Source organism: Mixophyes fleayi, chromosome 5, assembly GCF_038048845.1.
Source record: "Mixophyes fleayi isolate aMixFle1 chromosome 5, aMixFle1.hap1, whole genome shotgun sequence".
In the NCBI taxonomy this organism is placed as follows: domain Eukaryota; kingdom Metazoa; phylum Chordata; class Amphibia; order Anura; family Limnodynastidae; genus Mixophyes; species Mixophyes fleayi.
In genome coordinates this window covers 171,455,147-171,527,235 of record NC_134406.1, presented here as the reverse complement: position 1 = coordinate 171,527,235, position 72,089 = coordinate 171,455,147, and the positions used below count along the sequence as shown (strand labels likewise).

The 72,089-nt window shown below is 39.9% G+C and overlaps 1 protein-coding gene across 2 annotated transcripts; it reads right to left on the bottom strand.

The window, feature by feature from the left end:
* Positions 1-23,560: 23,560 nt before the first annotated feature.
* LY86 (lymphocyte antigen 86) lies at positions 23,561-54,807 on the bottom strand. Of its 2 annotated transcripts, XM_075213022.1 has the most exons (6): positions 54,703-54,801; positions 54,510-54,581; positions 43,301-43,387; positions 40,522-40,650; positions 28,937-28,989; positions 23,561-24,999 (listed from the first exon to the last, which is right to left on the bottom strand). In XM_075213022.1, the coding sequence occupies exons 2-6, from the start codon at positions 54,574-54,576 to the stop codon at positions 24,898-24,900; spliced, it is 438 nt and encodes a 145-aa protein (XP_075069123.1). In that variant the 5' UTR covers positions 54,577-54,581; positions 54,703-54,801; the 3' UTR covers positions 23,561-24,897. The 2 variants fall into 2 exon arrangements, with proteins under 2 accessions (XP_075069123.1, XP_075069122.1); XM_075213021.1 differs by having other exon boundaries at positions 54,510-54,807.
* Between the last annotated feature and the right edge of the window lie 17,282 nt (positions 54,808-72,089).

The window sequence follows — 72,089 nt, the reverse complement described above, 5'->3', positions numbered from 1 at the left end:
ACACACACACACACACACACACACACACACACACACACACACACTAGCTATGAGTGCTAGTTCTGCAACTGTCACTGTAAGGTCAGTCATGACCAAGCAAGACCTTGTCATTCTGACTCAAAAAGTAGTGCCCAAATACTTTACGTGTAAGGCATTAAAACAAAATGTATGTTCAGATTCAGAAATGACACTAACCCCTGAGGAGATTCTATCCACAAGTCCTGTGTGTAAACCTGACCTTTCTGATACTGTACCAATAAAGAAGGCCCCTTTCAGCATTTCTGCAGATGTGTGGATGAGCAGCGCAAGTGTAGCTGGTGATACACAAATTGAGTATGCCACTTTGGAATTGCCATAGGATGAGGGGGATAATTGTGTGGCTGATGACGGCTCTAATGAGGATGTTGATGAGGATGATGTTGCTTGTGTAAGTCCTGCACCAGTGGAAACAGTTCTTGCACGTGATAAGAAGAAGGCCATTGTATTGCCTGGGCATAAGACCAAAAAATCCATCTCTTATGTGTGGAATTATTTTTACCCAAATCCTGACAACAGTTGTCTAGCCATTTGTAGCGTTTGTAAAGCCACAGTCAATAGAGGTAGGGACCTTAACCATCTAGGAACCTCATCCATGTTACGCCATTTGAAGCGAGTTCATGGCAAGCTGTTGGGAAAATCTGAAACTTATGCTAAAAAAATAACATCAAGCAGTCCAGCATCAGCTAGGTCCCTTCTCTCAGCTAGATCCCAGCACCTGCAATTTACACCCAAACACCTTCTTTATCAATATCCTCAGTAGTGATGGGAGTTAGTCCTGCATCCTCCACTATCCTGGATTCCTCTTAAGAATTCTTGAGTGTTAGTCCCACTGCTGCTGATGCTACTGGGGGTAGATCTTCATTTCAAAAGCAGACTAAGAAGAAGACTACTAGTAGTTTACAACAATTGACTGTTTAACAAACCTTTGCAAGAGGAAGCAAGTATGAAAGCTATCACCGAGTCGCAAAGCAGATCACAGACACCTTGGCGACTATGCTAGTATTAGATCTGCGTCCAATATCCTCTATTAAGGCAGCTAGTTTTAGACAGTTAATTGAGGTATTTTGTCCCTGCTACCAAATTCCATCACAACACCATTTTACTGGAAAAGCTATTTCTCACCTCTACCAGAAAGTTAGTAAAAATGGAATTATTGAACTACAAAATGCCATTCTACCCACTGTACACTTAACCACAGATATGTGGACAAGCATAACTGGCCAAACTAAAGATTACATGACTGTGACAGCCTTCTGGGTTGGTGATTCGTCTACACCAGCAGGAACAGCAGCAGCATGTACCCAAGTACGTCACATTTTTCAGAGGCAGGCTACTCTGTGTATCACCGGCCTCACTAAGAGGCACACAGTCTTTGCAACATGGCATATCCCGCTTGGACACTCCTCAGGGTATGTCATTTCTGGTAACGCCACCAATATTGTGAGAGCATTACAGCTGGGCGAATTCCATCACATTCCCTGTTTTGCTCACACAATAAACTTGGTGGTGCAGAGGTTTTTAAAAAATGACAAGGAAGTGCAAGAGATGCTGTCTGTGGCCCGTAAAATATCTGGACATTTCCTGTATTTGGCAACAGCGTGTAGGAGATTGCAGCAGCTACTAGAGCAATTGCCCTGCCACCAACTGAAGCAAGAGGTGTTAACAAGGTGGAATTCAACCCTGTATATGCCTCTGAGGATGGAGGAACAGTGAAAAGCCATCCACGCTTACTCCACAAGCCGTGGCATTGGGACAGTAGGGGGGATGTATTTTACTCAAGCGCAGTGGAGAATACTTTCCGTGTTGTGCAAGGTGCTGAAACCATTTGAAGTAGTCACCTGTGAAGTGAGTTCAGACACTGCTAGCTTGAGCTGAGTAATTCCCTTAGTTAGACTTTTGGAAAAGCAGCTTGAATAACTAAAGGAGGAGATGAAACAAATCAATTATGCTAAGTATGTCGGGCTTGTAAATCAAGTACTTTATTCGCTTCGCTAATATCCAAGAGTTTATTTTGACATCTGGGTGAAAAGGTATCAAACTGAGAGTTTTCCGGCGGGTTTGAAAAGTGGAGATGTTCCCTATAGCAACCAATCAGATTCTAGCTATCATTTTGTAGAATGTACTAAATAAATTATAGCTAGAATCTAATTGGTTTTTTAAAAATGCCGGAAAACTCTCAGCTTGATACATTTACCCCCTGGTCTGGTCTAAAAGAATTGACCAAAAAACTAGACACCTCTGTCGTAACTCCACCTGATCCTACTATCAACATCCAAAGGATGGTGGAGGATTGTTTTCAAGACAGCATAGAAATAGACACATCAGACATTCCCTTTACATACAGGAAAAAAAGGGAATTTGGAGACCCATGTACAAACTCACTTTGCACTAGCTAAGCTGCCCACCCTCCAGTGTGTACTCGGAAAGAGTTTTCAGCACAGAGTTGTCAGTGATCGGCATAGTAGGCTACTTCCTCAGAATGTAGAAAAGCTGATGTTCATCAAAATGAACTACCATTTCCACGATGAATGCCTTTCCAGTCATCTACATTAAAGTACAGAGACTTCTGTAATGGTGGATTAAAGTGGGGATGAATTAATAATATGTGAGGATGATGTACACACTGATGAGGATGCGGATGAGGCTGAGGAGGGTGAAAACAACATCTTGTCACAGTAGAGTTCATTAATAGCCCTGTTAGCTTAGGTGCCTTAAGCCCATTGTTAGCTTGCTTTGTGGGGGCCCAAACAAACCAAACACTTCAGCCACAAAAGTGGCACTCCTTGTCGCTGAAGTGCTTGAATTGTTAAAGTGTGCATGTCTGTTTTTAGATCCAACATAAGGGTGGGTGGGAGGGCCCAAGGACAATTTCCGTATGTCACCACTTTTCCTTTCATTTACCGCTGTGTGCCAATTTTACCTACATGTCTTATATACTGTTGAGTGCTTTGCAAAACTCAAAGACACCCATTGATCATGCAAATGATTCAGCACAACATTTTGACATCTGGTCTGGTCTACTGTAAAAGAATTTACCAAAGTTAGGGACAGCTCTGCTGTTACTCCACCTGATCCTACTATCAATTATCAATATCCAAAAATGGTGGAGGATTATTATACATTTTTTTGAACGGTATAAAGTTAACAGTTTTATTAACAAAGAACAATGTTGCTTGTAGAAGTAATGTAAGCATGGATGTCTAATTAGGCGGGTATATGTTTTACTCAAACCTTCCACTTTACTGCTGCTTCATCAGTATTGCACAAAGTGTTTGTAATCTGCACTTTGTCAAAGGTACCTAGCTATATTTTATTTTTTGGGGAATTGGGGCTGATTCAAAGCTCAGTGATGACCTTGATTTTTGCTGTGGATTTCAAATGCTCTTGTTAGTGCATTGTCTGTAACAAGATCCGATATACTCATGTCAGAGTGATCACAGCCACTTTTTGGACACCTGGCGGATTTACCCTTCTGAAGTTTGCTTTCAATCAGCCTTTCAATTGCTTCTCTCTCTCATACATCTGACCACATACTTTGTTTTTCACTGGGTTCACCATCTCCAACTGTGATATAGGAGTGCTCTGGTTGATGGTGATCTCCTCGCCTTCATCTTCCAAAGCTTAGTCTGCAGGGGCCGGTGAAACACCCATTTGTTTTCTCAGGTCTCTTTCTCTTAGCTGCCCTTTAAACTGGACATATTTATCGTCCTGCCTCAGGGCCTCCTCTGCATTATTCTTCTGAAGCGCAGTGTGTATCTCATATACAAGCTCTCTTAAATCCAGGATCTCATCCGGTAGGTCACATTTTAACTTAAGTATGGTCTCCTCAACTGTGTCTATATATTGGTTTAAATCTCTGTTCAATGTAGCGTATCCCAACATGACAGATTCCATGCTGCCCACATGTTCCGTTTCACAGTCTGTCTGAAGCAGATCTAATGCCACTCCAGTTGTAATATCCATTCCTGCATCTACATAAGTTTGGCAGTTCTTCAGGGATGAGAGGAAGGTATCTACAGAGGAGAAGGAGATTAAAGATGCAGCACAAGCAGACATGGTTTAATAATGTAGAGTTTATTGACAGCACTGTTAGGCTAAAGGTAGCTTGTTTCCTGGGGACACAAGCAAACCAAGCACTTCAGCCACAAATGTGGCACTGCTTGTGACTGGAGTGCTTGGTTTGTTAAACTGTAATGTAGGAACAAAAAAAGTCCAAATTATGTGATTTTAGCATATTTTAACTATTTTTCTAAAAAATACAGATCCAAAACCAAAACCAAAACTCACAAGGGTGGTTTTACCAAAACCAAAACCAAAACCAAAACACAAACTTTAGCCAGATCCACAACCAAAATCAAAACACGGAGGTCAGTGAACATCTCTACTTAAAGTGATTTGTGTTGGAGATGAGAATGATAAGATATTGTAAAAAAGATGATATTTTTTAATTATTTATCCAATAACAAAATGACCTGGTACACATTCTTTTCATCAGTGGTAACTGTGCATCATTTGTATGTGCATCAGTATGACATCTGTTCTCCTATTATTAAACTAATTTACTAACTTTAAACACCTGGTTCCTGAGGTGGGAGAAACTTAGATTGACCCAAGAGCACTACAAGGTAGATGTCAAGCCTAAGACACTCCTATAATGCACATGAGCAAGCAGGGATTATGTAAAATGAGCATACAATTTGAAGTGGTTCAGACAAAGAAGTGAACAGAAAATTGCCCTTAACACCAGAGATGGAGATTATGAATTAGTTAAACCATGTAACCTTTTGTCACACGCCAGTGTCCCGCGGCTTCTTTTAGTCAAACTCCTGCCTTTGGAATTGACTCCCTGTGCTCCAGTGAAATTCTGTCATTCTGGAATTCTCGGCCCACTCTCCCACCCAAATTCCAGCTGTCAGTGCTCTACAGAGGGACTTTTTATCAATTGGTCTTAAGTCTGGAGGTCACTTAAGAAATTTTCTACTCGCTACAAGTTGTTTGCGGATAAGAAGTGCAGGGCGATTCCCTTCTAGAAAGTTTTTGACAAGGTGTGGTTATCTACAAAGAACATTCAACTCAAGGTGCCGTGTATGAAATTTGCTCCCCGTTATATTGGCCCTTATAAGATTTCTCAAGTGATTAGCCCTGTCTGTTTCAAGCTACAGTTACCTTCTGCCATTCGCATTGCCAACGCCTTTCACATTTCTTCATTGATACCACTTATTATCAATCGGTTCTCTTCCTCTACAGCTTCATCCTCCCATCCTGTTTTCCAACAGACTGATGAATTCAAGATCAGCCGGATATTGGATTCCAAGAATTCTAGTGGAGGAATCAGGTACCTTGTGGATTGGAAGGAATTAGGTCCCGAAAATCGCTCCTGGGTGCGTGCTTCAGATATTAATGCTCCGCTTCTCTTAAAGAAATTCCACTTCAAATTTGGTCCTGGTCTTAGGTGTTTGGTGACCACCTTTAAAGGGGGAGGTACTGTCACATGCCAGTCTCCCGTGGCTTCCGTTCGGGAGCCTGCACACTTATGTGTCTTCCGATCCCTGCTCCGTTCTGCCGCCAGCTGTCCCTCCTCCAACGCTTCCCTTTCTCCTACCTCTCCTATTCACTTTCCATTCATTGACAGTGCTATATTAATCTCCTTCTCAAATAATGATAGCCTGATTCATAATCAATAGTGGTCTACATTTTAAGAGCATTCTGGTTTTTATTGGAAATTGAATTGTATTTTTCTTCATTTACATTCTGAAAGCAATGGCCAGACCAAAAGCAGTAGTCAATCATTGGAACAATTTTTAAAATGTGACATAACTGATCAGCAATTTGATTAGGTCAAATATTTAGCATGTTTGGCCCAATATGCAAATTGTGTGGCCCAATCATAATAATTCACCCTATTCCTCTACTGGATATGTTCCATGGTTGTCTGCGCATGATAAACATTCCAATTCTTGTTCTTTTACATCTCTTAAGTTTGAAGTACCAGAAGCCAGTGCTATATGTGGGCACCTCTCACAATTTGGAAAAATGCTGAAGCAATTTAAACCACACACCCTATAGATAAAATGATTTTCTGAATAGTCATCAGAAACATGAACCTAAGTTTAAATAGGTAAAAATTTTAGATGCATACAAAAGCCCATACAAAATTCTTGAAGTAATAAATCCTGCTCTATATGGCTTTGAATTACCCTCCAGACTCAGAATCCCTAACACTTTTAATATCTCTCTTTTAAGGTCTGTAAAGACACAAATTCCTTCTTTTCATCTTCCCCGCCCCTTATTCCATCTTGGAAATAGATATGGTCCTCAAGAAAGAGCGCGATTGTCCACTAAACATATACATAAAACTTAAAAATAAATTTAGATTTTGGGATGGGCTACTGTGAGATACTGATCTATCTGGCATCTTCTTGGTAGCTCCTGTGGCTGATCCCAAGCATGTTATGGTCCAGGCTGAGTCTTTGGATCGCAGGAGATCCAAAATAGGTTGAACTTGATGGACTGGTGTCTTTTTTCAACCTCATCAACTATGTTAAGCTGACAGCGCCTATATAAAGTGGATTACTGTCCTCGCTGACCTTCACTTTGGCCCTTGCTGTCGTCTTTGCCGACTGCCTTGACCATAGTTCATGTTTTAGCCATTTCTCACCTGTTGATTTTGTACATCTGTCCATTTGAGTATGTAGCTGAACTCTCTAGCCTTTTTGTTGGTTGCTTGTTGTAACCTTATTGGTCAGTGATTATAGCTATGTATACACGGAGAGTCTTTAACATGTTTATTGATATTACTCATCCAAAAGGGTGTTTCTAGATTAATTGTATAACAGTAAAATGGAAATTTGAATGATGAAATACAAAGTGTGATAAAATATTTCCAAATATAACTTAAGCACTCTAAATATAGGTGCAATGTAAAAACATGATTTTACAGTAATGAATGTTTGAAGTATCATTATTATAGTTCCATTCAGTACTTAAACTGAAAGTTTATTTTAGTAAGATAATAACACTTTCACAGTTGAAAGTTTCTATCTAATTTCAAGTTAAATGCTTTTAGAGCAAAAAGGATCTATTAGTTTGTATTAGTAGCAGAGCAAGACAGTAAAAAGAGAAAGTTTAGAGATGATAAATAGGCCTTTTTTCCTGCCCAGCGGCAGCGAGGCTTAATATGTTTAGGTTTCATGTGTACACATAGAAAATATTTCACCAAATCTGGTGTTTAAATTTCATGCATGGCATGACCATGCCCCCAATGGGATAATATCTAGAGATGTTCTCTGATCCCCGTGTTCTGGTTTTGGTTTTGGATCTGGATTAACTATATGTTCTGGTTTTGGTTTTGGTTTTGGTTTTGACAAAACCATCCTCGTGTGTTTTGGTTTTGGTTTTGGATCTGTATTTTTCAGAAAAATTGCTAAAATATGCTAAAATCACATAATTTTGTGCTTTTTTGTTCCTACATTATTGACTGTGAGGGACAAAGGAGAGAGACGTAGTCAAGAATGAAACCCAGAAAGTGGAGTTGGTGAACAGAGCAGATAGTGATGTTTTCAACAGTGATAGAGAGGTCGGGAGGGGAGGAGACTTTTGATGGAGCGAACACTATGAGTTCAGTTTTGGTTATGTTAAGTTTGAGAAAGCCAGGAGGACATTCAGTAGAAGATGGCGGAGAGGCAACTGGTCACCTGAGAGAGGAGGGAAGGGGAGAGTTTCCGAGATGAGAGGAAGAGTTGAGTGTCTGGTATAATGGTGGTACTGGAAGCCAAAGGAACTGATGCATCCACCCAGGGAGGAGGTGTACAGAGAAAAGGGCAGAGAGTGCAGGACTAAACCCTATGGGACTCTTACAGGGAGGATGGATGGGGAGGAGGAACTAGAGGTAGAAACAGAGAAGAAGCAGTTGGCGAGGTAGGAGGTGAACCACAAAAGGACAGTGCCAGAAAGGCCAATGGTGTGAAAGGTGTGGAGTAGGAGAGGGAGACCCATGATGTCAAAGGCCACAGAGAGGTCCAGAAGGTTAAGCAGGGAGAAGTGGCCCAGAGAAGATCGTTGGTGACTTTGGTCAAGGCAGTTTCTGTGGAGTGGAGGGGGCAGAAGCCAGATTGGAGAGGATCAAGGAGGAAGATGTCAGAGAGGTAGCTGATAATAAGTTTGAAGACAAGCCGTTCAAGTATTTTGGAGGCGGTGGTGAGAAGAGGAATAGAGCGGTAGTTAGAGATTGAGGTGGGGGTCGATTGGGTTTTTTTCAGAATGCGTGAATGAAGAGCATGTTTAAAGGATGAGGGGAAGATGCCAGCCAGAGAGGGACAGAATGAAGAGGTGAGGAAGATGAGAGCAGGCAGTGGGGGAGAGGGAGTGAAGGAGATGAGAGGGGATGGGATCCAGGGAGCAGGTTGAAGGTGGAGAGACTTCATCAGTCAAAGTGGTGTGGAAGGAACACAAGAAGTGGTGGCTGGAGGGAGATCGGGTGGAGTGGTAGGAGTAACAGAAAAGTGATGGGAGGAGGAGATTTTGTCTCTGCTGGACTCAATTTTGGAAGTAAAAAAAGGAGGCAAAGCTGGTGGCAATAAGGAAGGATGGTAGGGGAGGATGAAGCGACAAAGGAGTGTATTAAAAATGGCAAAATGGTGGCAGTGATTTTTGGACTGTGAAGAAATGACTTGAAAAAGGATTGTTTAGCAAGGAAGAGGGCTGAACTTCAGGATGAGAGGATGAACTTGAAATGAAGGAAGTCTGCCATGCAATGAGATTTCCTCCAGTGGTGTTTGGCGGTACACATGCATTTTGAAGGAACTGGGTAAATTTGAAGTGCCAAGGCTGGGGTTTAGAGCGGAGAAGGTGGACTGAAGGGGGCAGCAGAGTCAACAGTGGTGAGGATGTGGTTGCAGAGGGAGGCTTCCTGGTTGGGGCAGGCAAGAGTGGATAGAGGGGAGAGGAGAGTTACAAGCGAAGAAGCCAAATTGGCAGGGTCAAGAGTAACAAAATTACATCTAGTAAGGGTAGATTTGAGCATGGGAAGGGGTGCAGGAAATCAGGAATGAATGAAGGAGAGGAGATGGTGCTAAGAGAGTGGAAAGGGAGGGTTGAAGAAATGAGAAAGAGCACATTGATGGGAGAAGACAAGGTCAAGGGAGTGACCGAGACAGTGGGTATGATAAGATTCAGGGTCCATTGATTAATAACTTAAATTACAAAAAGCATATACTGTAAATATTACAGGTCAGTTGTCTATACCACGAGTACTGTGTGATATATCTAAACATAAAATAAGAATAAGTATTAAAACAGAATGAAGTCACAAACACATATTGGATTTATAACACATAGCACCAAATAAGTAAAATATATGGCGATTAAGCACATACAACACAAACTGACACAGATCACTTGTAAATGATTTAAAAAAAACAAAAAACAGACCACAATACATATGCCCAGTTTGACCTCACATACTAATGATACACAAATAGAGCAAATAGAGCAAATGTAGATAGAAAATTAATTGGAACTTAAAAAATAAGTTCTCACCTACTTTTAAATTTATCTATCTTTTGAGCAGCATACAGTCATTACAAAAGGGGGTGGGGTGAACAGTCATACATCCACTCAGGTGAGGAGGGCTAGCATCCAGTCAGGGATATATCACAATGTCAGTATTCAGGAAACAATAAAGTGTGACATGGAATACAAATTCAGCCACACACACAAGTGTCAGTGACATGCTTGGATCCTACAGCAATATCACTGCCCACCTACCAGGCTTGTGCCCAGAATGAATCTTCTTCCATCCCACCTCCACCATGCTCCGCAATTCCCCCTTACACCCGCTTACCTTTAAGCCTCCTCTTCCTCTACCACTAGCTCTGACAAGGGGTGGCATGATGACTGAAACATTCCTCTGTCAGCCTTCTTAGGACTGACAACACTGTCTAGCAGGAGGGGGACAAGCGTTGCTTCTGCTACCGCAGCACAGTGATCAGGCAGTTACTTCCTCTCCCTCTGTAACGTCACAACCTCACAATCCTGCCAGCTATGCAATAATGACACTGGTTCTGGTGGGCCACCCTGGGAAAGGGGGACCCGAGGCTATTGCCCTCTGTGCTCCCCCCCCCCCCCATTCATTAATCTGGCTATAGTCTTAATTCTAATTTGGGCAAAACTTTATCTCCTTCTGCAAAAAACCTTTAATAGCATGCTTACGATATTGCCCAAAAAATTTTGCCAGACATTTTTTCTCCTTTGTGAATACAGATCAAAAATATATTTAAAAGATCAGCTTTTTCTTTATTATTGCAACAGTATGTATTTAAAATATTTCTGTGAATTTCCCATTTGGCTTCTGTACTTTAAGTGTGCAGTTTCATAGTCTATAAACTTATATGCTTATTGGAGCCAATTTTACTTGGCCCTTATAAAATTCAGAGATTTTTTTAGCTTCTTTACAAAGGTCCTGAGTCATTAGGGACTTAGGTAACTTTTCACCTGGGCAAAATCATGTTGTATTGGAGGGGGGAGGTAAATTTAAATTGTGGGGACAGATTTATAGTTGGTGTAGAGCATGTCCTAGATCAACTTTAAATTCCAGTGTAAAAAAAAATATCATGTATTTGTGTGCTACATGAAAAAACAGCCAGCATTTAACTAATGTGCACAATAATAAACTAATTTACACCCTTTGCATTGTAACATAATTTGTCCGGGAGAAATTTTTTTCCTTTTTTGCCTTACTTTCCTTAATGACTCAGGCCCAAAATATTTTATTGATACTCGAGTCATATTACTATTTTGTGATCACTATTCCCTAAATGCCCCCACACCTTTACTTGACATACAATATCTGTTTTATATGATAGTACAATGTCCAGCTCTTCTACTTCTAGATGACTCTTCTACCAATTTCAAAAAGGTAGTTGTCTCTGAAATTAGAATTTCCACTATTTCCATTGTTCCAATTAACAAATAACAAAATTAGAGTGGCTGCCATAATTTTGGTGTTTGTTGTTAATCAGGTATTGTTAGTCTGAAAAATAGAAAAGGTGCAGACAATTAATAGGGTATAGTTTTTGTAAAGTGCATTTGTAAAAGAAATTACAAAGTACAATATATTAAGGAAACCTCTAATGACAAAATATTGTAGTGCAAATAAAATATTTAAATAAAATCTAGAAACAGCTTATCTGGGGATCAATGTACAGTCCAAAGTGCTGTGTAACCGCAAAGAGTCTATCAAACTATTTTGGTGTACTAGAAGATTACAATGAAAATATACCCAATTTGAAGACATAAATGTCTATGTAACAGCCCCATGGACATATGGCTCTGCATAATATTTATAATGTGTAAATGCTTTTTAATAACTTAATTGTGCATGCACCCATGTTGGACACAATTTACATCAAAAAGCCATTCAGTACCCAGTGGGACCTATAGTGAAGCATGAAAAGCTGCTGGAAAAAAAATACACACACACAAAAAGATTTATAAGAAATAAAGACCCCCCCATAAAACTTTAATTCACCCATTTATTGCTCACTTAATCTCTGGGGTGCAGGAAGGAGGTATCCTCTTCTCCTGGTCCACTTGGCAATTTCTGGTATAAAAATAAAAACCCTGTAGAGAACGGAAAGTATTTACTCCAATAGGAGCGGCGGTAATGAGGCAGAAACAGGCTAGCAGTTCTATTTATACAGTGAGAATTTCCCACGGCCTGATCTCAAACATGGGTATAAATAATTAATATTAACTAATATTTGTATTTGGCTGCTACATAGCAATGTGGACTCTAAATGGATCCCAAGGTAAGCTGTTACTATATTTTGTTTTAAGAATGTGTACTACATGAATTTGTTATTGAAGATTTCCTAAATATAATGCACTATGCAGATCCTTTTATTCATGTCTTCACATGAAATCTAAAGGTTGAGAAACCATTCATTAAGGAAATATACTGATGAACTTGGGATTCAATTGATAAATTAATCCTGAGAATTTTTAAGTTTACGTTGCTTCTTATATCAAGCATTTAATACACTTAGCAAAAATACTATTAGCCACTTGCACCTTTCTGTTGTATTTCAGATTAATACAGTAGTGTTAGAGTACCAATAGACTGCAAAGCAATATTTTACGATGCAGAGGAGGTCACATGATGCAGAAGCCGGCTGCTCCTGTTCTAAGAAAGCAGAGAAAAAGCTCAGAGCTGGAGGCCATAGGCAAAGACTTACGGGGTCTCTGGCACCATGTGTGCTGCCAGGTTCCCACCACTGGCCTAGAGTGTATATATGTACACAACCACATTTTGCAAAATTCTTTTTTTCAGACTCCACTTTTGCTTGATGGAAAAGCATTACTTCAACGTCCATCCTACTGCCACTGTACGACCTACTCTTAATTTCAACTTAAAAGTTTGTTTTATAAAGTACTGCTTTTTCCAGCTTGATTTATGACTTAAGTTTATCAGATGGTATGAGGGGACATTAGAATATCGTGATATTAAATGTGCCACTATTAAATGTTTCTATTACAGTGGTAGTATAGCTCCTATAATATACTTTCCCATATATATCGCACTGGGAAAGTGTAAATATAGTCTAATTGAAAGTGTAGGCTGAGGCCAGAGCTCTGCCACTTCCAAGTGTGTGTTAATATCAAGTCTTTTTTTAGGGAAATAGCCCATTTTGGCTGCAAGTCGTAAATAGTGAACAGGGAAGGGAAAGACAATGTTAAAACTTTGACAAATAGTTTTTCAAATTAACTTAATGCACATCGACTACATTCACCAGCAGAAAAGTCAATCGGGTATATTTACTAAACTGCGGATTTGAAAAAAAATGGAGATGTTGCCTATAGCAACCAATTAGATTCTAGTTATCATTTATTTATTACTTTCTACAAAATGACAGCTAGAATCTGATTGGTTGCTATAGGCAATATCTCCACTTTTTCAAACCTGCAGTTTAGTAAATATACCCCAATATGTTAAAATACCATAAAAATGGTCTTTATTTGCATCAGAAGGCAACAGAGAAATGGTAACAATTAAGGCATTAAACAGGCTTTGATTTTACAGATTTTCTGTTGCCTAAGTATTTTGTACACTGTTTTGTAAGACGTGTTGATTAGTGCCTCTGGAAATTACATTTTCTTGGCACACATGTTTTAAACACATTTACGTGAGATATGAAGTTGTTGGCAGTTGCTTTAAGCAAATGCCTATTCTGCAGTGCTGGTGTATCTGGAGGTTTGGAGTGGTAATGGTAAGCAATGTCAGTCAATGTACTGAGAAATTATTATGGGCTGCTGGCAAAATGTCACCACTGGCTGTGTCTGTACTGGATAATACAAATGTAAAAAGCAGGTCTGGCAGGTGAACAAATCCACAGAGAGTTAGGTGTGCTCACACAGAGTATACATTATTTAGCACCCAGAATATACACATCAAGAATTCTCAAAGCTTGTTGGTTTTTATTACTTGAAGGTTTATGTTTTATATAATTTACAAATAACATAAAAAAGCTAATAACAGAATAAGGAACCTTTTGCTATAATGATAGTGGCATCATTTAATACAGTTAAAAGACCACTAAATTCCCATACTAAAACTTTAAAATAAGAAACAAAAAGGTAATATACATTTTTTGGTGTTACTCAATCTGCCATTATAGCTCTTTTAAAGAAGCCACATCCGAGATCTTTATGATCTTCTCTGTTTATGCAAATACATCTGTTTGACTGCCTAGCGTATACATCGGTACACACCTACCAGGGCCGGATTTACCACTAGGCAACCTAGGCACTTGCCTAGGGCCCAGCGGTCACCAGGGGGCCCGGCGGGTGGTGGAGTTGCCAGCAAAGAAAAAAAAATATTGTGTCCAAGGGAGGAAAAAAATAAATAAAAATACATCACAATAGCAGCGGCCCCCGGCAGCCTCCTCTGCTCCTTCCTGCTCAGCTGTGTTCCACTAAATGTCGGGAGTGACATCATCACGCCCGACAGCATATTCACTGAAGACTCAGAGAAGCAGTGTGCGCGATGGGGCAAGAAAGAAAACAGAAGATGAGAAAACAGAAAGAAGAGAAGAAAGCAATATAAAAGGTAAGCAAACTAACAGAGGCACAATGTCACACTATGAAAAAGGGGAAACAAATTGTTAAAAAAAAATAATGAAGGGGGACAGAGGTGATGTGAAGGGGCAAAAGTGATGATGGAGGGACAAAAGTGACAGCTGCTAGGTTGTTGCTGCTAAGTACGCCTCCAATGATGCAAGTCACGCGCCCAAAGATATGGCCGCACCTCCTTTGACGGCGCTCCGCTGCTGCATGGCAGAACATAGCTTTCCTTCTACACAGCTATAGGGGTATATGGCATGCTAAAAAAAAACAGTGCTATGGATTGTTTCAGGGAGGGGGGGGGGGGGGGCAACCAGTCTCTTGCCTAGGGTCCCATGAGGTCTAAATCCAGCTCTGACACCTACATCCTTGTTTTGGAATCTGCCTCCAGAATAATCAATCTGTGCCTTTTTTGTGGGACTGCAGGTCCAACTGGAAATGGCATGGCGGAAAAAAAAATATGTAGCTATAAAGTCCATCCTACCTCCAGTTTATGTATTACTCCTTCATCAATATCAACCTTTCTTTTTTTCCTCCTAAAATACTGCCTGATTTAGCCTTATTTAAAGAAACATCAAGATTTTCTTCTTATTCACAAAAGTCGCTTTGTATGTAGTATGTGGAATGTGCCATTAAAAAGTCTGCTTCTTGTTAACTGAGCTACAGCGAACAACTGGAGATTATTTTAAGCAAAGAAATGACTAAATACAGATTCCATGTTGCATTACATATATTTCAAACATTGACTGGGGTTGGTGCGCTCTGGGAACCACTTCCACCTTGCAATTCCATGTGATCCATTCTAAAAACAGATGCATTTGCCCAAATATTGGTGTAAATAGTGTAAGCAATGTGAGAAATGCAAGTTTCCATTTTTGTAAATTACCTTGGGAGTCCGATCGGATCTGATACAATGTAAACAACTGAAATTTCAGTCATCTATACTGTTTTATCATCACTGGCACTACCATTCTATATGACTACACAAAGTGAACTAAGGTATGTAAAAAAAATAAACACTTTGGGGACAAAATAAATTATATAACATACTGTGTTCTAATTAAAATATAACTTTTATTTCAGCTCAAAAAAGCTAACTGTGTTGGTAGCTTAAAGTGTACAAATTACCCAATTCACAACAGTTAATCCAAGGCATGAAAACAATTCTAATGATAAAGTTGAAGAGAGGCAGAGCAATATGGAGCAGATAAAGTTTATTTACATTTGTATAACACAAATGTTAAAATGTGCAAAGGTTGACAAAGAGCAATTTAGTTAAAAATATGAATCTTATAAATAAAGCCCAAGAATCTATTTTCTCACATAGTTTTAATGGTACAGTGTCTGTCAAAGTCAGGGACTATCTCAATCATTCTATGTAAAGGTTCATCACACACCTATTCACTATATACTATATACTCATTATCATAATTTATTTATATAGTGCTAACATATTCTGTAGCGATTTAACCAACTATTATTGGAGGTGTCTGTACTTTAGATCAGCTCTGTGCCTTACATGCCACATAATTATCTTCCTACCAATATAAAACATCTGTAAAGTTGTAAAGACAGTGTGTCATCACATGGGAACATGGTGATTTGCAAGGACTACTGAGTGCCATCTCAGTTCAGCTGCTAGACACAGCAAGTCATGTCTTCAATGAGCTCTGCAAAGCCTCAGCATTAATCCACTTAAATTGGGGACTTCTTCAAACTAAATAACATACTAGTATACTCACTCCTGTTACCTTTGTGGGAAACATGGGCTTTTTTTGGCCCAATTTACAATCGGAATCTAAGGCTATGACTTGGAACCGCATCATCTGGAGGCCTCAATGGACACCAAGTGTGGGCAAATTTATCTGTAAATGCATCTTCGCCTTTACATACCTGCTGATCCCACCAGTAACCTTCTAAGAACTCCATCTTGACTGCTGAACTTCTGTACCTGATAGGGCCTGAAGTTATATTTATCATTGAAATGCTCTCACCATTGTCTGACGCTGCGACTTGAGCTGCACCATCCTGCATACACCATCTACATCTCTTGTTAGTGTGAATAACATCTGTGATCTGCAACTGTGGCTTGGGACTGCACGATCCAAAGGTCTCAATGGACACTGGGCATGATCTCATCTGTTGGTGCAATTGTGCCCTATCATGCCTGCAGTACGCCTTTTGTTGGTCCGAATTACAGCTTGGATCTAAGGCTGTGACTTTTCCTACATCATTTGGAAGCTCCAGCGGACAGCAGACATTGACATGATTTTATCTGTTGATAGATTTGTGCCTGATCCCATGTTCAATATGCCCTGGTGACCTCTTAACAACTCCGGAACTTAGGTCCCTTATGAGGTCCTCAGTGAAGAGCATGTACTTATTTAAAGTGAAAAGTGGCCTGGTACTGTGTCAACCCAATGTTAGTTTCCCTATAGCTCCTGGAAGTTCATGAAGAGCCCTGAACCCCATATTGGGGCCTAATTTTCCTGTCACCAATGGTGTTACTGCTCCTCCACCACAATAAGACCCTCCCTCTATCTTGACCCCTCACCACAACAGCTATACCATCCTACACCAAATCCTCCTGCATCTTTAACTAATCCAGATTTGACCCGCCAGTTATCTGACATGTTTATGCTCCGGGACTCCACCATCCCCCCACTCCTGCATCTTTGTACATTGCTACAAGGGCTGATTACCCACTCCATCAACTGTTAAGCTTTACCTAAGCAACCCTCCATTGACATTCCTAACTTTTCCCCTCAACAGACAAGATACCTACCCACCAATTATCTTCACAAGATCCTGCACTCCTATGCTGCTACCATCATGTTTACCTACTTATGAAGCTCTTTCCCCCATCTCTCCCACACCATTCCACCACATCCCTTGTCCCATGTCTTCTATGTTCCCCCACATTACCTGCAGCCTTTGCCATTCCCCCTTTCACCTTTCTGCCTCTTCCCCTTCTCCCATACTACTTAACCCCTCCACTATTGATTCCTCCAATGTGCCCTTCCAATCAATGTCCAAAGCCACTTTTTTACATTCCATCCTAGTTATAGGTACTGCCTCCATTAATCCCTGGCCCCTGCCCTATTTCCACCATCTGCCTGTGGTCAACCTTCAGCCATTATCCTCCCCTTGCTCCATGCTAATCGAACCTTACTCCATTTAATCTCTTAAGCAACTCCACTTTACCTGCACGCTTTGGAATGCCAGATCCATCTGTAACAAGCTCACTCCCATACATGACCTTTTCCTCTCTCACTCCTTCAGCTTTCTTGCCTTCACTGAAACCTGGATCCTACCTTATGACAATGTCTCCCCTGCTGTCTTCTTCCTTGCCTGTCTGTCTGTCGCAAACATGCTCCCAGCTGCTGTGACTTTGGAGGTGGTCACACGATTCCAGCCCGCCAAGATACACAATTCTGAAACTTGGTAAATAAAATAATCCTTTTACTGCCTTGATGAAGTCCCTTGTGAGTCAAAGCACGTTGAAGTTTTGACCCAAGTGAACCGATCCACAATGTAGCGGAGAATCCATACACAGACCCCACGGTATACATAATATGTGGTGTGTTTAAAAACTGATACATCGATCACTCTCTGGAAGGCACTTACGAAACCTGAATAGGGGATTTTATATGTTTGATTTTGATTTTACTGTACCCAGCAATGGACAGATCAAGGGCAGTGTAAAAGAGGGCTGTATCAGGTCTCTCCTGTCTGTCAGCACTGTTGCATCAATATAAAATGGGAGTAATAGAAGCAGCTCTATTAGATCCAGTGTACACCAAATCATTTATTGCTGACAAAAAAAGAAGACCAATGAAATAAACCTGGATCTCCCCTAATTAAGAAACAAAAAAATAAATAGAAAAAGACTAATTAAGAAACTAAAAAAATAAATAGAAAAAGACTAATATATATCTTGTATATACAGTCCTATCAGACCTTAAATTTTAAATAATAACATATAGTTTTTCTTTCAATATGCTACCAAAAGAAAGCTATTCCTGTAACTCACTCACTAAGTAGTTAACATCACATGTTTCCTAATGCTAGGTCATCAACTTAGAAATTAGTGATAATCAGATACTACAATTTAATATTTTTTGAGGATGACAAATTAAGCATCATAACAATACAGCAATACAAACAAACAAAAGAATAGACTCTATAATGTATGTCAGTGCCAGTCCGTTGTGTTTGAGGCACTCTTTCCTGATGGGTGTCCATATTTTACTAAGAAATACCACAGCTCCTGACAGCATTAGTAATTTGCGGACATGAGAAAACTAATGGATTTTTTCATGTTTTATGTTTTAGCTACTTAAACATAAAATAAATAGCAGTTACCTCTATCAAGCATAGCATATATAAACAGTGTGACTAAATAAATATACTAACATATTTGATTACCAGGTATAACAATTCTCCATATTTGAAATGAAAGCACATGGACATTTTGTACTTGAGTTTGTTTAGATGAATATGCTTATTACACAAGCTCAGACAGTCAATTAAAATTACCAGTGGATACAGTGAATACATCAATGATTTCATGCCACTGTGGACTCCATTAGCATGCATAATACAGGAAAAAAATGGGAAAATGTCTCATTCTACCTTGTGTCTCAATACTATATAAAATGTATATATTTGTTTACCGTACTATTTATTGTCTAATATTATTAACATTTCTTTAAACGGTGCCATCAAATTCTGCAACAATAGTGGGGAAACACAGCAAAGTGAAAAGAAGTACAAAATAAGCTAAAACAATACAAAACAAGCAAGGGCAAAACTACGGACACTCAAGGAGCATAAATGCAAGATTATCAAAAATTAAGCGTAATAATTTACATATTACATAATAGGTAAGGTATATAATAATCAAGTATCCTACAGAACAAGTAAAATACATGAAATAAGGATGCACAAGTGGATGTAGTGGGAGCAGAAAAGAATACAGGAGGAGAGAGAACCCTGCTGCAAGAGCTTACAATTGAATCAGAATGGGTGAATAAGACAAGGCGAGGAACGACAACAAAGACAATGTGAGCAGTGGGAGGCTAGACCAACAAATATGGAGCTAGGTGGGAAATTGTCAGGCTTTCATAAACAGGAGGGTTATTAAGGAACATTTACATTTTTGGCGACTTGTGGAGAATTTCACTGGGTGTGGAAGTTAACTCCATATGTGGGGAGGGGTAGGGGATTGTAGCATGAGTGTAGCATGTAGTTTGAGTGTAGCATCAGTGGAGAGTTGCATTGCAGTGATGGTGGGAGGTAGTGTGGCGTAAGATGAGGTTAATAGGAAGACTGATCTGGCAGTGACTGTGGACTTTGTAGGTGAGGGTAAGGAATTTAAATTTAAATTTATATTCTGTATGAAACAGGGAGCCAGTGTAGAGATTAATAGACCTGGGAGACAGAAGTGCAGCGGTGGAAGAGGGCAATCAGTCTTGAGGATGGATTGACGTGTGGAGAGATGGGTTGGAGGAAGGCCAAAGAGAAATTGAGATAGAGAGATAGAGAGCGAATAAATGTTTTGGTAACATTGAGAGTGACAAAGGGTCTTACACTAGCTATGTTTCAAAGGTGGGAGCTACAGGATTGGGAGAAAGACAAGATGTGGGGAGCGAAGGAGAGGGTGGCAGGTAGACACCCAGGCAGCCAGGGGCGGGCTGGCCCAGGGGGCAGGGGAGCATGTGTTCCCCGGGCCGGTCAGAAAAAGTGTGTTTCGGGCCGGCTTCCCTCCCGCTTACTGATAGGCCAAGCATTCTGCCTATCACTGAGAATTCTTCTGTCACATAGGACGCGCACCATCTGATTGGTGCCGTCCCATGTCGGAAGAATGAGAAGTGCAGAGCGCGCGGCGCGGATGGAGAAAGGTAAGTGCGGTGGGGGGTTATATTAATAGTGTGTGTGTGTGTGTACTGTCTGTGTGTGTGTGTGTGTGGCATATATACTGTCTGTGTGTGTGTGTGTATGTGTGTATGTGTGTGTGTGACATATATACTGTGTGTGTGTGTGTGTGTGTGTGTGTGTGTGGCATATATACTGTCTGTGTGTGTGGCATATATATTGTGTGTGTGTGGCATATATACTGTCTGTGTGTGTGTGGCATATATAGTGTCTGTGTGTATGTGTGTGGCATATATACTTTCTGCATGCGTGGGGCATATATACTGTCTGTGTGTGTGTGTGGGGCATATATACTGTCTGTGTGTGTGTGCTATATATACTGTCTGTGTGTGTGTGTGTGTGTGGCATATATACTGTCTGTGTGTGTGGGGCATATATACTGTCTGTGTGTGTGAGGGGCATATATACTGTGTGTGTGTGAGGGGCATAAATACCGTGTGTGTGTGAGGGGCATATATACTGTGTGTGTGTGTGTGTGTGTGTGTGTGTGAGGGGCATATATACTGTATGTGTGTGTGAGGGGCATATATACTGTATGTGTGTGTGAGGGGCATATATACTGTGTGTGTGTGTGAGGTTCATATATACTGTGTGTATGAGTTAGGGGCCAGTGTAGTGTGTGTGTGTGTGTATTGCTATTTTATTTGTGTTGATGGCGGGGCAATTTAATTTCATAGTGGGGCTTATGAAGTTAAGATGGTGTGATTGGACCTTTAATTTATTGCTGGGGTGGTTTGTGATCAATTAATTGAATGTAGCGCTGTTTGGGGAAAATGAGGCATATTTAAGTGATTATGAATTATTTAATGCCTGGGATGGTTGTGGGAAATGGTTATATTTATTAAACGTAAATGCTATTTAATTTATTGCTGGGGCTGTTTGGCGGGAGGGAAATAGGTTTATTTATTAAATGGGAATACTATTAAATTTAATGTCAGGGTTAGTTGGAGGGAAATAGGTCTATTTATCAAATGTAGATACTATTATTGGTTGGAGTTTTCTAAATTTCATGTACCCATTTTTCTCTCCAAATAGGGTCTCCAATATTCCAGGATCCAGACAAGCAGAAAATGAGCTAAAGAAAATTGCAGCCACAAGTGGTGACAGTGACAAGAACAGGTAGGAGAGAGCAGGACAGTCTGCCAACTGTCCTGAATCTAGTGGGGTAGTCCTGAATTTGGGTGACTGTTTCGCTTAGGACAGTTGGGAGGTATGTCCCGCTTCACCGTGTACTGCTCGTGAAGGCAGAACTGTGTACACCTAACAGTAGTGCACACAGTATTGCCTGTGTATTTGTCTAAAATGATAACCATGTTACATCATAGGGCGTTACCCTGTCTAAAGTGCCCAGGCCCCCCAGAGGCTTAATCCAGCTCTGGGCCTGGGCATAAAAAAATATATATGGATTAAGCAACACTAAAATATCCTCTTTTTATATAGATAAATATATATTGTACCAAAAACCACCCTTTAAGGATGGGCCGCTACTTATGGGCCAGTGCGTTGTGCTTGCCCCCCATGCCAAAGTCTGCCAGCCCTCCCCTGCAGGCAGCAGACATCAGGAATGTAGAAAAGTGTAGTGTTGACCTTTAGGTAGTGATTGGATATCCATGATGAGATAGCAGAAAGACAGCTGGATATATGACAAAGGAGAGAAGGGGAATGGTCGGTGAAGGATAGGTACATTTGAATGTCATCACAATAGAGGTGATACTGGACATTGAAGGAGCTCATCAATTCACCAATGTATTATATGTACAGTGAGAAAAGCCAAGGGTCAAGAAACAATCCTTATGGGACCCCAACAGGTAAATGGAAAGGAGGGGATGAAAGCAGAGATTGTTGGACAGAGATACAGGGTCAACATAAGGTTTACGTTAGGTGTGAAAGAGTGTGTATAAAGAATGAGGGGAATATGCCAAAAGAGATGGAAAAGAGGGAAAGATGCAGGCAGGCATTGGGAGTGAGGTACCAGAAAAGTTAAGAGGGTATGGGGTCAGGTAGAAGGGTAGAAGACAGTAAGGCAGGAACCCTACCTCCAGAGATGGGGGGTGAATTACAGATGGTAGGTTAGATAGAAGGGGCAGGTGTCAGAAAAGCATATGAAGCCTGGTAGAAGGAGGGAACCAGGCAGCAAAGTAATCAAGGAACTGAGAGATGGGAATTTGGGAATGGCAGATGACTGCAACACTAAGATGGAGTTGAAGCATGGGGATAAAATGGGACTCAGGGTTCTGAAAGAAGTCTGTGAAAGCCAGGGGTTAGAGTTGACAATGACAACGTGGGAGGAAGATATATGGAAGAGGAAAGTATTGCAAAAAGAGTAGGTGTGTGAGGGTCTTGGGTAAGTGGGAAAGAATGTATCATATGAAGTGATATTGTAAGAAATGGAGTAACAGATGGGAAAGGAGACTGAAAGAAAATGGAAGGAGTGAAGGTAAGTGGGCTAAGGAGGGGAGGTGGAAAAGATGAAGGGAGCGGCAAAATATGAGAAGGTACTGGGAGGGGAAGGAGATGTAGAGGGGGTGATGGTTCAAGCAGCTGAACAGATAGGGTAATCAAGGACAGAAATCATGAGGCAGGGAGAAACATTTGGAGTAATGAACAATGGTAAAATAATGAAGGAGGCTAGTTGAAGAGTTGTAGGGTAGCAGACAGCGATAAAGAACAACAAGGTGATGGGACAGAGTAGAAGCTAGGCATGGAAGAGTAAAAACATATAATAGTTTATAGAAAGATAAATAGGTAAACAGTGAAGTATGAAATAGTGTTAAGTATGGAGGAAAATGGATTAATTGTAGGTGAAAGGTTCATTTTTGTTTGAGTTGGTCAGTGATTGAGGTGGGTGTTGGCTACAGAGAGCAGAGTTCCTGTTTGCAGACAATTCAGGAGAGATGTAGTGAGGTAAAAAGAGTGATGGTAGAGAGAGAAATAAAGTGCTGGAGAGAGGAGCAGTTTGGAGAAAAATTTAGTGGAAGCGGGTATAAGATATAGAGAAGGTAAATTAAGCAGGTGCATGGTGGTGTGATGAGAGATGTGGCTTAGATATTGAGAGAACATGGAGAAGCAGTTGATACAGGTACTGCAGGGCAGTGGAAGAAGTGCAGTTGATTTTATGCTTGACAACTGCAGAGTGTGGGTTAAAGTCCAGTCCAAGTCCAGTTCAAACTCTTCACATTTTGAGATTTCCAGCTTCATTTCTAAACTTACTTAGTTGGTTTATTTGCCTGACAAGCATCATACGGCACATACTCACAACTGTGCATTTATGTAAGCATGGATTTAGTTCAAGAGTTGACACTCTTAGGAAATCTTCATTTACTCTCTGACCTAACTCAATCTGCAATCACAACCTAATTTAATCCAAGATACAGTAAAGCAAACAATTCCCTGCATAAATGATAAATGTATTACAAACAAACAAACCTATCTGACACATACATTCTTTAAGAATGCAACAACAGACTGTTGTTATATGTAATTTAATATGACCAAAAGTCACAATGGTTATGGAATAAGAATGGTGGCAACAAATTGTTATAAACAAAGATGTACTAGGAACAAGTTCTATACGTATTATAATTCTCTTCTGTAACAGAGTTATGACATAAAATCCACTATACGTGGTATGATTTGTTTACACATATGTATAAGAAACATGATTGCATCATATTGATCAATTGGGGATTTACATTATCTCTGTAACTATCTTCTGGGACTGGTATATATTGATACACATGGCTGGTTCCACTGGTTACAAATTTATACAAAGGACTTCTCAAACATATTTTATGGAAGTTAGTGCTTTAATGAATTATGTTTTCTACATCATGTCATTGATTTAGTGTTTTAGGCATCCAGTAACCATTGGTGAACTAGGAGCCTAAGTTTGTTTATGTAGAACAGCACTGGTGTTATGGTTTTGCTGAAAACATAGATATGGAAGGACCATTAAGAACAAAATGCACTTTTCATTATATGATACAACTAAAACCAACAATAACAAATGTATATGAAAATGTTTCAGAAGTTTGCTTGAAAAATACATGATTTAAAATAATGCTGTGATTATTATCCAAGTATTGTAATTGCACACCAGATTTGCTGTCTTTAAACTTTATGAATGACTTGCTTAAATTTTCTGATAATAGAACAAGAACAAGAAAGTAAGGCAAAAAAAAAGGAGTAAATGTTCTCCAAGACAAACCATATTACACTGCAAGGGGTGCAAATTATTTTATTATTCTGCACATAAGCTAAATGCTGGCTTTTTTTTCATGTAGCACACAAATACTTGATAGCTTTATTTTTACACTGAAATTTAAAGTTGATCTAAGACATACCCGAAGCCAACTATAAATCTGTCCTCACATTTTAAATTTACCTCCCACTCCAATGAAACATGGTTTTGCCTAGGTGCAAAGTTACTCCTTTTTTATGCTTTGCTCTCCTTAATGACTCAGGCCCAGCAAGTGTAAGATACAATGTTACAAGTTTTATCAAGCTATGGGTTCTTAAATGTGTGCTTATGAATGTTACAAAATACCATTTTAAATTAGATCAATGTGACTTTGGTTTGTCAGTCCTACCAATGGCTGAACTACCACTGTTGCAAGGAGTGCAGCAACTACATCACAGAGCAAGCACAATGAATCCAAAACAAGCTCTCCCGCATGTACAGAAAAGTAGTAGGAGGGAACCCCCTCCAAAAATAAAATTACTGTGGGGCTGATCATGTACATTTCTTCTATCATGTAATACATCGAAATTCCCATTTTTATTAAACAAAAACATATTGTACATTTAGTAATAGTCTAATTGTGGATGACTATATAGGGTGATGTTTCCACATACGATTTTGTAATTATCTTCATTTCTCAGTTCCAATAATACAATGTAATCTCCCTGAAAAACAAAAATATTTAGAATTAACTTCTAATACACAAATCAGTTGTCTTTTCATTTTTGTTAAACACAATCCTACCAAAGTATTCTACTTGGCAACTTTATCAGTTTATCTTATTCTGAACTGCTTGTCTTGTTCATTATCTTGTACACAAAGACGGTTCCAAATATCTACCTCAGGATGAAACCCCCTATAATAAGTAAAACCAGCTCTAGTGCTGCCAGCCTTGGCTGGAATGAGCAAATTCGAAAATTGACAATTACAGCACTAGGCTATGCCAGCCAGGGCTGGTGGTACTCTAGCAGGGAAACCCTAGGTGCCTGTGTTTCATCTTAAATTATTAATTTATTGCTCAGGATTATGGCCCATAGTGCAAAACACTTAAAGCGTATTATATACTTTTAATGTATGATATGATTTAAGAGTATGTTTCTGAAATGTACTCATTTTGCGCACTATGCAGAGTCACACATATTTTAAGATTTACAACAGTTTCATTGTTTTATTCACCCTTCATATAATATCCTCCCAGAGCCCTTTAATCTAAATGTGTGAAAACAATGTCAAAATCCTCAAGCAATAAAGTCATTTGGGGCGTGGTCTAATAGCAAGGGATATGTGACATCATTGAGGCAGATGTATTACATCATTAAGGCCACGGACAGTCTGGAATAGATTGAAGGCAAAGGATTAGTAGCCACAACCCCCTATATTTGCTCATAGTCTGCTAAGAGATAACACAAAACTATGTCTAACATTTATATTTACTTTTACTAGTCAAGTAAATGTTTGAAGTCAATGTCCCTTTAATTATTATTTGTCACATTTGTACTTTTTAATAATTTTATTACATTGGCATTTGTGCATCTTTAATTATTATTATCATTTATTTATAAGGCACCGCAAAGGGACCACACTGGCATACTATGGGGAAGAACAAACAACATCAAGTGACACAAAGAACTAACAGAATGCATAGAGCAAAGTATATGACAGTTACAATGTAGGGAAAAACAGGTGCCAGTAAATTGAGTTGCATAGTATAGGGAAGGGGGGTACAGAGGAAGGAAGAAGCAGACAGAGTACCTTCCAGCATTAAATAGGACAGTGCCCAGGAGAAATGGCAGCGGGGACAGGGCCAGAGATGCTGACAGTGGCAACTAGGAGACAAGGTGGCAGGTGCTTGTCATATCATAACGACATGAAAACACAAGGAATGAAGACCCTGCTCACGAGACCTTGCAATCTGTAAATGTGCTTTACAATATAAAGTGCTCCTTAATGCGAATTATTGAAATCATAGACTGAAGCCTGATTTCCGTCACTTATGAAGACGTGTAGAAGTCAAGTTTTTCTATAAACTGAAAAGGGTTCTGCAGCCACCTTCCTTATACAGGAACTCCATGCTAAACTTGCATTATCTATCCCTAGGCGCACATTTAAATATTTTGTCCTGCAACTCCTTGTCATTGCATCTGAGCATAGTATGAGGCACACTACTGCAAGAACACCTTGACCTTGACCCACCCAGCTGCTCCAATCAGAAGAAAATTTTGCAACCTTGCATTCACCAATATGTTCATGTGGTTAACCATACACCATTAAGGTTATATGTCTCTCAGTTTTAAAACCATATGTAAAACACCCAGTAGTGTGAGTGAGTGTGACTACATGTGGGAGGAGTTGTGCATTCTGCAATTGAGAGTGAGGGAGTTTGGGGTTCCATATCTGTGTGAACTGATACAATATTGAAAGTTGATCACAGAGATTAGCTCAAGAATATGCAATGTGCAAATGTCCTGAGTATTAAGAGTCAGTGAAGCTGCAAGTATCAAGATAGAGATTACAAGAGAGATAAGACAAATTGTGAAACCATAACAAAAGTGTCAACTATGAACTCAGCATGATGCTGAGTATAGCTAACTAATCTGTATCTAGGTTACACGTGAGAGCTTGTGCAGTACCCATGGGACATTGAGGCTGCTTTTATATGTACATTAATTGCATTTGAAAACTGGTAAGAGATAGTCAGATTCCGATGGCGAAAGAGTGCATTGTTTTGCTGCAAAACAACTTGATACAACAACATGATCTGTGCTTCTAATGTTCATAAGAAGAAAGCAAGAGAATTTAAATAAAAGGCTGTACAGAAATAGTACTTAATGATTTATTTATCAAACTAAGATGACCTGATGCCCACTGTATACATAAGTGGTAACTGTACAATAACTAAATACCCGATTCGTCTGCATGGCATCTGTTCTTCTATTATCTAACCTACTGTTAGAACTTGGAGTCCTGTGGACTGTGGGCATTGGTGCGTCACCATACTCCTCCAGCAATAAAGTAGTTAAACCACTCTCCTACATTCACCAGCAGTTGATGAACTGCACATGTGCTTGACTTTTTTTTTTATTTTTACATTAATACATTTTTATTGAAATGTTTCAAAGGCATATAGAGGAATACATAAAGCAAAAAGGGAGGTAAAGCAAGGGGTACACAGGGAATCCCCACACAGAGGTGTGGTGGAGTTACTCAAATAGAATGGAACAATCACATCAAACAGAGCAAAACATACAGTAAAGCACAATAATGTTTACAAGTGCATTAAAGGAGGTATGGTCTATAAACCAATAGGGATACTGGTAGGTATTGGATCAATCAAGTTGAGGTGTTTCAACAAGAGAGAAGGTAGAGGTGCCCCAAGCCGCGCCCACACCATCCGTAATATACTCATGCCACTTGAACCATTTCATAATGGGAGCCGATACAGATTTTGATTAGGGCTTATCTATTGTCTCTATATCAAAGCTATATTGGATCTTTGCAATAATTCGAGATAGGATAGGGGGGCAAGGGATTTCCAATTTTGGGCTATCACAGTCCTGGCAGCTATCAACACGTGACCTAAAAGATATCTGTGGTGCCTGGGGACAGTGGGTAGGTAAAAAGGAAGGAGAGCCAAAGCTGGTTTGGGATGAAGTGTAATGCCAAGCATGGCAGGTATTAAGTTAAAGACCTGTCTCCAGAGTGGTTGGATGGAGGGGTACACCCAAAAGACATGGAAGAATTAGGTCCCATCTTGTTTTGGGCAGGGCCATGCGTTTGTGGGTGAGAACTTACTTTGTGACACCCCAGCTCGTTATGCCTGCATGTGAACTGTTTGCTTAATTTTGCCGACATGATCCTGAGAGAGACTGAGTTACAATTGCGTGTTCAGCTGAAGGGTACAATAAGGTAGGAGTTAAACCTAAAACATTACAACTGCCAAACTTACCAAGCAAGGGGCTACACATATCATCATCATCATCTATTTATGTAGCGCCAACATATTCCGTAGCGCTTTACAATTGGGGACAAACATAGTAAACTAATAAACAAACTGGGTAAAACAGATCACTTGAAAGTCTTTAATCCATTTAGTTCTCTTTTAGAGCTGGATCATATTCTATACCGGTGTAATTAACTTGCAACTCTGCTTAATTTTGCATCTTAGGGGCAGTCTAACATCAAAAACAGTATCTGCTTAATTGTGTCTAGTACAGGGAGATGAATATATGAGTGTTATTCTATTCTCCTTAGAGATTAGGAGAAAAGTCAGGGAGTTTTGAGTATCACCCCTTTTTTTTGTCTGCTGGCTATCATACTTTGGACTTTTAATCTGGCCATGCCCCAATACCAAAGTATATAGATATTCATATGTATTTGGACATTTTAAAATGACTTCTTACTTGTTTTTTCTTAAATTGTGGTAATAATATTTGGCTCTTCTTGAATTATAGAAATATATTTACTTAAGCATATGATATCCTTTATTTTTATTTACAAAGCACAATACTTAAAAAATATTTATATTATTTAGTGAAACACTGCATTTGTCAACTGTAGGCAGAAATTCCCCAAATAAACATAATCACAAACAGAATAACTTACTTTGGGAAAAGCTGGAAATCCAAGCCTTATAGTATGATCATAAAATATAAATTCTGGAATGAAAAATGAATTTGTGATGAAAGAAAAAGTATGTTAAGCTTGCTATATACAACTAGTTAACTTAAGCATTGCAAAGCATATTATATAAAGTATCAATGGAGAAGATGGCAAAACATGAAAAGCAACTGCTGTCTTCCCTCACTTCTTTGCTTCACAAAGGCCTCTACATTTTCTTTATCCTTGTCCTTGTTAGATTCTGGAGATACAGAAGGTGAGCAACTACTCACCATGGCCTTTAATTAGACTTGGGAGTAAAGATGTGCCTTTTGCCCTTTTGCACATTTGTAATAATGCATCTGCACACTTTTGCTTTTAAGTCAATTTAAAAATTTGAAGTGAGAGCACAGAGCTGTTTCAAAGGTCTGAGGTAGTTGGTAGGTGAAGTTGATCACTTTAACTGTTGCATATTGTATTGTTTAGAAAGAAATTTTAGAAAATAAAAAAGTTTGTTCCTCCCCTAAAATCAATAACCAGCTCCACCATTGTCACAATGTGAGCCAGACGCAGCCTCTTCAGTTCAGGACTATAGCTTCTATGGCGGTGTGGAGAAGACTTCCCTCTCCAATAGACTACCTGTCAGATTCTGAAAGTGCTGGGGTTGTTTCCCTGGATTTAGATTCTTCCTAATTGTAAAAAATAAATATTGCAACTCTGGAGTGGCTACTAACCTTAATTGGGCCTTATTTTAGTGTGTGACTGTCTTTCCTAGAAGTCAATAAATGAAGGGGACCCAAAAAATAGCTCTGTACGTAGATTTGGTTTTAGTCACATAGCCATGCATCTATGATGGTAGAATTGCTTGGGTTACCATGTTTTGTTTCTTATGATTCTCCAGGGTTCTTCCCTGCATTTTATATAGTTTATAAATCAACATATTACATTTACTTTTTTTCCTTACATATATTATTATTATTATTAATCTTTATTAATAGGGCACTGTACAGAGGGCAAACAAAAAGACAGTACATGGTATAACAGTACAAGGGGTGAGCCAATGTAAGGGAATCTTAGGACAAGAAGCAAGAGAGGGAGAAAGAAGGTGAAGTATACTATTAAGGCTTGGCAGAGAGTGGAGACAGATGTGGAGCGGAGAGAGAGGAAGATAAGTCTAGCTGCAGCATTAAATATATATCGAAGAGGAACGAGATGGCAATGGGGGAGGCCAATATGTAGAAGGTTGCAGTAGTCCAGATGAGAAATGATCAGTAAGTGGATAAGAGTTTTGGTGGCATCCAGGGAGAAAAAGGTCTTATACAGGCGATGTTGAGGAGCTGGAAACAACAGGATTGGGAAAGAGATCAGAAATGATGCCTAGACAGCGGTGTTGGGGAACAGAGGACATAGTGGTGTTGTCAACAGTGATAGGGAGGACGGGAGAGGAGGAGAGTCTTGATGGAGGGAAGACAATGAGTTCATTTTTGGCCATGTTAAGTTTGAGAAAGCTTAAGGATATCCAGGAGAAGATAGCAGAGATGCAATTGGACACCCAAGAGAGGGGGAATGGGAGAGATCAGGAGATGAGAGGTAGAGTGAAGTGTCATCGACATAGAGGTGGTACTGAAGGCCAAAGGAGTTGATGAATTCACCTAGGGAGGAGGTGTACAGAGAAAAGAGCAGAGGGCCAAGGACAGAACCCTGTGGGACTCCTACAGGAGGGATGGATGGGGGAAGGAAGAACCTTAGGTAGAAACAGAGAAGGAACAGTTGATGAGGTGGGATGCGAACCATGAAATGACAGTGGCCAATGGTGTGAAGGATGTGGAGTAGGAGAGGGTGATCCACGGTATCAATAGCCGCATAGAGGTCCAAGAGGATAAGCAGGGAGAAGAGGCCCCTGGATTTGGCCGAGAGAAGATCGTTGGTGACATTAGTCAAGGCAGTTTCTGTGTAGTGGAGGGGCAGAAGCCAGATTGGAGAGAATCAAGGAGGGAGTTATCAGAGCGGTAGCTGCTGAGACGGATGTAGAGTCGTGCAAGTTTGTTGTAAACAAAGGGAATAAGAGAAATGGGGCAGAAGCTTGAGAGTGAGGTGGGGTCAAGATTGGGTTTTTAAGAATGAGTGAAACAAGAAAATGATTAAAGGATGTGTGAACAATGCCAGTGTAGAGGGGACAGATTGAAGAGGTGAACAAGGTGGGAGCAGGCAGTGGGGTAGAGGGAGCGACAGAGGTGAGAGGGAATGGGATCCAGGGGGCAGGTTGAAGGAGGAGAGGAAAATATAAGAGAATGGACTTATTCACTCATAGTGGAGCGAAAGTAACACAAGAGGTGGTGGCTGGCGGGAGAGGAGGGTGAGGTGGTACAGGTGGCAGAGAAGTGATGGGAGGAGGAGAATTTGAGTCTGATGGCCTCAATTTTGGAAATGAAAAAGTAGGCAAAGTCTGTGGCAGTAAGGTAGGATAGGAGGGAAGAAGGAGGGCAAAGAAGTGTGCTGAGAGTGGAAAAAAGGAGGCAGAGATTGGAGGACTGTGAAGAGATGAGAGACTTGATAAATGATTGTTTATCAAAGGAGATGGCTGAACTGTAGAATGAGAGGATAAACTTGAAATAAGGTGGTCGGCAGTACGTGTGCATTTTTGAAGAAATTGGGTAAAGTTGGAGTGCCAAGGTTGAGGATTAGAGTGGAAAATATTGACAGAAGAGGTGGGGCAGCAGAGTCAAGAGCGGTGGTTAGGGTGTGGTTGTAGTGGGAGGCCGCCTGGTTGGGGCAGGCCATGGTTTAAAGAGGGTAAATGAGAGTTTCAAGCGAAGTGGTGAAAATAGCAGGATCAAGAGCATCAAGATTGTGACTAGTAAGTGTAGATTTGGGTGTGGGGAGGGGTGCAGGAGATGAGGAAATAGCGAAGTAGAGGAGATTGTGGTCAGAGATTGGGAAAGGAGAGTTGGAAAAGTCAGAAAGAACACACTGATTGGAGAATACAAGTTCAAGGTAGTGACTGAGATAGTGGGTGGGGGAAGAGGTCCATAGTGAGGCCAAAGGAGGAAGAAAGGGCAAGAAGTTTGTTGGATGAGTCTGTGGGGTTGTTGATGAGAATGTTAAAGTCACCTAAGATTATGGAGGGTAGCTCTGAGGAGAGGTAATGGGGAAGCCAGGCATCAAAATTTTCAAGAAATTGGGAAGTGGGACCAGGGGGGTGGTAGATGATTGAGACACAGAGATGAATTGGGTAGAGAGATATGAGGATGCCCAGCCTACCACTTGGATGATCATAAGGTCTGACGGATTGGGTGAAAGAAAGGACCCCATAGGAGAGAGCAGTAGGAGAAGCAGTATCATGTATCTGTACTATTGCTGGGCTAAGGGAATGATAATAATATATGTGAAAAAAAAATTTACAGTATGTATATAATATGCATTTTTAAAACATACTTTTGAAATAAATATGTCCTTTTGTAGGACAAATTTCTAGCCTATATACTACAGATTTATAAATAAAGGTGTTTTTTTATATATATTATTTTTCACTGATCTTATTATTATATTACAAAAAAAGTTATAATTATTATAATCACACTTTAGAACTGTAAAATCATTTGATATCTTCTATTTTAGACTTTATTATTTAAAAATGTAGACAAATTCAAAAGTTCATTTAGTTATGTGGATTTGAAAAAAAGTTAGTGGATAAAATGCATGTATGCCTAAAATTAATACAATTCACATGTATGTAATAATACATTTGTTTTGTCAATCTTTGTTTATTCACCTAAGGCAATATCAATGCCACTTGGGATCTTCTGTATGGCTGGAGTTACTGGAAGTGAGTCAAATAATGGTTTGGACAATGTTCCAAGACATCGACATTACCGGGGATGTGGAGAGCTACATAGAACCTCAGCATTTGAATTAAAATACACAAGTCTTTAACCTGTGTCCAGGAAATATAATAGTTATCATTATCAGTAGTGCCAATAAGTAAAATTGATTATTATTTTTAATGTTGGTAGGCTTTTATAAGAAACAACCGTGGCAAGATGTTGAAATAATGGACCCCTTGGCTATGTGGCCTTTCCACAATTCCAAGTCTACAGATTTTTGTTTGGTTTTGCAAGCCTGTCATTATATGGCTGGCTTATAAGGTGGGAGAACCAATTAATGAGCTTTCATGAATGTCCTCTTTTAAGTGGACGTTAGGCTTGCTGTAACATTTATATTATCAAAGTCATCTAACCGTATTTTGGTTTTATAGAGGTGTTACAGGTGTTCAAACAATAGCTGAACATGATAATAGGGACAGTACATCAATATTAGCTCAAGTTCCTTTCTTCCTAAGTCAGATTATAAACTATCAGGAGCCGTCCACCCTCAATGATCTCTGAAATGCTAAAATCTGTGTTCCAATCAATTCCTACAAGACACAGTGGTTGTTCACCTATGAGCTAAGGCACAATATATACTTGCTCCATAGATGCTGTCTTCAGACTTGGACTGTAGACCACGAGTCCTGGTTTGGTTGAATCACAGCATTCTCAATGCTCCTGCTGTCAAAACTAAGTTGTTTCTTTCATGGATTGCCAGTTCCTTTAAATCTGGCCCAATTATTTGCATTAGAGCACTGCAGTATTTTAATACATTCTGAGTTACAAGCACTCAAGACTATAAAGGGATGTACAGGCTCAACAATCATGGAGGGTTGGAGGTTCCACAATTGATAAATTGCTGAAAAGCTGCTTATCTTGCACATATTATTAAGCTTTGTGTTTCTCACATTGGGAAATCTATTTGATTTTATTTAGTGCTGGTATTATTGCACCATTTTAAACCTGTTAATCTGCTGTGACATACATCTCTTTGGATGCCTCACACTAAACACTAAAACACACATTTAACATTTGGATCAGGGGCAAATGCAGGATTTGAGGAGGGGGGTTTCCATGGCACCCCCCCAGTGGGCGTGACTAGCATGCATGGGGGCATAGCTATAATTTGAGACCGTGCTAGGTAGCTCTCCAACTCTTCCAATTCCCCTTTAAATACACGAGCAATGCTGCCATGCACTACTGTTAGGTGCATGTAGCTCCCCCTTCATGAGCAGAGCAGTGTGAAGTGGGACATACCTCCCAACTGCCCCTGTAGTCGGGACAAAGTCCTGACTGAGTGGGTCAGTCCCCAAACTCAGGACTGCCCCACCAGAATCAGGACAGCTGGCAGACTGTCCTGCTCTCTCCTACCTGTTCTTCCCGCTTTCAATACTTGTTGCTGCTGCTTGGGTCCTAAGTTCAGTTGTGCTTGTCTGGATCCTGGAATGTTGCTTCCCTGTTTGGAAATAGAATAGGTACATGAGATATAGAAATACCAGCAATGAGTGAACATAGTAGGCCCCCCTGCCTCTATGCAGTCCAAAATTAAATCAAAATAACTCATGTTTTAATATTAGCGCCCCTTTCTTGTAACCAGCCTGACTGTAAAATAATTTTATTCACCTTTAATAAAAAGACTTATTTCCCCCAAACAACTCCAATATTAAATAGTAATCACATTTATTAAATAAACCTATTTCCTACCATACATTAAATACTTGCATTCACGTTTAAGAAATATCAATTATTTTTCCAAAACTCTGCCACACATTTAATTAATAGCGCCCAAACCACCCCCAACATTAAATTAATCATCCCACCCTATATTGATAAGTCTGCACCAACCCCACTATTAAATTAATTTGCCCCACCATCACCCCACAAACAAAATAACACCCATTAATTAGCCACTACCTACCTCACACATTACAGTGCCATCACACACACTAAAATGCCAAAAGCCTTCTGTGCCATCAAACACACTACATTGCCACAAGCCCCGTGCCATCACACACACACACACACACACTACATTGCCATAAGCCCCGGGCCATCACACACACACACACTACATTGCCACAAGCCCCGTGCCATCACACACACACACACTACATTGTCACAAGCCCCGTGCCATCACACACACACTACATTTCCACAAGCTCCGTGCCATCACACACACTACATTCCCACAAGCCCCGTGCCATCACACACACACTACATTTCCACAAGCTCCGTGCCATCACACACACACACACACTACATTCCCAAAAGCCCCGTGCCATCACACACACACTACATTGCCACAAGCCCTGTGCCATCACTCACAGACACACACACACTACATTGCCATAAGCCCCGTGCCATCACACACACTACATTGCCATAAGCCCTGTGCCATCACACACACACTACATTGCCACAAGCCCCGTGCCATCACTCACAGACACACACACACACTACATTGCCATAAGCCCCGTGCCATCACACACACTACATTGCCATAAGCCCTGTGCCATCACACACATTATACTGCCACAAGCCCCCTTGTCAACACACATTTACATCACCTTCCCCCCCACCCCCCTGCCGCTGCCCTCACATACTACACTGACTCAGGACCACTCACTTACCTTTAGGTGCTCCAACTCCTCTGCTCCCTGCTGCTCAGACAGGAAGTGAAGTGAGCAGTTCCTGTCTGAGGCCAATCAGCAACAGGCAGCCTCACGATTGGCTGCCTGTTGCTGCCACTGACCAGCAATGATTTGGTCCTCTCCCGCTCGTGGCACCCCCCTTTTTTACAATTCTACCTTTTCTCATCCAGTAAATTTAGCTTTGCCTATCATGGGTCTACCTTATCCAACCCATCAACATCAGGTTCGTCCCAATTCAGACAGATGATAAAATAATATCAGATTTTTATCCAGGAGTAACAAATGGCATTCCCATCTTTGCCCAGGAGCCTAAAACTGCTGCATTCTTGAACTACTACTAGTTTGAATTACAAGCACTATTCCTGATGGAGTGTATCTAAATGAGACAAATCATCTCCCTGCTGACTGGTCAGGCTTTGGCCTGTATCACACTACATGAAAAGAAGAATCCATTGATTTGTAACAGCAAACAGTTTTTGTTTACGTTGAAGCTGAGCTTTGAGTCTCAGGTTGCACATCCAGTGCCTTAGCAAGATTAGCCTAGGGAGGTTTAATGTACTTCATTAAAAATTAGCTCACTCGCTGGGACCTTCCCATTCCCTGGAGGGACTTATTGCCACTTGCATTGTTGAGTGTCAGCTTTAGTGGAAAGAGTTGGCTACTAACCATCTCCCATAGTTCAGCCTTGGATGATCCATGCCATTCAAGTTGATCACTTTGAGAAGCCCATACAGCTAGGGAGACTTTTTGTTACCTAAGGATGAGAGAACTCGCTACATAAAATATACAATCAATATATACTTTGATTGAATATATTAAGAGAAAGGACGGCGCGCACTAGCAGAGATTGCTAGTCTTAAATTATTCACAAACTAATTTGGTTCAATTTGGCAATTACATCTTTTAATATTTCACTACTCTACAATTTACTATTATTTTTGATGATTTTATTGTAATGCATATCAATAAAATTTAATATGTTTTATATTGATTCTATTCTATAAGTGCCCCATCTAAACACATTGGTTCTCTGTTTGACTTCAATTCTTGATATCTTGTGTGGGAGCACCACCTTCAGGCTATATGGTATTATATAAAAATACTAATCATATGGATTAAAAGAACTAAATAACCACAACCTAGAAGGGTATAGAATACTCCTGGTGCGATTTACACAAGTTTTGTTGGTTACCCCTGGTTATACATGCACAACCCAATGATTAGTTATATGGGTAACAGATACAGAAGTGGTAGAAATCATGCCAGTCCACTTTCCTACAGCCAGTGAAAGTGTCAATGATATGTGATACTACCCAAAGAAGTACAGGCCAGAGAGGCTGCCCAAAGACTACCAAGAATTCAGAAGTCTATATGACTAAACAGACAGAACAGAACCCACTCAATAGAGAATATAACTGCCCATTCAACTTGCTGCCTGGCATGATGCCACCAAGGGGGCGGAAATACCCACTGTCTGAGCCCGAGAAAAGGTCCTTAACCACCTACATACAGGAGAACTTGTAGTGAGGGTTCATCAAGGAGTCCAGGTTCCTGGACGTTGCAAAGTTAGTTTACATGGTGAAGATGGATGGTTCCCTTAGCCCCCTGTACTGACTATTAGGGGCTCAACAAAATCATGATCAATAATCAGTAACCCCCCACACTGAATCTCTTTTAGAGGTTCTGTCAGGCCATAGTCTTCACCATACTGGACCTGTGAAGGGCCTACAACCTAATCTGTGTCCAAGAGAGCAACAAATGGAAGACTTCTTCAACACAGTTTGACTTGACTTCTTGCCAAGATGAAGGTTTCCCTTCATCCAGCTGAAATAAGCTTCCTGGGACACATTATTTCATCAGAGGCCATGGAACTAAAAATGGAATAAGAGCAGTTCTTCACAGTGCTCAATTGGCTGGTACCATGAGGGATCAAGACAATCTTGTTGTTTAGCAACTACTGTACAACTGACATTTTATCCAGAATTTCTAAAAAGTTGTTAGTTGTAAAATTGCCTTGTCTAAACAAGGGACTCCCAAGGACACATGGCCATCCCAGTCACAATATTCTTTTCACACCTTGAGACTTGTCTTCATCTCAGTGCCCATTAATCCTCAAAGTTGATGCACCAGAGAGTGGGGCAGGAGTCATACTCTCCTATACTGATGACAAGGATGTCTTTTACTCTGTAACTTCTTTTCAAAGAATTTAATCTCCACAAAGGTCAACTTGGATGTGGAAACCAGGGTTTTTAGCCATGATCACTGTGTGTAAGCATCTTCTGGAGGGGGCCAGATTCCCCTCTTTATTCTCAGTGACCAGAAGAACCTGCTGTATATTGAGGGGACAAAGAGACTGCACTGACTGCATGGTTGGTTGCTATTCCTAGCCAGATTTGATTTCATCTTAACCTACTGGCTTATCCAGCAACATGAAAGCCAACACAATCTCCTAGCAGTTCTCTCCTTTTCAGAACTGCTTGACAGGATCTAGGTCGAAATGGCAGTGCTAACTAAAATAACCGAAACACCTGAAGACAAGAGGTTCATGTCCCAGCTGTAAGGAAGGATGTTACATCTTTTGTCCAAATCTATTGTCAGGATTTGAACTCAGGGCTTCTGCTTCTGTGGACTGCTGCTTTGCTGATTGAGCTATTCAGGCTGCTGGATACCTCCATGCCTTTACTCTGTGTTCTAGCTTAGTTTTACTGATCTTCTGATGTTCCAGTATGTTCTAGCTCCTCCCCTTAACTTCCTGTAAAAGCCTGGGATTTTCCTGTCTTCCTTGCCAGATTAGTGTGCTCTTGCCAGTAATGTAGTTCCTGTTGCTTTATTCTTCCTCCAGTTATCTGCTACTAGTGCACCAACCTCGGATTGTCCTCAACCTCGCCTCTGCCTGAACCCTTTGCCTTATTGCCTTACTGTGTACTGAACCCGGCTATTGTTGACCATTCTTTATTATATAATCCTCTTGTGACCTGCCTTCCATCTTGCCACTGGATTCCTATTCAGTATCCAGACTGTTACACCTATACTACCTACAAAGTATCCTGTCCTCTGGGCTCCTCATGTCCCTTCCACAGAGGCCATGTCTCTATGGATGTCATCATTGACCTTCCCAGTACCCAAGGAATTATCCCTATCCTGCTGGTAGTGAATCACTTCTCCAAGCAAGGCCACTTTTTGGCCTTGGAAAAAATGCTGTCAGCACTTCAACTCTCCCAAAACTTCCACAAAGAGATATTCTGGCTTCACAGACATCTATTGGAAACCGAAGTTTAGAGGGGCTTATGCAAGAGGCTGAACATTTTATTTCACATCTTGTCTGGATACCTCCACCAGTCGAAGAGAGATAACTAATACCTTGAGAAGTTCCTACATTGCTTTGTCTCCAATGTCCAGAACAAATGGTCTTAGCTGCTTGAGTGGGCAGAGTTTTCACAGAACAACATTTTTCAGGACCCCACAGAGTTACACTCTTCTATTGTAACATTATTTTCACCTTGTGATCATCCCATTTCCCCTACCCCCTCTGGGATTCTTTCTGAAGGTAAGCACTTACAGGACTGTGAAAGAAGCTGCAGAAGTGGCTAAAGATGGTAGCTAACCCAAAAAGTTTAGACACAAGAGTAGATGGGTCATGTCACTGTTCTCAGTGGAAGATAAATTGGGAAGATCATTCTATGCCCAATCAGTGGGAGGATAAGTCTGGTAACGAATAGACTATGATTACCACCTTCTTTCGATATCCAGCCTGTGTCTCATGTCTCCCTTTTGAAACAGATGACGAAGGATACATTTCCAAGTTGAGTGGAGGTTTATTCTCATGCAGATGAGGTGACAGACCACCAAGAATACATCATCCACAGATCTAAGAGAGGCATACAGTTCCTGAAGCATTGGAAGAGGCTCGCTCCTGAAGACTTTTGGATTAAGTTGAATGCTCTACTTGCCAAATTCTTTAGACTGCATCTCTCCAAGCTTAGAGTTTTGCATCCAGACTCTGCTCTTAAAGAAGGGGGAGGGAAACTATGGGGATCAGCCCTGATACAGGCTAAGGATGACAGGTGGCAGTGCACCATCATCACCTTACACAACAAAAGCATACTAAATGATCTTCACTCTTATATAACACTGCACATGTCCTCACTTGTATGAAGCCTTCATAAAGCCCTTACTCCTACCAAGCTTTGCACATGTAAAGTTTGGATTTATGTTTGCTTGTTAGTGCTTTAAAGAGTTTCCTTTGCTTTCCTGTTCATGGAACTTCCCATCACCCATTGGAAAATCTTGCTTGTTTCTAATTAGTTGCACACTGTTGTTTTTTTACCTTTATATTTCTAATAAAAATTTGTAGCAGAAAAATATACAATGCATAGTGAATATTCTTTTGTTTGGAATTAGGAACACTCTAAACAAAGAAAAAAATACCGCTACACAACATATGCACTTATTTAGAGCAAAACTAGAATTAATTTGCTCCAAAGTTGAATTTTTCCCAAATCCACATATCCTCCTCCATTACCTGAACAATTTGAACTTGCTCCATTTGCATAGCACTACCTTATTAGAGGGACAGTGTTTGAGTAGGCCACAGTAAAGCCTCAGTCAGCTTGGCTTGGTTCAATATTTGTAATGTTGATGGCAAGAAATTATATAATGATGAGGCAAAAAGTACTACTGTTGCCTGCTCAGAAATCAGGTCATTCAGGCTGCCACCAGATTTAATCAGGGTTCCCAACTACACAGAGAAAGGAGACCCGTGATGTTGGAAGACTACAATTCAGGTAAGGGGAATGGTAAGGCTGGTGGTGATGGAGGTTGAAAAATTGGTACAATTAAAGGCTAATGTTATGAATAAAATGGTGAAGTTTGGAGGGGAATCATTCCAGTCAACCTTATTGTGGTAAAGATTTTAATTCAAGTTCTACAAGGTCATTCTGGCAATTACTAGGACAGTGACAACTTTTATCACCAAGGACTTTAGTGGTTTGCATGCAGAAATACAGAGCTTCCATCTTGATGAGATTAAGTGACAGTCACTGCCAAAAACAAAAGTTACAAATACATATGTTACCTCCTTTTTTCTTCCCACAGAAGGAAAACCGTGGTGCCCTATCACCGCATAGTGTTTTCTCCTGGTGAATTAAGGGGACTCCATTATAAAAAATTGTAAGAGTCAAATAAAGTGATTTGATATCACGTCCTAAAAGAATAAAAAAGAAGAGTTAGTATTTTTATGTTAAACCTTTTGTTAATGTAATAAATCTTAACATATGATTTGGGGTAGCTGAACTTGTCTCCCCCAGTTATTCTAATGCTGCCATTTTATTCCACTAACGCAGGCTTGGTCAATTTGACACTCTCCGGTTGTTGTGAAACTTAAGTCTCAGCAAATATTGGCACACTTTTATCATATAACTCACAATTTCCTCTAAACATAAAATGAAATTATCAACAGTATTTAGTCTCTACAATTCCTTCTCTGAAAATATACAGAATCTTTGTTTCTTAATCTGAATTTAATACTGTATATTCTTTTAAATCCTGTATTTCCTTTTAAATCAGAAAATGAAAATAAATGGCATTGAAAAAATTATTGCCAGCCTATACTTAATATTTGGTAGCATCAGTTTAGAACAGTTCAGCATCATGTCTTGAACCATTCCTAGGTGCTTTTTATGATTGGGTACTTGTCCTGCTGAAAGACCCATGACCCGTGTTAGACACAGAGCTTTCTGACACTGGGTGGTTCAGCTTTGTGCTACAAAATGGCCTGGTAATCTCCAGATTCATGATGACGTGCACATGTTCAAGACACCCAGTGCCAAGTGCAGCACAGCAACCCCAAGACATCACTGAACCTACTTCATGTTTGACTACAAGGAAGGTATTCATTTAATTTTGCTTTATGTAAATAAAGGGATGATGGTCTTTAAAAGTAAGTTCTAATTTGATCTTTTCTCTCCACAGGACATTATCCCAGAAGGAATTTGGCGTGCTCAGGTGTGTTTTGGCAAACTCCAGTTGGGTTTTCCTATGTCTCTCTCTCTCAGCAGTGGGGCCCCTCCTGGACTGCCTACCATATAACCTCTTTTCATTAAGTTGGCGGTGGATTGAAGCTGTCGTACCTTGTGTTTGAAGGCCCGCTTGAATCTGTTTGACAGTCGGCGAAGGTGCTTTATCCACAATTCAAAAAATCCTGCGCTGCAATCTTCAATCAAATTATCTCTAGGGAGGATGGTGACAGTGCCAGGCTCCTTAAACTTCCTAATAACATTTGTGACAAAGAGGGTTATTTGTCACACCTCTCCTGCATAGGGATAGGTAAAATCCCAAAGAGTCTGCAGGTACAGGTTGAGGACAGGGTTAAATTTCCACCCAGTCTTTACCACAGCACACAGACACAGATGTGCACGACATGGGTGTGATTGCTGTGGTGTGTTTGTTGGGAATAAAAGGATCATTAAATTAGTGATTTTTATATTGGAGGCAGCTACCACTCACCACAGGTGAGTTCAGTTTAAAAGTGAAGGAGAATCACCTGCTTAAAATTTAATTATTTATAACTACTTCTAAATAATGCCCATAATGTGTCCAGTTCATTTAAGGATTTGTGTGGGGAATAAGCTACAACTTAGCAATCTTTTTCCCTTTTTGTGTTTTATTTCACTGCAAACCAAATAAATACATATATAGGTACCAAATATGTTTTACTTTCAACACTTATCTGAAATAAATGGTGCATTATTAGAAAAATCTGTAAGGGTGTCAATATTTTTGGCCACAACTGTATACTATAAGGCCAGTTTAAACATTTTATGTCCAAATATGGGTTTCTCAGCATTTGGCCATGCAGTAGATTTATTAAATGGTGACTGTCAATTTAAATTTAAAGAACGTTTTAAATATAGCCCCTTATTATCACAAAATTGATCTTTAGGCCTAAAATCAGTATTGTGCAGAAAAATCCAGTTTAGACTCCTAGTGAGACAGTATATATCTTACATGGAGGGACATGCATTAATTAATTTATGAGATGACAGTATAATTTTGAAAACAAGGGCTAGATTTACTAAGCTGCGGGTTTGCAAAAGTGGGGATGTTGCCTATAGCAACCAATCAGATTCTAGCATTTATTTATTTAGTGTTTTCTACAAAATGACAGCTAGAATCTGATTGGTTGCTATAGGCAACATCCCCACTTTTGCAAACCCACACCTTAGTAAATCTAGCCCCAAGGGTGTTTGTACTCATCGACTACTGGTATAAAAGCTGTTAGATTTGTTAAGTAATGTAACATGCTAGCACAAATTAACTGCTATGCTAGTTTCTACTTTTCAGGTGACAATTACTTTATTTCTATCAAACTTAATATACAATTTAGTTTATATAAAAGAGCTTCTAATAATATTCACAAATATACATATGTAAAAGTTTCAGGAGCTCATCAGAATTGAAGTCTCTGATAAAAAGTTGTGATTATGGGTAGACATGTTTTACACACAGCAGATTTTCTGTGCAGTAATCCTTAGGGGTATATTTGAAAAAGTGGAGATGTAATTTATGAACTGCCTTTTTGACAAGAATACTTGGAGTATTTTGAATCACTTTCCTTTGGCAAGATAATACTTGGTTGCCAATTAATGTTTTATAAAGATAGGCACTTATGAAATGTCATTTACATATAATAACCACTTTTATCGCAGGAGTTTCAGTTGTTGTTTTTACCTCCATGTCAATGTTAATCACATGTTTTGAATTGAAAGTATTCTACTGCACATCTACCTTATCTTTCCCAGGGGTGCCAGATATAAGTTTTATATGGAATGTTAAAATATATTGTATATACTTACTTAAAAGCACTCCAACTGTAATAATTTGATGTCTTGGTAGAATTCTTGAACAAGGATTAAAGCTGAATCCTATATCTTGCAAAGGGTCTGTAATGAAGATCCATGATAGCTGGATTAACAAACATAATTAAACAGCAGAACAATGCCTGAAGAGTAAACACAGTATCATCATCATCATCATCATCATCATTTATTTATATAGCGCCACTAATTCCGCAGCGCTGTACAGAGAACTCATTCACATCAGTCCCTGCCCCATTGGAGCTTACAGTCTAAATTCCCTAATATAGACACACACTCACACACACAGACAGGGGGAGACAGACAGAAAGGGAGAGACTAGGGTCAATTTTGATAGCAGCCAATTAACCTACTAGTAGGTTTTTGGCGTGTGGGAGGAAACCGGAGCACCCGGAGGAAACCCACGCAAACACAGGGAGAACATACAAACTCCACACAGACAAGGCCATGGTCGGGAATTGAACTCATGACCCCAGTGCTGTGAGGCAGAAGTGCTAACCACTAGGCCACTGTGCTGCCCAGTACTTTTATTTATCATGTTCTGTGTAGTTTATCAAGTATAATATGTATAATGTAATACATGTAAAGAATGAAATAAACTTTCATGTCTTATAATGCCTTTTATTTTAATTTAGTCAATCACTGAATAATAATAGGGAGGTTTTATTCCCAATCTTCTTCATTTTTCACTCAGCTGTAAGGTATACACATAAACAGCCTGCATACAGATGAAAGGTGATACTTAAGGAAGAAGTTCAGACAAGAAATACAAATGCTAATTGTAGGCTTGATTCATTAAGGAACGTAAATGCCAATAAGTACCGTATTTTGCGTAAAATTGCTCTGCGCATGCTCAGAAATGGACTATACACCAGTGTACGCAAGTGCAGCCAAGGGCGTGCCAAGGTCAAACGCACGCACATCTGTTCGTTTCAAACTCTGGGGATCTTTCAGGTATGTGCCGTATCACTTGCACCAGCTACAAGTCAGGTGGAAATGCCGAGTAACAGTGATGATGGTCGCGTATGCATACCAGAACATGTGTTTGCTCTCAAGGTCAACTGTAAAAATGCATTTTAAGTAGAGTAGACATTAATAACATCATGATAAATGTATTTCATGCAAAAAGAATGAAAAAAACAGCAACTTTATTTTAATGTTTTTTTTATTAAATATTTTATTATTAACAGGTGTTAATGTATTTATTAATTTTATTTTTTTTACAGCAAGTGCTGTAGAAGCAGAGCATAGGTAGACCTGTATACAACTGGAAACATATCTTGAGATCCTCTTCTTGTTGAAAATGGGCATACCTGTTTGCATTTTCCGTCCGTTATAAAAAAACGAAACTGCGTTCCCTTTGAGTTTCTTAATGAATCATGCCATGTAAGTGCAGTTCTGGGCAAAGGCACTGAGTATGCTTTTGCATCTAGTTATTCAAAATGCCAATTTTGTGTGTGAAGATAGCAGCATTTAAGAAAGCATATACCACAACAATTTACAATGGGAAATTCAGGATATTTGGTAGTCTAACCTAATGCTTGATACCCACTGGCGTTAAGGAAATGCTAGTGACACCAGGGGAAACCTGATCTGAAATGTGTTATGTAATCAATGCGGTCGGGGGGTGTGGGGTATTAAAGTACACCCCTTGCAAATACATGGACTATGCAGTATCTAAAAGTGACTACTGTGCCACCACCACTCTTGACCGCAGATGCAAGAGGACATGGTCATGAAGCCATTGGATCAAACAGATTCCCCAACCACACCCATTTCATGCTTTTGCTGCTGTTAGTAAACGCATGTTTTACAACACCATTGGCTAACTAGTCTGAGTTTTCACATGCTTTCTAATAGGCACAAAACCAATATTTTAGATGTGAAAAATATACTTGAATGGGCAAATAGAGAGTTAATTGGGCAAACTTAAATGCATTCTTTTTTGTTAGATGGATTTTAATAGCAAGTCCACAGTCAAAATTTCAACTGGAAACTATTGTATTATCCATGTAAACGCACTGCAACTCGCTTGCACTGCACATACATCACATTAAAATTTAATAGCCACATATTTCACAATACAATAATTGAATCAATGCATGCATGTTGTTGGTATTTATAACTGAGGGATGAATTAGGCACAAGGTAAATTAAAGCTGAGGTTTGTGTTCATAACTATTTTGTACTGCTCTAAAGGGTTAAGGAACAGGCATGGGATGTGGGTACGCCTATTGGTAGTGTCACTAGTTAAGAGCTTACGAGCAGGCTATAAGAGTCTGTGTATACCTAGAAACTGCCTCTTGGATCCACTGTCTTCCACCTACCTCTTGTGGGTTTTCAATGGTTTTGTTCTCTTGCTTTGTTTTCTCCCTATTTCTTGACCTGCTCTTTGCTTGTTCTATCCCTCCTGTCTTTAATTCCTTTATTTTCACACATTTTTTTATTACACCAGTGTAAGGTCCCCCCTGCTTATATTCATTTGTCACATTTAGCTTATCACCCCTCTTCCTTCCACTGCTCTTGTGGAATCACCCCCCCCCCACCCCCCCCCCCCCCCCCCATTTTTCTGCCTTGTTTCTGTAGTGTCTGGTGTTGCCTGGAGGTCCCTGTCGGCGGTTTGGGACATTTTTCTTAGTAGTTTTAATGGAGTCCATTTATGTTCCAATTCCCCGGTGTCCAGTAAAGAGTTGCAGCTATTCATGGATATGGCAGGGCAGTCAGTTTTGTCTTGTCTTGCTAGAGCTTTTACCTATTATTGTGGTGGTGGAGTTATGGGCCTCCAGGTTCAGGGCAAGCAGATTGTCTACTGGTGTGAATACCTGGACGTGGTGCAAGCAATTAATAGGTAGAGTGCTTCCCCCATCAGTGATCAGCTTGCTGTGTAGGCTGGTGTTGCATTTGATATTGGTTTTTCGTGCTTGGCATGTTCCTGGGATAGAATATGTTATTCTGGCTGATTTTTCAATTAATAGCAAGGTGCGTCGATCCAAATTGGGTCAACTAAGTTTTGGGAGATGGGTCACTCTGTCTCTCAGGAGTGGTTACTCTCCAATTCAGAAACTAATAATTCCTGCAGATCCAAAAAATTAGATATTATGGCAGTTGGCTACCACAATAAGTTGAGACCTAGGCAAGTGTGAAGATAGACAAGAGAACTTGATAAACTACCAATAGAAATATCATAAGTGGTGGCAAACAAGAAAATGCAATGCTGGTATATTGCAAAATGTAAACACAATTGTGAATACTAATAAAACATAAGTAAAAACAATTTGCAATGATGCATATCAGTAAAATTGTGAATTCACTAAGCTCACTAAAAATGTATTGCATAAAACAATAGACAATAAATAAGTGCATGGCAAATATTATGTTCAAGGACACAATTGGATCACATTTTTGAAAAATATGGCTGGAGCTAAGATTCATTAAGAATGGGCCAAAAATACTATATCTTTAAATAAACAGAGTGGTCACACTCAGAGTTCCATCAGATATAAGTAAAACTTCACCCTGAAATGTCATTGCAAATAAACTTTTAAGCTTTCAATTATATTAAACTTAGGCTCAGAAATGTTCCTGTGGAACAAGGAATGAAGGTCTTTAAATCTTCTTATTTATGTCTCTTGTAACTTTTGATTTTGAAGGTCTACAAAGTATGGAATGTGTCCAAAGAATTTTCCAACAAGCTTTAAAGAAAAAAAAAAATAAACATAAAGAAGGATAAACAACAATACCATTTATATGTCAATGATGTAAAAAGGAAATAATTATTTCACCATTATGCTTATACATTACATGGTTGCTTTACACAGATTTTTGAAAACTATTTTTTCCATTATCTGTAGTAAATACTGATAGATAAACTAGCTTAACCTTCACTGCATGCATTTCTTTTTTTTAATAAACAATTTTATTGGAGCTTACAGCGATAAAGTAAACAGTGAGTAAAAAGTGAGAATGTATATCACAAGAGCAACAGATAGACAGCAAGGCAAAATGTTCCACATAACACTATGAATAATAACAAGTATTAAAAAAAGATAAAATAAATAAAATAAAATAAACAATTAAATAAAACCAAACAAAACATTCATCAAAAAATAGAAGGAGGAGGTGTAGAGTGAAGAGAGAAAGGTAAAGGTGGGGGGGGAAGTCACTCCTCAAAGAAAAGAGAAAGCGCATAAAAAAAAGAGGGAATATCAGGTCGATAAAGGGGGAGAGGTCCTGTAGTACTCAGTACAAGGACTCCAAACACAGGCAAATTTATTGGGGGTATGGTGAAGGATGCTCTAAATGAATGAATTCCATTTGATAAACCTACAAAACGTGGTTAATAATGGAAGAAACTGAGGGGGGTTCCTGGTTTTTCCAGAACAGAGCAATTTGGCAATGTGGTGGGGTTGCAGAGAATAGGAGAGGGAGTCAGGGATAGTGACTTGGGTGATATTGGTAAGCAGATGTTGAATGGCCTTCCAGAGAGGAGATAGTTTCGAGCAATGCCACAAAATGTGACCATAGAGATGCCAACACAGAGGTGAAGTTGGGATGGGTGAAGTTCAGGTTTAAAGGAAGGATTATTCCAGTGAGAAGCCCTGCACCAGGTGTTGGGAGTGACATCATAAGAATTAACAATATGAGTCCAGATAGCTAACGAAAAAGCAAGCAGGGGAGGGAGGTGAGATGCAAGGGGTCTATATTGCAACCTCAATGTCATCCCAGTCCCTAGCATCAGGAGATAAATGAAGAAGGACACTATGGGTAAGGTGACTGGCACGGTAATATTTAAGGAAGTGGTCAACACTGAGGTCACACTCTTGGATAACTTTAATGGAGAATACTCATGCTGATTCTGGGTTTTCTGGCCGACCAAATAAATTTGGTGGCCAGTTGTTGAAGCATTTTGAAAGAGTTTACAGGTCCTTAAAGGGGGAGAGTCTGAATAAGGTATAAAAGACGTTCATCTTAAGACATGCAATTCTGCCTATCCAAAAGATTGGAAGCTTGCCCCACCTATTAAACTCTGACTTAATATTTTCAATAAGGGATGATGTTAGCTGTATACAGCTGGTTATTTGATCTGGTGAGATAAACACCAAGATATTTAATTTTATAGGGTTGGCATTTAAAATCAAAGCTAGTTTTCAGGTGATGTAATTAATCGGGACGGAAATGTACATTGAGAATTTCTGATTTGGAAGCATTCATTTTATAGTTAGGGAAGTCGCCAAATAGGTCCTTCAGTAGATTCAGGAAAGAAAACTAGCGGTTGGTAATTGACAAAATAAATCGTCTGCATATAAAGACAATCTATGTTCGGACAGCAAGGGATTCTATCATAAGGGCAAATATGACAGGAAAGAGCGGGCAGCTTTGGCCTATGCCATTTTTTATTATAAAGTGAGAGGATTGAAATCAATTGTCCAAGAGAGAAGTAGTGGGATTGAAATATAGGGATGCTTCTGTGAAGGGGGCCCCTCATACCCATAGCCGCAAGGGTCTGTTGCATGTAAGGCCAAACCACACTGTCAAACGCCTTCTCCACATCCAAAGCTATCATCATCAGGATGGAAAGCCCACAGACATTAAAAATATGAATCAAATAAATAGCATGTCTAGCGTTATCCAAGGCATGGGGATAAAACCCACCTGGTCCAGATGCACGAGGGAAGTGGTGATATGATTCAACCTATTAACAAGGATTTTTACAAACAATTTGAGCTCTACCTTTAGTAAAGAGATAGGTTGGAAACTGCCACAAGAGTGGAAGTCCCAGCCAGGTTTGGGTATCACTACTATTGCATGCGAGTGGTAGCTATGCCAAATTTAGAACCTGCCAAGGATAGAATTAAAGAGCCCGAGCAGCATGGGCATGAGGGGAGCAGTGAATGTTGTATAATAGATGGACAAGAAGTAATCGGGGCTGAGAGCCAAAACATTTTTTAGACTTTTAATGGTCTATTTGATTCCTTCAGCCGTAATATCCTTATTCAGAAAGTCAGATTGTGCTGAAATGAGTTTGGGAAGGTGTAGGGAAGTCAAGAAATCCATAATTTTAGACTGTAAAACACTGGGATTAGTGACTCTGGGTTCAAAATTATATAGGGAAGTATAAAAATCTCTGAAGACATCAGCTATGTTCTTGGGGTCATATGAGAGGTCGTCAGAAAGTGTTTTGATGAACATAGAAACATAGAATTTGATAGAATTTGATGGAATTGCTCTAGTTTATTAGCCTCTACCACATCTTATGACAAGCTATTCCATGTATCCACTACCTATACTGTATCTATGAAGTAGCTTTCCCTCAAATTTTCTCTGAACCTTCTTCCCTCCAGCTTCAATGCATGTCCTTGTGTTCTAAAATTTCTCTTCTTTTGAAGAATGTGTCCCTCCTGTACCTCGTTAAAATCCTTAATATATTTAAAAGTTTCTATCATGTCCCCCCTTCCCCTTCTCTTAAGATCTTTTTGTCTTTCCAGGTAGGTTTTGTGCTGTAGGACGTGATATGGTTGCGGGTATGTTTGTCCCTCAATTTCTGACCTAAAATCTATCTGCCCAGTCGCCCTTCTCATAAAATTTCTGGTGGAGCCATTGCAGGGCGTTTGATGTAATGCATTGAGGGATGAAAATGCCAAAGAAAGGCTGACAAATACACCACGTATGATGGACTTATGGGCCTCCCAGAGAAGTTATGAAGCTATGCTAGGAAAAGAATTGTGAGAGACAAATTCTTGAATGGATTCTGAGGTCACATGATCTGGTTTTAGGAAGAGAGCATCATCTAAACGTCACTTCAGGGGAGAAGAACAGGGACTTTGAAGGGCAATCTCAATAAGGACTGAAGCATGGCCTGACCACGTGACCAGATAAATCAAATTTTGAGTGGTTAAGGGGTCAATAAGGATGAGGTCAATGCGTATGTAAAGATTATGAGGAGTAGAGAAATGTGTAAATTATTTGACAGAGGGGTGGGAGAGGCACCAAGCGTCATGAAGGTCATGAGATTTAAGAAGTTAGGAAAGGCGTCTAGAGTATCAAGATTAGGGATTAGGGGAGGAGGAGATGGAAGAATGATTGACACCTGGGTTCAAAATTATATTAAAGTCACCTATGATAATGTGGCCTTGAGCTAGCGTGGGCAGTCGTTTAAAGAAATAAGAGAAAAAGGACCCTGTCCCACATTGGGAGCATAAACCGATGCAATTGCAAGTTTAATTGGCCCTATCGAGCCCACTAGGATGAGATATCTCCCAAGGGGGTCCGCTAAAAGAAAGTCCAAGGTGAATATCATTTTACAGTGGATAAGAATAGCTCTGCTTTTCTGCTTACTATCTGTGGAGGCATAGTCAGTTTGAGGATAGGTTTTACCCGACAGTTGTGGATGCAGGACTTTGAAATTGGTCTCTTGGAGAAGAACGATATCCACTATTTGGTGCTTAGAGTACAATAGTACATTTTGTAGGAGAGTTAAGGCCACTGTCATTGAGAGAAATAATTTTAAGAGTCATGGAGGACCTGAGTGCTGAACGAGATATAGATGGGCAGTGAAGGGAATAGAGTCCAGACAAAGAATAAATGGTACAACATAGATACTGAAAATGAGGGGGGTGGCATGAAAGGCCAAACAGTTATGGACAGATCATATTATGGAGTGATGATAATAGGGGCGGTAGAGCTAAGTGAAAAGGAGGAAAGTACCTTGGTGAAGGACGAAGGGGGTTGAGTCTAGTCAAAATAAGGCAAATTTAAGAGAAAGAGAAAAGCAAATGGAAAGCTGAGGAACAAAATGGTAACAGTAAACAGTAAGTACAATAATCACACAGCAGTAATAATCAAATCGGGAAAGTATCTGTCACACATGGAGACAATCGGGAGACTATAGATTATGATAAAAAAAGGGGTGGTCATAAGAGATCTGATTAAACTCATCTTCCTGGTGTACAGTGAGACAGCAAAACCCTGAACATTGTAAACATTATGAACTCAACAAAGAAGACAAAAGGATTCTGCATCCATAAAGACAATATAGTTAGATAGATGTTGGAGGTAGAAATCAGGTTGAGGACCATTCAGCAAGTGGAGGCATTTCCTTAATGAAGGCAGCATCCAAGTGGAAGGCTCTGGGAACTCTGCTATGTTTAATTTCAGCAGGAAATCTTGGCCAAGACAAGCTGAAATGGAATCTACCAGCAGGACCGAAAATCCAGGAAACATTGGGTGATTTAAGTAAAGTCCCGTCATTTCGTTAAGGTGACTGAGGAAAGATCCTGAAAGATGATAGGATTAGTCCCGGAATAAGAGATGGCCTTCATATTGCGTGTCGCCAGAAGAAGTTTCTCCTTCACAGAGTAGTAGTGTAGGCGCACATCTTGAGGCTGTAGAGATGGTTGAGGCCTGGGTGCTGGCTCCGCCCAGTTTGATGGTGGGGGGAGCTGGGTAATTAAAATAAAACCAAAACATATACTCACGTGATCGTGGCGCCAGCATCCCTCCTCCATCCTCTCTGCTCTGTTCACACTGAATGTCAGGTGTAACGTCATTGGGTTACGTCTGACATTCAGTGAGGAGCGGCACAGAGAGGACTCAGACAGACGCAAGAAGAGAGAAGACAGAAGAAAAGAAAAGAAAAGAGATGAAAGAAGCCAATACAAAGGTAAGTGAAGGAACGGATGCAAGGGGAGGCAAGCAGCAAAGCACAGTGTGAGGAAAAAGGTGGTGGGGCACAGTGTGATTGAAAAGAGGGGGAGGCACAGTGTGATTGAAAAGGGGGGGAGGCACAGTGTTATTGAAAAGAGGGGGAGGGGAAGGCACTATGTGATTGAAAAGAGGGGGGGGAGAAAGGCACAGTGTGTTTGAAAAGAGGGGTGGGGGAAGTCACAATGTGATTGAAAATAGGAGGGGGCAGCATGGCACGGTGTGATGAAGGGGATCAGGAGAAGGGGAAAAAGCAGCATGGATGGCGGAGATTATAATGAGGCACAGCGTGGTTGTGATGAAGGGGCACAGTGTGAGCATAAGGAGGCACTACATGGTGATGATGAAAGGGCACAGTAATGTGTCTGTGATGACACAGGGGCCTTGTGGAAATGTAGTGTGTGTGAAGTAGGTGGGCTAATTAATGGGTGCTATTTTGTTTGTGGGGTGATGGTGGGGAAATTTAATTGTGGGGACTATTAATTTAAGATGGGGTGGTTTGGGGGCTATTGAATATGGGGGTGAGTTTGGGGAGATTTAGGTCTCTTTGTTAAATGTGACTATGAATTATTTAATGGCAGTGATGGTTGCGGGAAATAGGTATATTTATGAAATGTAAATACTATTAATTTATTGCTAGGGCTGTTTTCAGGAAGGGAAATAGGTTAATTTATTTAATGGAAATACTATTATTTTAATGTTGTGGCTGGAGGAAGACCTAAGTATTAATCGTGAGTCTTATAAATTTATTGCCGGGGCTGCTTGGAATTTTCTAAATGTACCAATATTTGTTTTCCAAATAGGGCCCCCAACATTCCACGATCCAGACAAGCCGTAACTAAAGAAACCAGCAGCCACAGGTGGTTAAAGAGACAAGAAGAGGTAGGAGAGAGCAGAACAGTCTGTCAAATGTTCTGATTCTAGTGGGACAATCCCAATTTTTGGTGACTATTCTGGCCAATGTAAGTCGCAGGCCAAGATTGTTAACTCTTTATATATACTGCATTCTTTATATACTACACTATGATGCTAGATGTACTGAAAGTCAGGAGTGCAGAACAATGCATGCTCTCAATCGTATGAAGACACCCACAGTCACCTTTGGCGGTGCAAATTTTTATACCATCCTCAACTATAAGGGGGCCCCCATAAAGTTTTTGTACCGGGGCCCTGAATTCCTCTTGGCAGCCCTTATGACTACCATCGATGTGATTATGTTAGTTGAGGATATTGCTGCATGTTACAGGTGCAGCATCATCATATGAGGAGGCGGGTGTTAGGATGGTTATTTTATAACGTATATGAGACAGTAGTAGTTGTGCATAGATGTGAAGTGCTATGTCATTTGTATACTGAGAGTGCACTGTGTATATGGCATATACCATATTTACCTTATACTTCAGGGGCGCACGGAGGATTGTCGGGGGGGGGGGTGTTTCTCCCCGCCGACCCAAAACCCCCCCCCCCAAAAAAAACCCACGAGAGAGAGCTGCTGCGCATGCGCTGAAGCTCCATTTCGCCAGCGCTGTCCTAAACAGCAGCCACGGCGCTGTCTAAGAAGCGTCTACGGCGGTGCTGTATACAATACAGCACCGCCGCGGACGCTTCTTTGACAGCGCCGGGGCTGCTGTATAGGACAGTGGCCACTTTGTTAGCGCAGGGGGGGGTTTCTAGAGACTCAGAAACCCCCCCTGCGTGCGCCACTGTACTTGGCAACTCTCCTGGAATTTCCGGGAGACTCCTTGATTTCGGGTGGGTCTTCCGGACTCCCGAGAGAGTGTGGTAGCCTCCCGCATAATTTTGCCCACTTCACTAGGAAGTGGGCAGAATTAGATCCAAAATGGCACAATTCTCAGGGAATTGCGGGATTTGGCCCCGGCTTCCGCTGTAAAATGACGTGTTTGCGTTATTATGTTACAGGGTGGGGCCAAAATGATGCGATTTTCTGAGCCCCACCCCACGCACGCCCATCTCCCCCCGGCAGCTTCTGGACGCCGACTTCTAGAAGTTGGCAAGTATGATTTACATCTGTATTTAAAATAGTCAGTCAGTATTTAAAATACTGTGACAACTACATAAGCTTGCCATATAAACCGATTTTCCTATTGAGTTGCAAGCAAAGTATTGATTGTAATGATTTTTATATCAGTTATTTATATTTTTTTTATAGAAATGGTTACAGGGTATGGTAGAGCTAGTTTTCTGCCTGTTTAAGTAAAATATAAAAGATAACTTTGTGTCTTATTGAATTAATACAGTTCAACACTGTGAGTGTTTCAGCTCATACAAAGGTTGTAGTTTTAATGAAAAGTATTTAGCTCATGCTGAGTTAGCAGAGAATGCTCTGTCATTGCATGCCCTTGGTAAAAGCAGGTATTGCTTGTGTTATATCTTATCCCCAGCGTGACATGAAAGTTATTAAAAACAATAGTCTGGACTATGCAGTGTTCTTGAGCAAGCAAAAAAAAACAATTTTCAGTAAACTCACCACAACTTTTGTAATATGCTTCAAAGTCCTTCGTCTTGCAGATTGTGTGTACCGGCCATTCGCTCATTTCTCCTGGCCACAGCAAACACAAAGCAAAGAGAATGAAGATGAAATTTTTCATTGTGTAAAGTCGTTGCCCCTTCTTCCAAGCAGCCTTTCAGTTTTTATACTTCTATTTTACTGCATGCAATACCTGTCAGAGAACGAAACTATTCTGCTGCACAGTTTGATATCAGGTTTTAATGGAGTTTAAGTGACAGTCTAATAGTTAAACTTGGGGTGTGACCTGCACAAAATAATTTCTTTGTTCCTCAAATGAGTGCTCTTATACTTCCCATATTAATTTTCTCACTTCCTTATCTGTGTGTAAGTTCACGTAAACAGAAGTATGTTAATATAAAGTCTCCCACTATGTGGAGACCTACTATGTTCAGAAAGTGTGCATTAATTGCTGCCCATGTTCTAGATATATTATATTTGCCTACTCTCCCGGAATTTCCAGGAGGCTCGCAAAATACGGAGAGTCCTTTCAGGCTCCCGGAACAGTAAGCAACCTACTGGATACTTGTGGAGGCGGGGCTTAATGACGGGATTGCGCAATTAAGCCCCATTCCCATATATTCAATGCCATGAATTTCTGCTTTTCTTCTAGTAGGGATGGGGCTATGGCCTCGCACCCCTACACTTGTCACATGACCTGTCCTCCGGGATCTCCTGGAGAAAAGTTGGCAAGTATTATGAGATATATGCTGATATATATGTTGTTTTTATATTGTCAAACTGCAGTACACAGTAATGCTAGGCCAGAAAAATGAAAAAGGAAAAAAGATATATTTAACTTGCTTGAGGTCATTTATAAACTGGGAAGAAAACAACTTAGCATGCTTTCTTCCTTTATATACTTTTAACTGTCTGATATACAATATTAAAGATAAAATTACTTGTAATACCAAAGGAGTAGTCTATCTGTTGGAGTGCCCATGTGGCCTCCAATATGTTGGAAGGACTGTGAGAAATATGAAACTTAGAATAGCAGAGCACATCCGGAACATAAAGAAAGGGTTAACAACCCACAGCATTTCAGACCATTTTATGAAAGAACATAAACAAAATCCCAAGGAATTGAAATTTGTGGGAATTAAAAAATTGGAAAAATCTTGGAGGGGAGGAGACTACTCAGCGGCGATCTCTAAAGAAGAGACGCGATGGATCTATAATCCAGACACATTGAACCCAAAAGGTCTAAATATTGACCTAGACCTGGGTTCTTTTCTATATACCTAAAATCATTATATTTATATGTCCAAACTAGTGTTCATTATCCCCCAGTATTCTATCATGGTGTTCTTAAATAGAACCTCAATATTTTAGCTCTACAATATTGTTTTACTATTTTGCGTTAATAAATAAATTTATTTTAAATTGTATATTTTGTAAGATTTTTAATTTCATTTGTACTTTTATTTTCATTCTTATTTTTATTTTTAATTTTCCAATTGGTACTGTGCTATTGCCAGGAATTAAGCAATGACAAGGGTTAAATTTTAATCACACCTCCAGATTGAAAGGGGTATAAATTATGTCCAAAAGGAATAAAGAGTTACCTGCCCTGAGGAAGCCCAATTATATGGGCGAAACGCGTTGGCTCTACTATATTCATTTTTATTGCATCTATTTTACATTTTTTCAAAACAACAAGCTCATTTATTCATTTTATAACACACTATAGAAGATCCTTGGATTCCGCGCATGCGTGAGGACAATCTAGCGAAAGAGGCAGAATCGTGATGACTAGTCACCTGCGCGAAAATCCAATAGGTAACAGGCCTGGACTTACCGGGGAATTACCCGACTTCAGCGAAATATACCTCAGCTGAACTCTCTAAGGACTGGACTGTTTGGAAACGTCAGGGGTGAGTGAATTGTTTCACACTCTATTTGCACCACCGCCTTGTCTCAAATTCAAGACAAAGTTTGAGAGACAAGTTCACTATTATGACTCCATGGACACCGCATTTTATTTAAGGGAATCACAAATAAGATTTGACTAATTGGATATCCCAGCGGTGAGTGATTTGTTCAGCCGATGTCTTGTATCAATAGCTTTGCAGTAATTTGTAAGCCAGTTCTCTCATTTATTCAAAACAACTATATATGCTGGAGACCCCTTTACTCTCTTACTGCACTGACACAGAGGATCTCAAACCCTGGCTATATTCCTATCCTATATTCCTATTTGAACACTGTTCCCTTTATTGATTATTGGACTTTCTCTGTATGTTTGCATACGCACCTATATTTTTAATGCGTATGTTACAGAACGGTTATCAGTTAACCCATATACATCTGTTGTTACATCTTGTATATACAACTGTGACTTGTTATCAGTGCACTGATTTTTTTTATATGTACATTTATATTACCTTTGCATATTTATATTGACATATAATCTATGTGCTTCAAGATATTTTATCTATTAAATATATCTCATATATTTCTACTTCTCATCTCTCATACTTTGCGCCCAGAATTGTATTATTGAATAATTTTGAACAATGCTATGCTTCCCCTACCTTGCAGATTTCCATGGTCAATGAGGGGTTGTGGTCCTGTCTGTTTCAATTGTACTGGACCCCACTATTTCTGATGGCAACTCTTGACACTAACCAACCATTTACATACTGTTGCTCTACTGAAAGGAATAGCCATTCAAACAGGAGACAATTGTGAGCTGATTTGAATCTAAACTTACCTGCTTAGAATCCCAAAATAAAAATACCCCTTCAAAATCAATTAGAAAATAAGTAAACTTAGAAAACAAGAAAACAACCACAAAAAATGATACGGGTACAAGTTTCATTAACCAGGCTTCGCCAAAACGTTTATATTGCAGGAAACATAGTTATCTGGCTACTTTCCAGAAAACTTAAGAGTATAGCAAGCCAGGAAAGCATTAGGTACATTATTAATAAAAAAAAAATTAACAGCCCCTCAAATACTGCCAAAACGTTCACAAAATATTATGCAGAACTATATCAATTAAAAGACAAAAAACATAGACCTCAGCCTTCAGGGAAAATAATTCAAGCATTTCTAAATAGCCTAAACTTCCACATTTGACCGAGACACCAGAGACTGCTAACCAAAGCAATGGCAAAATATTAGCTTTGCTGTGAGGCAGAATTGGGCGTGCCTACAAATGGATTCCTGGTCCATAAGAGAAGTGGTTTTAAAATAATCAATCTCTACACTAATTAAAAATAACTCGTATAAAGTAAATAGATGGTACGCATTCCCCTCTAGGTGGCACAGGACTCTGCTTCCTCTCCATGCCGGAGAGCCTGTGGGAAAAAATGCTCATTCCTCCATATATGGTGGACCTGTCCTGAAATATCTGATTTCTATGAAAGCATATCCAGTCTCTTAAGTAACATACTAAAAATCTCCATCATTAAATATTAGGGGTCTATTGTTCTAGGCTTACTAATCAAGTAATTAGATAAACACGCTGGCGAACTAACAGTATGAATTCTCAATGCGATCAGATCTTGGTAGCTAACCAATGGAAATTATTAGATGTCCCCTCTTTACACTTATGGCAACAATTGGCAATTTAGCAGCAATGGAAAAGATTACAGTATATTTGAGCAAGTCTCACTCATGGTGAGTATAGTATCTACACATCAGATAAAACTCCCAGAATGATCCCTCAAGCAAACCTTTAGGCCTACTTGTATAATGTATCATCATCACCATCATCACCATTTATTTATATAGCGCCACTGATTCCGCAGCGCTGTACAGAGAACTCACATCAGTCCCTGCCCCATTGGAGCTTACAGTCTAAATTCCCTAACATACACACACACACACACAGACAGACAGAGAGAGAGAGAGACTAGGGTCAATTTTGATAGCAGCCAATTAACCTACTAGTATGTTTTTGGAGTGTGGGAGGTAACCAGAGCACCTGGAGGAAACCCACGCAAACACGGAGAGAACATATAAACTCCACACAGATAAGGCCATGGTCGGGAATAGAACTCATGACCCCAGCGCTGTGAGACAGAAGTGCTAACCACTTAGCCACCGTGCTGCCTATCAGTTATTCAATCTTTACTAAATATAAGATCCACACACATGCAGGTTAGACTACCAGAGGCTCTAGCTTCAGGCGCCCCTATTTGCCCAGAATATCCATAATGTAAATATATAAACTATGTTAAAGCATATTTACATGCCTTTAACATGTATATAACTAGTGGTCAAACTTGACATTGCTGACTTTGTTATATTATCAACTTGGCTACTCTGTGAAATTGTTTACCATTGCACTGGCATATCTGTATACAACTGCCTGAAAATAAAAATAAATTGATTTAATAAGGCTACCCAAAGAAAAAATGCAAGGACCAGACTGTTACATGAATAATTTTCACAAGACCATTCAAGCAGAAGTGACATCTATTCTCACCAAACAATATAAGGTTGGCACTGAGAGTGGGAGCCACCAATGAAAACTTCAGACCAATTTCCCTATTAAACACATACATTATCTTCATCATTATCAACATTTATTTATATAGCACCAGCAAATTCTGTAGCACTTTACAATTGGGAACAAACACAGTAATAAAACAATACTGGGTAATACATACATACAGAGAGGTAAGAAGTCTTTGCTCGCAAGCTTACGATCTATGGGACATTTGGAGTTTGATACATGAGGGTAAGTGCTACATATTGCATATTGGTCCAGCTAGAATGCAAAGGTAAAAAGTGCTTAGTGGGCAATATGTCCCACAGCAATGTTGGTCACAGGGTTGTTGTCTTTTGTTAACTGTGTAAAGGGGGATAATAGGGTAACTTAGGGAGATTAATAGGGTGGTTGAGGAATATTATAAACTTGTCTGAAGAGGTGGGTTATCAGAGAACGCTTGAAGGTTTGCAGACTAGAGGAAAGTCTTATCGTGCGAGAGAGGGAATTCCACAAAGTAGCTCGAAAAGTCTTTTAACCGGGAATGGGGGCAAGTGATGAGAGTGGAAGAGAAACGCAGACCTTATGCAGAACGGAACTGTCGAGTCGGGAGATAAATGAGGAGATTTAGTAGAAGAACTTTATATTGGATCATTGAAAAACAGGCAAACAATGTAGAGGCTGACAGAGTGGTCCAGCAGAGGAAGAACGATGTGCAAGAGAAATCAATCTAGCCACTGCCGGCAAAATAGATCAGAGGGCTAAGAGTTTGATATGCGGAAGACCAGTAAGATCAAAATATATGCCAGATTAATTGAAAAAGTCCCATCATATCATACCTGGTCCACTCTGATTAGCTGTATGAGCCGTTGAGAAATGATTTTGAGCCATTAAAATCTCGCTCCAATGCTTTAACTGAGATGCAAAAATTTTTTTGCAACTGGTTCATTTCAGTCTGTGTGCGCACAGGTTATAGGGCTCACACAGGCAACATTCTCTAGGCACTTAACATTAGTGTTAAATGCTCTTAACAAACTGTTGCCTAAATATAGCTGTTTCCCCCACCAAGATTCTGAATGGCATGAGTTGAAGGCAGTTTTCTATAAGCTCTCAGGATTACCTAATGTCTTGGGGGCCATAGATTGCACACACATTGGGCTAAGACCACCTCGTCAAAGGGCTGAAGTCTATACCGACACCATTCATACTCTATGAATGTGCAGGTGGTTTGTGATGCAAACATAAGTGTTGTTGCAGGCTATCCTAGCTCTTGCTATGATGCCTATATCCTGTATCAGTCAGCCCTCTTTCACAAATGTGTGTGATATGATAACAATGCAGTTTCATACATTATATATACAAGTCTTATTTGTTTATTGGGGGGTTTAATTAATATTTTACATTTATGTCTCATTCTAGGTGACTCAGGATATGGATATCAATCCTGTTTAATGACACCTCTGTTGAATCCACAGACTCTTGCAAAACACAGATATAAAGAGGCGCACGTGATAGAAAGTACTTTTGGTCTACTGAAGACCAGATTCAGATGCCTTGATAAATCTGGTGGTGTGCTTCTCTATGCCCTAGCTAAGGTGGCTGATATCGTGTTTTTGTACTGTCTGCTGCATAATTTGGTACTTAACCAAAATATGCCTCTACCACCACCAGTAAACAGTGACAAAGCAGGTCAGGAAAGGATAATACAGACTTTATTTTTTCTCATGTGTATGGTTTATCATTCACTCATTTAGTTTGTTACTTTGCATTACACTATATTTAGTGTTTGGTATATATTCTTGTAGAATCGTCAGCATAAGCACAGGAAAGTGTGACTTCAAACTCTGCTACCAATTATAGGGTATGTATATGTGTTTTAAAATACACCTAGTAGCATAAAGAAAATTCAAACATGTTTTTCATATTAATACCAAATAAGCATCTTTAAGTAAGTCACAACTGCTAACATCAGTTTGGATAAAGTTTACTGTTTTCTGATTTAAAGAGGTACAATAACTGTAAATAACTTTTTCAATGTGCAAGTTTTCACTTTTATTATATTTTGAAACGTGTTTGGGGACAAAAGGCACAAAGATTTTCAACAACAGCATTAACGAATATCTCTTATTTCTTTCTTTTAGGTGTGGACTCTTTGAAAAGCCCATCTTCCTCCGCTGATACACACATTAGAATGTTGTGGAGTTGGTGGCATGGATGTTTTTGGCGTGGTATTCTGACTACTTTTGCCTAAGGATGATAGCACAGGTAGGCGGGTAATTAGTATGTTTTGCATTTGTGCATAGGCTAAAACTAGATTTTCTGAGGAGTTTGAAGCCCTAAAGTTGTAAACCATCTAGCCAAGCAGAACGAGCAGCGGTAAAAATTCAAGGTCCTGTGAACATTCCCGATATCAGGACATCCCTAGCTCATTTTGAATGCTCTGTGACATTTGGGAGATCAATTTGTCCTTATTGACAGATAAACTTCAAAGGTGGGGGGTGAGAGCTATGTGGAAAAAGGTTTAAAATCTTCTGCCTTAGACAAAAACATGTGCATTTTCATGAGGGGTCTATCAAGACTGAAATGTCCCATTTTTCTCAATTGTGTTCCCTAACACACCAAGGGGTAAATGTATCAAGCTGAGAGTTTTCCAGCGGGTTTGAAAAACCAATCAAATTCTAGCTATCATTTATTTAGTGCATTTTACAAAATGATAGCTAGAATCTGATTGGTTGCTATAGGCAACATCTCCACTTTTCAAACCCACTGGAAAACTCTCAGCTTGATACATTTATCCCCAAGTCTTAACTAGTAAGTAGTGGCTCTGGTTTTATTTCCTATTTTATTTTTGAAACTTATTTGTGCAATTTATTGTATGTCTTGTCATTAACTTTTTTGTAACTAAGCCTTGGAAACATTTTTCAGATTAAAATACATTTAATCTAGCATTTTCTCTGATTCTTTGTGAACTTACGAAGCCCAGGGAGGCTCGTCCTACATGTGGATGTAAATTTAAGTGTGAAACATTAATAAGTGGTTTTGGTGAACGTAAGGACACCATAATAAGTCCTTTGTGGTGGCAGAAAAGGTGTATTAATTGCTAAGTGACTAAGGTGACGCCAGTGACTACCAGCTGTTCAGATTACTGTAACTGGGACAGGCAAGGCATTTGTGACACTATTGATTGCCGTATTCATGTGGTAACAATCAGTTCAAAACTAGTACACATACGCAGTTGGGTCTGATGGATGTTATGCAAATGTTCCATCCCTTTATTCAGCTGTTTTTGGAGTCTCCTTATAGAATTTTGATGGATTTAAGTAAACTGTTTTGCACTTCCCTAAGCTTTTCTATGGAACTTGCCAATGGACCAGTTTCTGGTTCCGCTGGTTTTGGTGAGACAGGTTGAGGAAGGCTCTGTGGTGCAGGTTCTACAGACTCCACAACTTTAGAAAAGTGATCAGCACATTCCAGAATAATGTGTCGTTCAGCTGCATTGTCTGGTGCTGGTATTTTGTGCTGAATCCATCTCGGACTCTTAAGACATATGCACTTGTGTTGTTTCTTAATTTAACAAAGAAACAACCAAAAATCAACATTATTAACCCTTATCAAACCATTCACAGGGATTTTATGACTTCAGGAAAATGTGTAATGACAGTGACAGTAAGGGCTAGATTTACTAAACTGCGGGTTTGAAAAAGTGGAGATGTTGCCTATGGCAACCAATCAGATTCTAGCTTTAACTTATTTAGTGCATTCTACAAAATGGCATTGGCTGCGTTTGAGATGAACCTGTGTATTTAAAATTGAGAGATAATTGATATTAATATATTTAATAGCAAAATATTTGAAGCTGTCAAATATAAAGATGCATATGTCATTATAACATATCTAATATGTGTCAGGCTTCTGAATTCAATGTGTAAAAATGTATAACATTTACATGATGCTGGTTTGTTAAGTTAGCGTAAAGGGTTTTTAATAATTAAATGTAGACATTACTCACCAGTTAAGGTTGGGACAGAGGCCTGTCCGTGTCCTGGACATTGATCCCTTCTATTATTTCACATGAGCTGCTTAAATTCTTCCCCATTGGAGGTATAGTCCATGACCAGGGCAGGCCCATCGTCAGTCCCTGCAGCTGCTCTCCTCTCATAAGACATTATTATAACAGGTCCACAATTAACACTCACAATACTCTTTTTACAACATTCGCCACACTCCTGCTTTATATACTACTCTCACTGCAACTCCTGCAACCCCTTATCAACTCAAATAAGGAAATAGGCTTGTGAGGCTTTCTTGTTTTGTGAAAACCGTTGCAAATCACTAGACATCGATTCAATTTTGACCCTCAAAATCGCTGTTTAATACATATGGCTTGGCGAATAAAATTGCTGGCGATCTCAAACAATCAGCAGGGATTTTGAATCGCTGAAAATATTGCACTTTGATACATTTTCCCCCAAGTGTCAGATAATATGAGGAGTGTATTAAATATTGTTTATTCAATATCACATAACCAAGGGGAACGATTAATGCTTTCTCTGGACGCAAAAAAATAATTCTATACAATACTTTGGGAGTATATGAAGGAAACACTAAATAAATTTGACTTCCAAGACAAAATCTAACAAGCAATCCTAACTTTGTATAAGGTACCATCTTCTAGAGTGTTTAGCAGTGGATTAAAATTAAAATTCACTAATGGCCCTAGACAGGGGTACCCTCTGTGACTGGATCACTTATAAATAACTTATTTGTGGCTGGATCATGTAGAAATAATTTATTGTAGAAATCTATTTCAATCAGAGGCGCAGGCACCAATGTATAATTTGAAATGCCCTTATCGTGTTACATTGGGATGTGTTTTGTATAAAAGTGTCATTGTTTGGGTTTGTAACTTTGCTAGAGAAAGTCTGATAGCAGGAAATGTAAGTCTATATGTGGAGTGACAAACACCTGTTTAGCCTGTATACCCAGCAGGGGGCTGCTGCCTGGCTGTCTGGCATGGCTGCATTTCAGATAATGCAAACATCACGTTTTAGCACATAAAAGAGTAGTGTAAATATTGTTAGGTTTGCATTGCATGTAAATCCACATTTGGGAAACATATATTGTATCCTGATACTAAAAATAACTCAGACCTCAGGGGGCTAGCTTACTCTGGGAGGCTGTGTCCAAACTGTATAAAAAGAGAGACTTTGTACACTGAAATGTATCATCATTCTTGTTCCATCTGACCTGATCACTGGTACCTTCAATCAGTGTGACTGCAAATAAACATCACTTGCTTCAAAGACCTGCTTGAAAACATCTTCCATGCTGAAAATTCTGTGACCTACAGATTAGACTCAAAATCTAATCGGTTTCTGGCTGTCTGAGGTTTGGACCAAGATTCCCAGCACCATTGCTTTGCCCACTACCCAGCAGCTCTGGCCAGTGTGATAGGCTAGGGGGGATCAGCGAGGAGGTAACCTAGCAGTGACAGTTACCCAGAGGGAACCCGGTTCCAGATGCCGGTAAGGAGTCCAGTGGTGGCAGCATTTGTAAGCCCCTCCTACTGTGATTAGAGGGCGCATTTGGGATAACAAAAGGAAATGGTGCAAAGTAAGCCCAGCCAGTTCCCAGCGAAAACAAACAGGTTGGCATAGCAGTCCATCCTGTCACATCCTCCTTTCCCACTAATATTAATTCTTGCCATAGAACCCTTAGAAGAGAAAATCAGAACTACTTTGAACTTTAAAGGCATAGATTTAAAAGAAACATCACATAAATTGTGTCTTTTCACTGATAATGTCCTAGCACCTACCAGCCTGGAGACTTCAGTGTTGTCCTTACACAAGATCCTAGATCACTACAGTAAGGCCTCCTTTTACAAACACAATACCTCTAAATCTAAACCTCTCCCACTTAATGTTGCCAGGTAAAAAAGAAAAGTCTCTCTTACAACTAGGGATGTGCACCGGCGACTTTTGGTGTCTCGTGTTTTGTGTTTTGGATTCGGATTCTCGTGATGTTTTGGGTTCGGATTTGTTTCGCAAAACACCTGCCGAAAGGTTTTGGTTCGGATTTAAGGTTTTGGATTCGGATTTTTTTGGAAAAAAGCATAAAAAGTTCAAAAATCAAGTTTTTGGGCTTATTTTCACTCCTACGCTATTATTAACCTCAATAACATTCAATAACAAGCATTTCCACTAATTTACAGTGTATTCTGAACACCTCACAATATAGTTATTAGTCCAAAACGTTGCAACGAGGTATCTTTCTGGACTGAGTAGTGGAGTGGTCCCCACAATATAATAAGAAAACCATCAACTGGTCTTAATCGCACCAAAAAATGTACCTGGACTGCGTAGAGGAGTAGGTCACCACAATATAATTTAAAAACCCTGAACTTGTATGATTCGCACCAATAAATGTATCTGGACTGCGTAGAGGAGTGGTCTCCACAATATATATAATAAGAAAACCCTCAACTGGTATGAATCGCACCGAATAATGTACCTGGACTGCGTAGAGGAGTGGGCCACCACAATATAATAATAAAACCATCAACTGGTCTTAATCGCACCAAAAAATGTACCTGGACTGCGTAGAGGAGTGGGTCACCACAATATAATTTAAAAACCCTGAACTTGTATGATTCGCACCAATAAATGTATCTGGACTGCGTAGAGGAGTGGGTCACCACAATATAATAAGAAAACCATCAACTGGTCTGAATCGCACAGAATAATGTACCTGGACTGCGTAGAGGAGTGGTCACCACAATATATATAATAAGAAAACCATCAACTGGTATGAATCGCACCAAAAAATGTACCTGGACTGCGTAGAGGAGTGGGTCACCACAATATATATAATAAGAAAACCATCAACTGGTATGAATCGCACCAAAAAATGTACCTGGACTGCGTAGAGGAGTGGGTTACCACAATATAATTTAAAAACTCTGAACTTGTATGATTCACACCAATAAATGTATCTGGACTGTGTAGAGGAGTGGTCACCACAATATATATAATAAGAAAACCATCAACTAGTATGAATCGCACCGAATAATGTACCTGAACTGCGTAGAGGAGTGGGTCACCACAATATAATAAGAAAACCATCAACTGGTCTTAATCGCACCAAAAAATGTACCTGGACTGCGTAGAGGAGTGGGTCACCACAATATATATATTAAGAAAACCATCAACTGGTCTTAATCGCACCAGAAAATGTACCTGGACTGCGTAGAGGAGTGGGTCACCACAATATAATAAGAAAACCATCAACTGGTCTGAATCGCACCGAATAATGTACCTGGACTGCGTAGAGGAGTGGTCACCACAATATATATATTAAGAAAACCATCAACTGGTATGAATCGCACCAAAAAATGTACCTGGACTGCGTAGAGGAGTGGGTCACCACAATATAATTTAAAAACCCAGAACTTGTATGATTCGCACCAATAAATGTATCTGGACTGCGTAGAGGAGTGGTCACCACAATATATATAATAAGAAAACCATCAACTGGTATGAATCGCACCGAATAATGTACCTGGACTGCGTAGAGGAGTGGGTCACCACAATATAATAAGAAAACCATCAACTGGTCTTAATCGCACCAAAAAACGTACCTGGACTGCGTAGAGGAGTGGGTCACCACAATATATATATGAAGAAAACCATCAACTGGTCTTAATCGCACCAGAAAATGTACCTGGACTGCGTAGAGGAGTGGGTCACCACAATATAATAAGAAAACCATCAACTGGTCTGAATCGCACCGAATAATGTACCTGGACTGCGTAGAGGAGTGGTCACCACAATATATATATTAAGAAAACCATCAACTGGTATGAATCACACCAAAAAATGTACCTGGACTGCGTAGAGGAGTGGGTCTCCACAATATAATTTAAAAACCCAGAACTTATATGATTCGCACCAATAAATGTATCTGGACTGCGTAGAGGAGTGGTCACCACAATATATATAATAAGAAAACCATCAACTGGTATGAATCGCACCAAAAAATGTACCTGGACTGCGTAGAGGAGTGGTCACCACAATATAATTTAAAAACCCTGAACTTGTATGAATCGCACCAAATAATGTACCTGGACTGCGTAGAGGAGTGGTCACCACAATATAATAAGAAAACCATCAACTGGTCTGAATCGCACCAAAAAATGTATCTGGACTGCGTAGAGGAGTGGTCACCACAATATATATAATAAGAAAACCATCAACTGGTATGAATCGCACCGAATAATGTACCTGGACTGCGTCGAGGAGTGGGTCACCACAATATAATAAGAAAACCATCAACTGGTCTTAATCGCACCAAAAAATGTACCTGGACCGCGTAGAGGAGTGGGTCACCACAATATAATTTAAAAACCCTGAACTTGTATGATTCGCACCAATAAATGTATCTGGACTGCGTAGAGGAGTGGGTCACCACAATATAATAAGAAAACCATCAACTGGTCTGAATCGCACCGAATAATGTACCTGGACTGCGTAGAGGAGTGGTCACCACAATATATATAATAAGAAAACCATCAACTGGTATGAATCGCACCAAAAAATGTACCTGGACTGCGTAGAGGAGTGGGTCACCACAATATAATTTAAAAACCCTGAACTTGAATGATTCGCACCAATAAATGTATCTGGACTGCAGAGAGGAGTGGTCACCACAATATATATAATAAGAAAACCATCAACTGGTATGAATCGCACAAAAAAATGTACCTGGACTGCGTAGAGGAGTGGTCACTCACCACAATATAAATTAAAAACCCTGAACTTGTATGAATCGCACCAATAAATGTATCTGGACTGCATAGAGGAGTGGTCACCACAATATAATAAGAAAACCATCAACTGGTCTGAATCGCACCAAAAAATGTACCTGGACTGCGTAGAGGAGTGGTCACCACAATATAATTTAAAAACCCTGAACTTGTATGAATCGCACCAAATAATGTACCTGGACTGCGTAGAGGAGTTGTCACCACAATATAATAAGAAAACCATCAACTGGTCTAAATCGCACCAAAAAATGTACCTGGACTGCGTAGTGGAGTGGTCACCACAATATAAATAATAAAAAACCATCCACGGCTCTGAATTTCCCCAAAAAAAATTCTGGACTGTGTAGTGGGGTGGCCCCGGTACTAAATTCGATACCGGGGCCACAATATAATAAATAGTTACACCCTCAACTGGTCAGAATTCCACCAAACAAGTATCTGGACTGCGTAGTGGGGTGGCCCCGGTACTAAATTTGATACCGGGGCCACAATATAATAAATAGTTACACCCTCAACTGGTCAGAATTCCACCAAACAAGTATCTGGACTGCGTAGTGGGGTGGCCCCGGTACTAAATCTGATACCGGGGCCACAATATAATAAATAGTTACACCCTCAACTGGTCGGAATTCCACCAAACAAGTATCTGGACTGCGTAGTGGGGTGGCCCTGGTACTAAATTTGATACCGGGGCCACAATATAATAAATAGTTACACCCTCAACTGGTCAGAATTCCACCAAACAAGTATCTGGACTGCGTAGTGGGGTGGCCCTGATACTAAATTTGATACCGGGGCCACAATATAATAAATAGTTACACCCTCAACTGGTCAGAATTCCACCAAACAAGTATCTGGACTGCGTAGTGGGGTGGCCCGGGTACTAAATTTGATACCGGGGCCACAATATAATAAATAGTTACACCCTCAACTGGTCAGAATTCCACCAAACAAGTATCTGGACTGCGTAGTGGAGTGGTCCCGGTACTAAATTTGGTACCGGGGCCACAATACCTCCTCCAAGTTCCAAGTGTAGTCTTTATAACATACTAACACTACACTAATTCTTGCACGTCAAACCCTCTTGTTTTAAATAATGACAGGGCATTTAACTTTTGATTAAATTTTTTTCATTTGTTGACATTTTCTTTTACTTTTTGAACATGGCAAACGACTGTTGAATGGTCACATAATGCCAAAATAATAGTTGCAAGATGGAATTGTCCTTGGGCCCTCCCACCCACCCTTATGTTGTTGAAATAGGACATGCACACTTTAACAAACCAATCATTTCAGCGACAGGGCCTACCAAACAACTGTGGCTGAAAAAGTTTGTTTGGGTCCCCACACCAAAATAACAATTCATCTCTCCCTGTACAAACTATACAGGCTCTACTGAGGAAAGATGTCGTCCCAATCCTCAACCTCTGATTCCTCTCCCCCTACAGTGTGTACTTCCTCCTCCTCACACATTATCAATTCGTCCCCGCTGGACTCCACAACCACAGGTCCCTCTATACTATCTGGAGGGCAGTGCTGTACTTTATTGAGGAATTGATTATTCATTTTTATAAACATCATTTTTTCAACGTTGTGAGGAAGCAACCTCCTTCGCCGCTCACTGACCAGGTTCCCCGCTGCACTAAAAACTCTTTCCGAGTACACACTGGAGGGGGGACAACTCATGTAAAATAGAGCCAGTTTGTACATGGGCTTCCAAACTGCCTTTTGGAGTTCTACCACGTCACTACCTCTAGTTAATTTAGATTGCAAGGCTTGTAAATACTTTAAAGATAAAAAAAAAGCAGGCTGCACAGACTGTGGAGCTAGAAAGTGAAATTAAATGGACCACGTTACTTTGGTGGCTATCTATGCCCTCCCCCCGCCCTACACTTGTAGTTGAATATAAAAAAAGCAGCCTGCATAGACTGTAGAACTAGAAATTCAAATATACAAAGAAATGGACAAAGGCAGTTTGATATCTGTCTGCATCAGATCCCCTCTCCACTAGGAGTAAAATAGAAAACTATTCAGCCGTTATATAATCTAGAATATAAATAGAAATTGAAATAGGCAATTTGGTATCTGTCTGCATCATAATCATCAACATCCTCCTCAGCGCCAGCTACATCAATATCCTCCTCCCGGTGTACAACATTCACACCTTAATTAGCCAAATCTGTAACTGGACTGTGGGTGATCCTTCCAGCATATGCAAAGGGCGTGCTACAAATGCTGGATGGAGTCACCTCTTCACGTACAGTGATGGGAAGGTCAGGGTTCACAACCAGCAACACCCTTGGACTCGCCTTGGGGATTTGTGATGTCATCTGTTTAGAAGGCAGAGTTCTTTGCTGTTTGGTTATTGTTGCTGACAGCATAACTCTCTTAAATTTTTTGTAGGGGGGGAGGAGGAGGGCTTAGATCCTTGGGTGAAGCTGGACCACTAGTCATGAACACGGGCCAGGGCCTAAGCCATTCCTTGCCACTACGTGTCGTAATTGGCTTATTGCCAACTTTACGTTTCTCCTCAGATGATTTTAAGTTTCTCTTTTTGCTATTTTTTGAGAACTTGGGCTTTTTGGATTTTACATGCCCTGTACTAGGAGATTGGGCATCGGGCTTGCCAGACGACGTTGATGGCATTTCATTGTCTATGTCATGACTAGTGGCAGCAGCTTCAGCATTAGGAGGAAGTGGGTCTTGATCTTTCCCTACTTTATACTCTAAATTTTGGTTTTCCATTATATGTAGCACAAGAGAGCGTACCCCTAAGCCACACACACTCTGCAAAGCCTTTAAAAATTATATGCGGCACAGGAGAGTACCACTGGACTTATACTGCTGAATCAGTGAACTTTGTAATATATCAGTACCACTGGACTTATACTGCTGAATCAGTGAACTTTGTAATAGCAGTACCACTGGACTTATACACTGCTGAATCAGTGAACTTTGTAATAGCAGTACCACTGGACTTATACTGCTGAATCAGTGAACTTTGTAATAGCAGTACCACTGGACTTATACTGCTGAATCAGTGAACTTTGTAATATATCAGTACCACTGGACTTATACTGCTGAATCAGTGAACTTTGTAATATATCAGTACCACTGGACTTATACTGCTGAATCAGTGAACTTTGTAATAGCAGTACCACTGGACTTATACTGCTGAATCAGTGAACTTTGTAATATATCAGTACCACTGGACTTATACTGCTGAATCAGTGAACTTTGTAATAGCAGTACCACATGACTTGTACACTGCTGAATCAGTGAACTTTGTAATAGCAGTACCACTGGACTTATACTGCTGAATCAGTGAACTTTGTAATAGCAGTACCACTGGACTTATACTGCTGAATCAGTGAACTTTGTAATAGCAGTACCACTGGACTTATACTGCTGAATCAGTGAACTTTGTAATATATCAGTACCACTGGACTTATACTGCTGAATCAGTGAACTTTGTAATATATCAGTACCACTGGACTTATACTGCTGAATCAGTGAACTTTGTAATAGCAGTACCACTGGACTTATACTGCTGAATCAGTGAACTTTGTAATAGCAGTACCACTGGACTTATACTGCTGAATCAGTGAACTTTGTAATATATCAGTACCACTGGACTTATACTGCTGAATCAGTGAACTTTGTAATATATCAGTACCACTGGACTTATACTGCTGAATCAGTGAACTTTGTAATAGCAGTACCACTGGACTTATACTGCTGAATCAGTGAACTTTGTAATATATCAGTACCACTGGACTTATACTGCTGAATCAGTGAACTTTGTAATAGCAGTACCACTGGACTTATACACTGCTGAATCAGTGAACTTTGTAATAGCAGTACCACTGGACTTATACTGCTGAATCAGTGAACTTTGTAATAGCAGTACCACTGGACTTATACTGCCGAATCAGTGAACTTTGTAATAGCAGTACCACTGGACTTGTACACTGCTGAATCAGTGAACTTTGTAATAGCAGTACCACTGGACTTATACTGCTGAATCAGTGAACTTTGTAATAGCAGTACCACTGGACTTATACTGCTGAATCAGTGAACTTTGTAATATATCAGTACCACTGGACTTATACTGCTGAATCAGTGAACTTTGTAATAGCAGTACCACTGGACTTATACTGCTGAATCAGTGAACTTGGTAATATTGCAGTACCAATGGGCTTATACTGCAGGATTGGTTTTGCAAATTTTGTTGTAATTAATTTTTTTTAAAATTATTTTTTTGTATTTTTTTTATAACTTT

Coding starts and splice junctions, on each gene's coding strand:
- LY86 (XM_075213021.1), bottom strand. CDS start 54,630: ATGAAAAATTTCATCTTCATTCTCTTTGCTTTGTGTTTGCTGTGGCCA. Junction 28,990..40,521: donor CTGTGGGAAGAAAAAAGGAG/GTAACATATGTA, acceptor TTTTCATTCCAG/AATTTATATTTTATGATCAT. Junction 25,000..28,936: donor GATTTCCAGCTTTTCCCAAA/GTAAGTTATTCT, acceptor TTTGTTTTTCAG/GGAGATTACATTGTATTATT.